Source organism: Loxodonta africana, chromosome 15 (assembly GCF_030014295.1).
Source record: "Loxodonta africana isolate mLoxAfr1 chromosome 15, mLoxAfr1.hap2, whole genome shotgun sequence".
NCBI classification, from domain to species: Eukaryota; Metazoa; Chordata; class Mammalia; order Proboscidea; family Elephantidae; genus Loxodonta; species Loxodonta africana.
In genome coordinates this window covers 44,173,693-44,245,781 of record NC_087356.1, presented here as the reverse complement: position 1 = coordinate 44,245,781, position 72,089 = coordinate 44,173,693, and the positions used below count along the sequence as shown (strand labels likewise).

General features: G+C 40.3%; 3 pseudogenes and 1 gene segment (V, D, J or C); 3 read left to right on the top strand and 1 right to left on the bottom strand.

Annotated features, from left to right (window-relative positions):
• The window catches only part of LOC135227686 (immunoglobulin lambda variable 8-61-like), a 15,202-nt gene extending 10,560 nt beyond the window's left edge, over positions 1 to 4,642 (top strand). The window contains 1 exon segment of the V gene segment in view: positions 4,371 to 4,642. Within this exon segment, the coding sequence occupies positions 4,371 to 4,642 (272 nt within the window).
• Positions 4,643 to 26,718: 22,076 nt separating this feature from the next.
• LOC111747772 (immunoglobulin kappa variable 4-1-like) lies at positions 26,719 to 57,120 on the bottom strand (annotated as a pseudogene).
• On the top strand, positions 40,964 to 41,675 carry LOC135227826 (immunoglobulin kappa variable 4-1-like; annotated as a pseudogene).
• Positions 57,121 to 70,042: 12,922 nt separating the features above from the next.
• LOC135227685 (NADH-ubiquinone oxidoreductase chain 5-like) overlaps positions 70,043 to 72,089 on the top strand; it is a 5,595-nt pseudogene continuing 3,548 nt past the window's right edge.

Here is a 72,089-nt window from a genome sequence, read left to right as displayed (position 1 = left end):
TGCACTAGAATTATTATGAAATTGGAGCCCTGGTGGTGCTGTGGTTAAGAGTTCAGCTGCTAACCAAAAGGTCAGCAGTTCGAATCCACCAGCGGCTCCTTTGAAACCCTGTGGGGCAGTTCTATTCTGTCCTATACGGTTGCTGTGAGTCAGAATCAAATCAACAGTTACAGTTTATTATTACTATTATTATGAAATACATGGGTTAATGAAATTTTGCTTCAGATAAGATCTCAGCAGACTTGATCAGCACACTCTGAACACTCTTACTTACATAACAAGGTCTTTCTTCTAACATGGGAAATGTTTTTAAAGTACTGATCCCTTTATTCAAGACATATTTATTGGGGCTTACTGGCTGTCATGGACTAAAATATTGCTTTCATTCTAGTTGAGGGAGGCACAGAATCAACATCGGCATGAATAAAATATTTACTATTTTTTGTAAGTGCTATGAAGAAAAATTAAGCAGGGAAGGGGATAAAAGCATGCTGAGTTAAAAGCGAGTAGCAATTAAAGGTAGGATGAAGTAAACTGGGTGGTAGCTGATGTAGAAAGGCCCATGAGTCTTTCATCTCTTTGACATGTATATAGTTGACTAGCCATCAGCTGGGGCTATTGGGGTGACTGGGCCATATCTCTCTCATCCTCTGCCAGACTAACTGTAGCTTGTTTGATAGAAAACAAGAGCACACAAGGTATCTTGAAGCCTAAACTAAATACTGGTATGAGATGTTCTGCATTCTATGAAGTTTGCTTCATTCTGTGGATCAACACAATTCCCAAAACCAGCTCTTATCCAAAGGGAAGGTAAATAACACTTAACACTTGATGGGAGGAGATGCCAAGTCATATTACAAAAAAGCATGAATACAGGGAAGGGTAAAGAATTGGGGATGTTTTTGTAATCGATCTGCAATAGATGACAATGGGAGGCTGCCCTGAGAAGGTATGATCAAAGTCTTAATGTTGGTGAGCAAAAGAGCTATAGGAATATCTCCAGAAAATAAGGTCATAGTTAGAGAAAACAGCAAATTTCTGAAGCAGAAATGTAGCCAGTGTATTGGGAGAGAAGAGAGGAAGCCAGTGTTGCTGGAGTCGAGCTGTGATGAGATTACTGGGACATAAGATCAAAGAGGGGTTATTTTGTAGGGTATTGTAGGCCACTCTAAGGATTTAGGCTTTTCTTTGAATGACGTGATAATAACTGGAGAATTCTGAATAGAGGATGTGATTTAATTTGTAGTTTAACAGCACAAAGAGATAGAAGTTAGGAGGCCATTACTATCATCCTGCCTATAGAAGATGATTGCTTTGGTGGATGGTGGTAATAGTGGAGGGGGTAAGGAGAGGTCTGTTTTTTGGAAATAGAGATACCAACATGCTGATGGGTGTGACAAGGAGTGTGAGATGAAAAGTAGATCCTAAAATGATTCCAAGGCTTTGCCCTGAGTAAATAACCAGAAGGGTGGACTTGACATTTATTTAGATAGGAAACACTCTGGGAGGAGTGGATTTGGGGATGAAGATTAGGAATTTTGTTCTGAACGTTTTAAGTTTGAGATGTGTATTAGACTTCATGTGTGGGCGTCAAGTAGACCATTGGATTTATGGGAACAGATATGGCAAGGGATTTAACTCTTAAGCAAAAAGTTAAGGATTTAACTCTTAGGTAAAAAATAAACACTGAATAGATGGAGAACAGAAGAAGCCCAGGGACTGATGAGCTCTGAAGCAAGGGAGATGAGGAGGAAGCAGCAAAGGAGTCTGAGGCGGAGCAGTGTGGATGGATGAAAAAAGGAGAATGCGACACCCTGGAGCTCGATATGGAGATTGTATCCGGAAGGAGGACTTTGTCAATGTGCTAAATGCTACTCATTGATCTGGAAGATGAGGACTGCTATGTGACCATCGGATTTGGCAGGGTGGAGGTCACTAGTGACATTGAGTAGAGCAGTGAAACAGTAGGGATAACGCCATGATTAGAGGGTGCCCAAGAGAGAATAGGAAGAGAGGATTTGGCATTTGTGACTCTACAACTTTTTCAGCGAGCTTTATGGTAAAGGAGAAGAGTGAAACGGCATAACTAGAGGGAGATGTGAGATCTAGAGAGTTTTTTAGAATGTTATTTGAGTGGTGATGGAAATGATTCTAAAGGGAGGGGAACATGACTATTTCTGGAAAGAAAGGAGAGAAATGCCAAAGAATGCTCTTGAGGAGTCCAGAGGTATGGACCAGAGGACTGGTTACAGATATGAGGACTGTCTCCTCATTTACAGTAATAGGAAAGATAGTAGAGTGTGGGGGTGCCAGTGGATCAGGAGTTACCAGGGAGTACTTTTACATATAAATTCCAGAGGCACTATCCCCATATATCTGTAGTTCTTTCTCTTTTTTTTTCTTCTTTGGTATTTTGTCCTGAAAACTTCAACCACTCTAGTCTGTCTGGATGCTCAGCTCTGTCTCCTCAACTTACAGAGTCTGCTGGGCTCTACCTCTCTTCCTCCTTCCTGTGGTGCAGCCGGAAAACTCTCTTAGGGCAGCTGGCTAGTGCCATCATAGTGCTCACTTTGTTTGATTTCTGTCTCTGTTATCATTGTCCTTCAATGCCTGATGGCCAGGGTCTTGAAAACCATCTGTGTGTGTGTGTGTGTGTGTGTATATATATAAATATATTAAAAAAATGTGTGTGCATATACATATATTTTGGTTGTTTCACCTGGAGGAAAAACCTCATTCTTGTTATTACTATATCTTGCCTGGAAGTGAAAGCGGATTTTCCACTGAGATTTAAAATTTTGGTTGTTCAATCTCTAATTTATAGAAATTCCGTTGTATTCTTTTTTGAATCTACAGCGTCACTCTTCTTAGTTTCTTATACCTTGCACTCATGCTGTTTGTCATTTATTTTTTAAATAAACTCACATCATGCCCAAATCTGAAATGTGAGCAGAACTCCTTTTGTTCTGTGTTATTTCTGTTACATCACATTCATGTTCATATCCTACTTATCTTACTTTCTTGGATGTCAAGAATCTGTGACTTCTTGTTGGTACCGCCCCTTAAAAAATCATTTGTTAGGTTTCCTGAGGATCAGTTGTGCTCACTTCCAGAGAGGCTTCCATTTTTGGACTCTACCATTCTGCTACCTTAAACCGATTTCAAGTTTGAAGAGTTCCAGACCACCTAGGCCATGCATACTTGGAGCAAAAAATCTCTCAAGAGTTGATGACAGCCCAAACGCCCCCCAAGAAATCTTGTTTGTCTTTTCCTGTCCATTTCCACAGAGCAGCTCTTATCAGTTCCTTGGAAGGGAATGATAGCTTCCAGTTTCTCTTCGGTTCACACTTACTTATTAGTGGCCCCTTGTGCCCTAGCTCAATATAGGGTCCCTGAGCTCTATGGGGCAGTTTTACTCTGCCCTACAGGGTCGCTATGAGTCGGAATTGACTCGACGGCAGTGGGTTTGGTTTTTTCGGTTTTGAGGACTCCCTACATGGACAACTACTGGTTCTATCTTCCATTTCTCTGTCCTTTTCAGACCCCTGGAATCCAGTCTCAAGTGTTTGCAGTGTCTTTAGCGTGTCCTTCAGGATAAAAGTGTCTTTGGAGCTCAGATATTTTTTGGCCACAAACTTCTATTAAAAATTGAGTCAAAAATTTGTCATTTTCTTCTCTCTTTTTCTCTTCTTTTTGTTGTATGTTTCCAATATTTTTTAGTTTGTTTAATTTCACCATGATTATGGATTCAAGAATCTGGCCCTTCATTTATGGAAACAACCCATTTTATAAAATTCTTTTATTTAAAATGGAGGCTCTTAATTAAATCACTTAGCCTTCTGCATTTTAGAGCTTCTAAGTTGATATTATAGCTTGTGAGTTGCCTTCTGTCTTTTCTAATCATTGAATCAAACTTTTTGTGAAGATATTTTTGGTTCTTGATTTACATTGGTTACTTTCACAACCTATTGCTCACGCAGTTTGCTTCCATGCTCATTGATTGCTTTGCATAGGCCCCTCCACAACCAGGCTGGCTGCTCAGATATTATAAATGGGGCTTTTGCAATGTGAGCTGATCTGCATCAGGCAGGCAGGGGCAGCAAGATGGTGCCACAGACCCCGGCCCTCATGTCCCTGTTGCTCTGGTTCTTGAAAAGTGCCTCAATTCTTCTAGAGTAGCATCGTTCCATAATTGAAATATGATTTCAATAATATGTAGTAGGAAATGATGGCTACTTCCAAAATGGACTCAGTTATGTGTTGAATCACATTATCAATAGAAAGCGCATTTAAAATGGGATATTTTTATGTGTCTATGATAAAGCATATATAGGTATCTATATGTGATGATTGTCCATTTGTGATTTCAGGTGCCAGTGGGGACATTATGATGACTCAGTCTCCAGCCCCTCTGGCTGCATCTCCAGGAAAAACGGTCACTATCAGCCGCAAGTCCAGGCAAAATGTGGGTACAACGTCAGCCTACTACCAGCAGAAACCAGGACAGCCTCCTAAGCTGCTCATTTATTGGGTATCTAGCCTTGCATCTTTGGTCCCTGACCAGCTCCGTGGCAGTGGGTCTTGGACAGACTTCACTCTCACCATCAGAGGCCTCCAGTCTGAAGATGTGGCAGATTATTAATGTCAGCAAGATTGTAGCACTCCTGCCACAGTGCTTCAGCCTTGGACACAAACCTGCTACCCAAGCTTGCAGGCCAGTGAGCACCAACTTTTTCCTTTCTGCTTAGTCCTGACTATGCACACTTTGTCTGTCTGTCCCATAGACTGCATCTCCTGACTAATTCCTGGGGTGTTTGCAAGGCCGAGGAGAAAATGAAGAGACATGGATTTTTTTTTTGGCCCCTTTTTGTCTGAGATTATTGTAAAAATGCTGCAAAAATCTCTTATAGACTCTGTCAGGAATTGTTATATCACAGAAAACTACATGTTTCACATGGATAGACCACATGACTGATCTGGTACAGGGTCCAGTGAGTTTTACACCCTGAATGATAATTCTCTTTTCTTTGTACCTTCTTGACTCTGCAACATTCCAATTTTATTTCCATGTTCTCTTGGTCTTCTTCCTTTCTCTGCACTTACCACACCCTCCAAACCCTTGATCTTCCCAATTTTAAACCCTTGGCCCTTCATATTCATAACTTCCCTCAAAGAAGGCAGTATTTGTCTTTCTGTTTCCTTCCACATATTCTGTTTCCAGCCATGCTTTTCTGATCAATGTCACTGAAGGTGGTTTCCTATTCTAGCTCTAATTTTGCTGTACTTTTCTCTCCATTACTTTCAGTGGCACCTCATTCTTCCAAAGGCAAGACTCTAACTCACTAACTTTATCACTCTAGAAATATTTCATAGTTTTCCCATATCATTTTTTCATTAATTGCCAATTTCCTCTTTAAATTCATCTCTTGGGCACCTGAGTCTAATTAGGTAACTGAAGGATACCATGGTTCTTTCTTATTAGCTGCTGTCAGATTGGCCCCTGATCCACAGAGACCTCATGCACAAAGGGATCAGATCATGGTGATCCATAGGGTTTTCATCGATTGATTTATCAGAAATAGATCACCAGGTCTTTCTTACTAGATTATCTTAGCCTTGAAGCTCTGGTGACTATTGTTCAGCATCACTGTAACATGAAACGCTCTACTGGCTGATGGATGATGGATGCACAGTGAGGTGCATTGGCCAGCAATCGAATCCAAGTGTCCCACATGGAAGGCAAGATTTCTACCACTGAACCACAATTGCCCCATGTTTCTTTAGTCTGCTGTAATTTCAATGAACATGCTCATCTCATGTAATAAAAGAAAAACTCCTGGCATTGTACTGTTATTTCTGCCCTAGGTATTATTATGAAAATGGAGCCCTGGTGGTACAGCAGTTGAGAGCTCAGCTGCTAACCAAAAGGTTGGCTGTTTGAATCTACCACCCTCTCCTTGAAAATCCTATAGGGCAGTTCTACTCCATTCTATAGGGTCACTATGAATTGGAATCAAATCAATGGTAACAATTTTTATTTTTGTTATGATTATGAAATACATGGGTTAATGAAATTTAACCTCAGGTAAGATCTCAGCAGACTTGATCAGCACACTCTGAATACTCTTACTTACATAAAAAGGCCTTTTCTTAAACAGTTAGAAATAGAACTACCATACAACCCAGAAATCCCACTCCTTGGAATATACCCTAGAGAAATAAGAGCCTTTACACAAACAGATATATGCACACCTACGTTTATTGCAGCTCTGTTTACAATAGCAAAAAGCTGGAAGCAACCAAGGTGTCCATCAACAGATGAATGGGTAAATAAATTGTGCTATATTCACACAATGGAATACTACACATCGATAAAGAACAGTGACGAATCTGTGAAACATTTCATAACGTGGAGGAACCTGGAAGGCATTATGCTGAGCGAAATTAGTCAGAGGCAAAAGGACAAATATTGTAGAAGACCACTATTATAAGATCTTGAGAAATAGCATAAACTGAGAAAAACACATACTTTTGTGGTTACGAGGGGGGCAGGGAGGGAGGGTGGGAGAGGGTTTTACTGATTAATTAGTAGATAAGAACTACTTTAGGTGACGGGAAGGACAATACTCAATACATGGAAGGTCAGCTCAGCTGGACTGGACCAAAAGCAAAGAAGTTTCCGGGATAAACTGAATGCTTCAAAGGTCAGCGGAGCAAGGGCTGGGGTTTGGGGACCATGGTTTAAGGGGACTTCTAAGTCAATTGGCAAAATAATTCTATTATGAAAACATTCTGCATCCCACTTTGAAGTGCGGCGTCTGGGGTCTTAAATGCTAACAAGTGGCCATCTAAGATGCATCAATTGGTCTCAACCCATCTGGAGCAAAAGAGAATGAAGAACACCAAGGTCACACGATAACTAAGAGCCCAAGAGACAGAAAGGGCCACATGAACCAGAGACCTATATCATCCTGAGACCAGAAGAGCTAGTTGGTGCCCGGCCACAATCGATGACTGCCCTGACAGGGAGCACGACAGAGAACCCCTGAGGGAGCAGGAGACCAGTGGGATGCAGACCCCAAATTCTCACAAAAAGACCATACTTAATGGTCTGACTGAGACTAGAGGAATCCTGGCGGTCATGGTCCCCAAACCTTCTGTTGGCCCAGGACAGGAACCATTCCCAAAGACAACTCATCAGACATGAAAGGGACTGGACAGTGGGTAGGAGAGAGATGCTGATGAAGACTGAGCTAATTATATCAGGTGGACACTTGAGACTGTATTGGCATCTCCTGTCTGGAGGGGAGATGGGAGGATAGAGAGAGTTGGAAGCTGGCAAAATTGCCACGAAAGGAGAGACTGGAAGGGCTGACTCATTAGGGGGAGAGCAAGTGGGAGTACGGAGTAAGGTGTATATAAACTTATATGTGACAGTCTGACTTGATTTGTAAACGTTCACCTTGAAGCTCAATAAAAGTTAATTTAAAAAAAAAGGCATTTTCTCTAACAGAAATATTTTCAAAGTATTGATTGTTTCATCTAGGTTATATTTATTGAGGGCTTACTAGGTGTCATGCGCTAAACTATTGCTTTCATTCTAGTTGGGGAGACAGACAATCAACAACTGCACACATGAAATATTTACTTTTTTTTTTTTTAAGTGCTATGAAGGAAAAAAAAAAACAGGAAAAGGGATAAAAACTTACTGGGGTAAGACTCAGTAGCAAATTAAAAGTAGGTTGATATCACCTGGGTTCTGGCTGATGTACAAAGGCCCGTGAGCCTTTCATGTCTTTCACATGTTTATAGTTGCCTGGCCATTAGCTGGGGTATTGGGATGACTGGGCTGTATCTCTCTCTTCATGTGGCCAACTAACCCGAGCTTGTTCTGATGGCAGTTGACCGGATCCCAAGCTGGAAAATAAGAGCACACAAAGCTTCTTGAATCCTAGACTCAATACTGGTACAAGATGTTCTGCATTCTATGAAGTTTCCTTCATTCTCAGGATCAATACAATCCACAAAACCAGCTCATATTCAAAGGGAGGGTAAATAGCTCCTAACTCTTGATGGGGGGAGATGCAAAGCCATATTGCAAAAAAGCATGGGTACTGGGAGGGATAAATAATTCAGGATGTTTTTGCAATCGATCGACAATAGATGGTGATGGAAGGCTGCCTGTGAAAGTATGATCAGGTCAACGTCTTAATGTTAGTAAGAAAATGAGCCATAGGAACATCTCCAGGAAATAGGTTCCTAGTTAGAGAAAACAGCAAATTTCTGAAGCAGAAATGTAACCTCCATATTGGGAGAAAAGCAAGGAAGCCAGTGTTGCTGGAATCGAGTTGCAACGGGGAGATACTGCTACATAAGGTCAAAGAAATAATAAGGGAGTTTATTTTGTAGGATTTCATAGGCTACTCTAAGGATTTGGGTTTTATTTTGAATGATGTGGTAATAACTGGAGAGTCCTGAATAGAGGATATGATTTAATTTTTATTTTAACAGTACAAAAGAGACACCAGTTAGGAGGCCATTATTATTGTCCTGCCTATAGAAGATGATTGCTTTGGTGGATGGTGGTAATAGTGGAGGAGGTGAGGAGAGGTCTATTTTGGAAATAGAGATACTAACATGCCGATGGTTGTGACAAGGAGTGTGAGATGAAAAGTAGATCTTCAAATGACTCCAAGGCATTGCTCTGAGTAAATAACCAGAAGGGTGGACTTGACATTTATTTAGATAGGGAAAACTGTGAGAGGAGTGCATGATATAGTCTACTACACAGAATCCAAAGTGTTTTATTTTTAATTTTTTTTCAGGAGGAGGTACATAGGAGGTGGGGAAGTGGAAAATAAGCAATTAATTGAGAAGGCTTTGGGGAATTATTGTGTTCAGGGCAGAGAAGACTCAGGGTTGGGAGGCTGAGGACGAACCCAGAGAGAAGTAGGCTAAGAGGAATTCCAGTGGTTGGGGAGGGGTGTGAAATGTGGAGAAGGAACTCCCTTTTAACTGCTACACACTGGAAATCTGAGTCCTTCATCTCTCAAGTCTGTATGTTTGCTTGGTGTTCTCTTACAATCTGCTTTGCTGCCCTCACATTTAAAATTTTTTCTAACGATAAAAGAAACCTGTTTTCTTCTCCTCAGTTTTGCACTAGAGTCCTTTTTTAAATGTACTGGGAGAAGAAGAATTTGTACTGCCTCTTTCACAAGGACAGATGGGAATCTAGTATTTTCCCCTTCATGGGATGTTTTTTTTTCTGGAATAAAATTTGAGTGGGGAAGCAGGGAATAGAAATACTCAGGGGTAAGTGACTTCTCAAGTGGCCTTTGGCCTAGAAAGGAGGTTCTGTTTGGGGATAGCAGTAAAGGCATTTGGGAAGTGTGGTTAAGTGTGATTGAAGGGATCAGACTATGGCTGTGAATGACCAAGCACTGAGATCCAGAGGGAGTGCTGAGAACAGATTAAAGGAAGTGAATAGGAGGAGAAGGAGACCAGCTTTCTTTTGGAGCCAGAGAAGGCCTAGCTGCCTATTTTTTACTATCTCCTGCCAATATTTTTTTTCCTGATTAAAACCAGCCAGCCAGCCGGCCAGCCGGCCAGCCACAGCAGTCTCTGTGACAGTGGCTAGTAATAAGAAGCAGCTGGGATCCTTTCCTTTCCTCCCTTTGTTAGTTGGACAGTTTATATTTGGAGTCACATCATTATGATAGGACATTTTCATGCTGGAAACAGAAATTCACTGTACTATCACTGAACTCAAAGATGCTCATGGTGAGAATAAGTTCTGTCTCAGACCCACTGCCACTGAACCAGTGGACACCCCATCAACATGGATGGAAGCACGGCAAATGAGGCCCTTAGGAACTTCCCCTAGTTTTAGCTGGTACCAGAGTAAGTAGTGTTTCCCATCAGTGCAGAGGAGGCTCTGACTGCCCCTGCAGTTGATGGACACTCTCTCTCCCAGGGAGATAGCTGGGAATTCTGTCTACTGAGTTAGTGGGATCTGTCTACTAGAACCAGCAGTGACAGTCACAGGGATGGTGCAGAGATGCTGTACACTCAGGGACAAATGAAAATATCAAGCCACAGTCGTCTCTAACTGTGATAGGTAGACAGGCCTGTGTTGTTCATAGCATTTATTTCATTTCTTGTTTTAAAATTATGGATCTATCTGAACAGGAAGATCATTTTGGAGGCAAAATTTAATTTCTAGGTTTGCAAATATCCTCTCATCTGTAACAGAGTAGAACAAGAATTTGAGGATCTGGATGCAGCTTCTCTCTTGTGTGATATTGCTCAGATTCCACCCCCTCCCCCCGAAAAGACTGCGTTTTTGAGATTCAGATAACCAGGACTGAACACACAGGGTGAGGCAGTGGAGAGGGGACAGTTATGCAAAGTACCAGGGAGTATGATGCTGAAATTCTTAGTTCTCGAGATTGTAGTTAAAAATTTTCTAAGGTGATCTTTTTTGATGTACCTTTTTAAATATGGGTGTAATTGGCATCTGTTTTCTTGGATTCTTTGCCAAAACTAAGATGTACTTAGTGATGTGGAGCAAATGGCTTATGCTCGACTAATAATTTTCCCATTTTAAACTATGCAATATCACCTCGTTCTGTTAATTTTCCCATTTTAAACTATGCAATATCACCTCGTTGATCTATGTACAGGTTCTATGTAAGCACAATTAAGTGTTCTGGAATTCTCGTTCTTCCCAGTACTATCCATAATTTGTTATGATCCACACAGTTGAATGTCTTTGCAGGGCCAATAAAACACGGGTAAAAATCTTTCTGGTCTTCCTTGCTCTTGGCTGATATCCATCTGACATCAGCAATGATATCCATTGTGCCACGTCCTCTTCTGAGCCCAGACTGAACTTCTGGTAGTTGCCTGTGGAAGCATACACAGAGATTTATATCAAAGAAACGGCTTATACAATTTACAGGCTGGAACTTCTCAAGTTGGCGGATTAGGATAGAGATTTCTCCCGATTCACATAGTTGCAGGGGCTAGTGAACCCAAGATCGGCAGGTCAGAGAGCAGGGCTCTTGCTCACAACGAATCCCACGATTGGCAGGGAAAACAGCAAGGCTTCTCCTGATTCACATAGCTGCAGGGGCTGATGATCCCAAGATCGGAAGGTAAGCTGATCGCTCAAGTCCCAAGAACCAGAGGCCAGAGAAATAGGAGGTAGCCGCATGATCCAGAGCTAAAAAAAAATGGCAGAATGTCTGCTGCTATTTGGATGCAGGTCAAACCTCCAAGGAAACTTCCATTAAACTGGTTGGCTAATCACAGTAGATTCTATCACTGGAGTGATCCCATATAAACACTGAGAATCATGGTCCAGCCAAAGTGACACAGAATCTTAACCATCACATCATGTATTTCAAAATAATAATTAAAGAAAAAATGTTACTGTCGATTTGATTCCAACTCATAGCGACCTTATAGGATAGAGTACAACTTCTCCAGAGGGTTTCCAAGGAGCAGCTGGTGGCTTTGAACTGCTGACTTTTTGGCTAGCAGCCAAGTTCTTAACCACTGCACCACCAGGGCTCCAATTTTATAATAATACTAGCACAGAAATAATATTAGAATGCCAGGAGTTTTTCTATTATTACATGAGATGAGCATGTTCATTCAAACGACGGCAGACTAAAGAAACATGGGGGCAGTGGTGGTTCAGTGGTAGGAGTCTTGCCTTGCATGTGAAATACTCCAGTTCAATTGCTGGCCAGTGCACCTCATGTGTATCCACCACCCTTCAGTCAGTAGAGGCTTGCATGTTGCAGTGATGCTGATCAAGTGTCACCAGAGCTTCAAGACTAAGATAATCTAGGAAGAAAGACCGGTGATCTATTTCTGATAAATCAATCGATGAAAACCCTACGGATCACCAAAGTCTGATCCCACTGTGCATGACGTCTCCGTGGATCAAGGGACAACCTGACAGCAGCTAACAAGAAATAACCCTGAAATCCTTCAGTTATCAGATTAGACTCAGGCGCCCAAGAGATAAATTCAAAGAGGAGATTGGCAATTAATGAAAAAATGACATGGGAAAACAATCAAATATTTCTAGAGTGATGGGGTAGTGAATTAGAGACTTGCCTTTGGAAGAAGGACATGGCACTGAAGAAATGGAGAGAAGAGAAAAGGGCAGTAAATAAGAACTACAGTAGGAAAACACCTTCAGCGACATTGATCAGAAAAGCATGACTGGGAAACAGGATATGTGGAAGGAAACAGGAAGAGGAATACTGCCTTCTTTGAGGGAAGTTTTGAATATGAAGGGTCAAGGGTTTAATAATGGGAAGGTCAAGTTGGGAGGGTGTGGTAAGTGCAGAGAAAGGAAGAAGACCAAGAGAATGAGGAAATAAAATTGGAACGTTGCAGAGTTCAGAAGACACAAAGAAAAGAGAATGATCTCTCCGGGGGCAGCACTCACTGGACCCTATTCCAGATCAGTCACGTGGTCCATCCATGTGACACTTGCAGAATCCTATGATATGACAAAGTCTATAAGAGATTTTTGCAGCATTTTTACAATAATCTCAGACTAAAAGGGGCTAAGAAAAATCCACATCCCTTCATTCTCTCCTGGACCTTGCAAACACCCCAGGAATTAGTCAGAAGATGTGGCCTATGGGGCAGACAGAGGAAGCACGCATGTTCATGGCTAAGTAGAAAGGAAACAGCTGGTGCAGTGAAGACTCACTGGCCTACAACCTTGGGGTAGGCGGTTTGTGTTTGAGGCTGCAACACTGTGTGAGGAGAGCTATTACGTTGTTGATTGTAATAAAGTGCCACATCCTTAGCCTGGAGGCTGCTGATGGTGAGAGTGAAGCCTGTCCCAGATCCACTGCCATGGAATCGGTCAGGGACCCCAGATGCCCTGTTTGATGCATTGTAGATGAGCAGCTTAGGAGCCTGTCCTGGTTTCTGCTGGTACCAGGCTAAGTAGCTACTAATACTCTGGCTGGTCTTGCATTTGATGGTAGCCATTTCCCCTGGACGCAGCTAAGGAGGCTGGAGACTGTGTGATCACAATGTCCCTGCTGGCACCTGAAATCACAAAATGGCAAATTATCACTCCTACACACCTATACACACTTTATCATAGAGGTATTAAAATATCCTACTTCAAATGTGCTTTCTAGTGATAATATGTTTCAGGAGATAATTGAGTCCATTTTGAAAATAGCCATCATTTCCCACTACATAGTAATTTTTCAATTCAGCAATGATGCTGCTCTAGAGGGATTGAGGCAGTTTTAAGTTTCTCACCAGAGACCTCGAGCAACAGGGACTTGAAGACCAGAGTCTGTGGCACCATCTTTCTGCCCCTGCTTGCCTGATGCAGATCAGCTCACTACTGCAAAGACCCTGTTTATAAGATCTGAGCAGCCAGCCTCGGTGTGGAGGGACCTATGCAAAGCAATCAATGAACGTGGAAACAAACTGCATGCACAATAGATTGTGAAAGTAAGCAATGTAAATCAGGAACCAAATATATCATCACAGAAAGTATAATTCAATAATTAGAAAAGACAGAAGTCGACTTACAAGCTATAATATCAACTTAGAAGCTCTAAAGCTACAGACAGCTAAATGATCTAATTAAGAGCCTCTATTGCAAATAAAAAATTTTATTAAATGGGTTCATGTTCCATAAATGATGGGCCCGATTCCTGAAATCAACAATCATGGGGAAATTAAAAAAAAAAAAAAAAATTCTGGGAAAACACAACAAAAGAAAGAAGAGGAACTGAGAGAAGAAAATGAGAAATTTTGGTAAAATTTTTGATAAAAGTTCATGGCCAAAAAATACCTGAGTTCCAAAGCCACTTTTATCCTGAAGGACAATATAAAGACACTGCAAACACTTCAGATTGGATTCGAGGTCTCTGAAAAGGACAGAGAAACAGAAGACAGGCGCAGAAGTTGTCCACGTGGGGAGTCCTCAGGGACCCTATAAAGAGCTAGGACACAAGGGACCACTCATTTCAAAGTAACTGTGAACCAAAGAAAAATTGGGTCTTATCATTCCCTTCCTAGGAACTGATAAGAGGTACATTGTGGAAATGGACAGGAAAAGACAAGATTTCCTGGGGATGTTTTGGCTGCCATCAGCCCTTGAGGGAATTTTTGACTCCAGGTATGCATTGCCTAGGTGGTCTGGAACTTGCCAATCTTGAAGTTGGTTTAATGTAGCAGAACGGTAGAGCCCTCAAATGGAAGCCTCTCTGGAAGAGGGTATGCCCATCCTAAGTCCTCAGGAAACCTCACAAATGATTTTTCAAGGGGCAATAGCAACAAGAAGTCATAGATTCTTGACATCCAAGAATGTAAGATAGCTAGGATACGAAGGTGATGCAACAGAAATAACAGAGAACAAAAGGAGTTCTGCTCACACTTCAGATTTGGGCATGAGGTGAGTTTATTTAAAAAAATAAGTGATAAAGAGCATGTGTGCAAGGTATAAGAAAATAAAAATGGTGACACCATAGATTTGAAAAAGAAATCAAACAGAATTTCTAGAAATTAGAGATAGAACAACCAAAGTTTTAAATCTCAATGGCAAATCCACTTTCACTTCCAAGCAAGACACTGTAATAATAAGAATGAGGTTTTCCTTCCGTGTGAAACAACCAAAATATATGTATATGCACACACATATATATATTCATATACATATATATACATACTTACACTCACACACACATACACAGATGGTTTTCAAGACTCTGACTTTCAGACATTGAAGGACAGTGATAACTGAGAGACAGAAATCAAACACAGTGAACACTATGATGGCACTAGTCAGCTGCCCTGAGAGTTTTCAGGCTGCACCACAGGGAGGAGGTACACAAGGGGAGCCCAGCAGACTCTCTAAGTTGAGGGGACAGAGCTGAGAGTCCAGAAAGACTGAAATGATTAAAGTTTTTAAGACAAAGCACCAAAGAAGAAGAAGCTGTAGAGAGAGAACTACAAATGTATGTGGACGGTGCCTCTGGGATTTATATGTATAAGTACTCCCCTGTGTCTCCCGATCCACTGGGTTCCCCACACTCTCCTTCCTGTTACTGTACATGAGCACACAGTCCTATCTGAAGCCAGTAATCTGGCCCTTTCCTCTGACTTACTCAAGAGCATTACTTGGCATTACTCTCTTCTCTTTCCAGAAGTATTCATGTTCATTTCTCTTTGGCATCATTCCCATCAGCAGGCAAATAACATTCTAAAAAATGCTCTAGATCTCACATCTCCTTCCAGTTATGTCATTTCACTCTTCTCCTTTACCAAAAAGCTCATTGAAAAAGTTTTAGAGTCACCAACCCTAAATCCTCTCTTCCCATTCTCTCTTGGGCACCCTCTATTCACGGCACTATTCCTGCTGTCTAACTGCACTACTACTCAATGTCACTAGTGACCTCCACACTGTCAAATCCAGTGGTCGCCTCCCAGTCTTCATCTTCCAGACCAAATACTAGCATTTAGCACATTGCTAAAGTCCTCCTTCTTGATACAATTTCCATATCGAGCTCCGGGATTTTACACTCTCCTTTTCGTCATCCAACCACATGGCTCCTTCTCAGACCCCATTGCTGGTTCCTCCTCATCTCCCCTGCCTCAGAGCTCAGTCCCTGGTCTTCTTCTGTTCTCCATCTATTCAGTTCTCATTTTTCACATTTAAATTTCCATACCATATCTGTTCCCATGAATCCAGTGGTCTACTTGATAGCCACACATGGAGGTTTAATACACATCATAAGCTTAAAATGTTCAGAACAAAATTCCTAATCTTCAACCCCAAATTCACTCTTCCCACAGCGTTCCTTAGGTAAATAAATATCAAGTCCACCTTTCTGGTTACTCAGAGCAAAGCCTTGGAGTCATTTTAAGACCTACTTTTCATCTCACATTCCTTGTCAAAACCATCAGCACATTGCTATCTCTATTTTCAAAGAAGGCCTCTCCTCACCCTCTCCACTATTACCACCATCCACCTTAGCAGTCATCATCTCTAGCCAGGATGATAATAATGGCCTCCTCAGTGGAATCTCTTTTGTACTGTCAAACTACAAATTAAATCATATACTCTATTTAAAACTCTCCAGTTACTATCATCTCATCCAAAGTAAAACACAAATCCTTAGGGTAGCCTACAATACCCTACAAAATAAACCCCCCTCATTATTTCTTTGACCTTGTGTCCCAGCAACCTCTTCCTTACAACTCCACTCTAGCAACACTGGCTTCCTTGCTTCTCTTCCAATATGTTGGTTCCAATTCTGCTCAGAAATTTGCTATTTTCTCTAACTAGAACCCTATTTCCTGGAGATATTCCTATGGCTCATTTCTTTGCCAACATTAAGACTTTGATTTGATCATACTTTCTCAGGGCCGCCTTCCATCACAATCTATTGTAGACCAATTATAAAAAACATGCCCAACTCTTTTTTTTTAAATAATTTTTATTTTGCTTGAAGTGAAAGTTTACAAATCAAGTCAGTCTGTCACATACAAGCTTATATACACCTTACTACATACTCCCATTTACTCTCCCCCTAATGAATCAGCCCGCTCCCTTCTTCCAGTCTGTCCTTTCGTGACCGTTTTGCCAGTTTCTAACCCTCTCTACCCTCCCATCTTGCCTCCAGACAGGAGATGCCAATACAGTCTCAAGTGTCCACCTGATACAAGTAGCTCACTCTTCATCAGCATCTCTCTCCAACCCATTGTCCAGTCCCTTCCATGTCTGATGAGTAGTCTTCGGGTTTCTGTCCTGGGCCAACAGAAGGTTTGGGGACCATGACCTCCGCGATTCTTCTAGTCTCAGTCAGACCATTAAGTCTGGTCTTTTTATGAGAATTTGTGGTCTGCATCCCACTGTTCTCCTGCTCCCTCAGGGGTTCTCTGTTGTGCTCCCTGTCATGGCAGTCATCAGTTGTGGCCGCGCACCATCTAGTTCTTCTAGTCTCAGAATGATGTAAGTCTGTAGTTCACGTGGCCCTTTCTGTCTTGGGCTCATAGTTATCATGTGACCTTGGTGTTCTTTATTCTCCTTTGATCCAGGTGGGTTGAGACCAATTGATGCATCTTAGATGGCCACTTGTTAGCATTTAAGACCCCAGACGCCACATTTCAAAGTGGGTTGCAGAATGTTTTCTTAACAGAGTTTATTATGCCAATTGACTTAGCAGTCACCTTAAGCCATAGTCCCCAAACCCCCGCCCTTGCTCCACTGACCTTCGAAGCCTTCAGTTTGTCCGGGAAACTTCTTTGCTTTTGGTCCAGTCAAGTTGAGCTGACCTTCCGTGTATTGAGTATTGTCCTTCCCTTCACCTACAGTAGTTCTTATCTACTAACTAATCAGTAAATAACCCTCTCCCACCCTCCCTCCTTCCTCCCGCTCGTAACCACAAAACAATGTGTTCTTCTCAGTTTATACTATTTCTCAAGAACTTATAATAGTGGTCTTATACATTATTTGTCCTTTTGCATCTGACTAATTTCACTCAGCATAATGCCTTCCAGGTTCCTCCATGTTATGTAATGTTTCAGATTCGTCACTCTTCTTTATCGATGCGTAGTATTCCATTGTGTGAATGTACCATAATTTATTTAACCATTCATCTATTGATGGACACCATGGTTGCTTCCAGCTTTTTGCTATTGTAAACAGTGCTGCAATAAACATGGGTGTGCATATATCTGTTCGTGTAAAGGCTCTTATTTCTCTTGGGTATATTCCGAGGAGAGGGATTTCTGGGTTGTCTGGTAGTTCTATTTCTTACTTTTTAGGAAAACTCCAGACAGATTTCCAAAGTGGATGTACCATTTAACATTCTCACCAGCAGTGTATAAGAGTTCGAATCTCTCCACAGCCCCTCCAACATTTATTATTTTGTGTTTTTTGGATTCATGCCAGCCTTGTTGGGGTGAGATGGAATCTCATCGTAGTTTTAATTTGCGTTTCTCTAATGGCTAATGATCGAGAGCATTTTCTCACGTGACTGTTAGCCACTGGAATATCTTCTTTAGCGAAGTGCGTGTTCATATCCTTTGCCCACTTTTTCATTGGGTTATTTGTCTTTTTATAGAGTAAAGTGTATATAGATTTTAGAGATCAGGCACTGGTCAGAGATGTCATAGCTGAAAATTTTTTCCCAGCCTGTAGGTGGTCTTTTTACTCTTTTGGTGAAGTCTTTAGATAAGCATAGGTATTTGATTTCTAGGAGCTCCCAGTTATCTGGTTTCTCTTCATCATTTTTAGTAGTGTTTTGTATTCTGTTTATGTCTTGTATTAGGGCTCCTAGGGTTGATCCGATTTTTTCTTCCATGATCTTTATCGTTTTAGTCTTTATGTGTAGGTCTTTGATCCACTTGGAGTTAGTTTTGTGCATGGTGTTTAGTTTTGTGCATGGTGTGAGGTATGGGTCCTGTTTCATTTTTTTGCAAATGGATATCCAGTTATGCTAGCACCATTTGTTAAAAAGACTATCTTTTCCCCAGTTAACTGACACGGGGCCTTTGTCAAATATCAGCTGCTCATATGTGAATGGATTTATATCTGGGTTCTCAGTTCTGTTCCATTGTGTCTATGTGCCCGTTGTTGTACCAGTACCAGGCTGTTTTGACTACTGTGGCTGTATAATAGGTTCTAAAATCAGGCAGAGTGAGGCCTCCCACTTTCTTCTTCTTTTTCAACAATGCTTTACTTATCCGGGGCTTCTTTCCCTTCCATATGAAGTTGGTGATTTGTTCCTCCATCACTTTAAAAAATGTCATTGGAATTTGGATAGGAAGTACATTGTATGTATAGATGGCTTTTGGTAAAATAGACATTTTTACTATGTTAAGTTTTCCTATCCATGAGCAGGGTATGTTTTTCCACTTATGTAGGTCCCTTTTAGTTTCTTGCACTAGTACTTTGTAGTTTTCTTTGTATAGGTCTTTTACATCTTTGGGAAGATTTATTCCTAAGTATTTTATCTTCTTGGGAGCTACTGTGAATGGTATTGATTTGGTGATTTCGTCTTCAATGTTCTTTTTGTTGATGCAGAGGAATCCAAGTGATTTTTGTATGTTTATCTTGTAACCTCAGACTCTGCCAAACTCTTCTATTAGTTTCAGTAGTTTTCTGGAGGATTCCTTGGGGTTTTCTGTGTATAAGATCATGTCATCTGCAAATAGTGATAATTTTACTTCTTCCTTGCCAATCCGGATGCCCTTTATTTCTTTGTCTAGCCTAATTGCTCTGGCTAAAACCCCTAGCACAATGTTGAATAAGAGCAGTGATGAAGGGCATCCTTGTCTGGTTTCCATTCTCAAGGGAAATGCTTTCAGGCTCTCTCCATGTAGAATGATGTTGGCTGTTGGCTTTGTACTAAAAAAAAAAAAAAAAGATACCCTTTATTATGTTGAGGAATTTTCCTTCAATTCCTATTTTGCTGAGAGTTTTTATCATGGGTGGATGTTGGACTTTGTCAAATGCCTTTTCTGCATCAATTGATAAGATCATGTGGTTTTTGTCTTTTGTTTTATTTATATGGGTGATTACATTAATGGTTTTTCTAATATTAAACCAACCTTGTGTACCTGGTATAAATCCCACTTGGTCGTGGTGGATTATTTTTTTGATATGTTATTGAATTCCATTGGCTAGAATTTTGTTGAGGATTTTTGCAACTATGTTCATGAGGGATATAGGTCTGTAATTTTCTTTTTTTGTGGTTTCTTTACCTGGTTTTGGTATCAGGGATATGGTGGCTTCATAGAATGATTTAGGCAGTATTCCATAAATAGGTTTAGTAGTAGTGGTGTTAACTCTTCTTTGAAAGTTTGGTAGAACTCTGCAGTGAAGCCATCCAGTCCCGGGCTTTTTTTTTGTTGGGAGTTTTTTGATTACCTTATCAATCTCTTTTTTTGTTACTGGTCTATTTAGTTGTTCTAATTCTGATTGTGTTAGTTTAGGTAGGTAGAATTTTTCTAGGAATTTATCCATTTCTTCTAGGTTTGCAAATTTGTTAGAGTACAATTTTTTGTAATAATCTGATGTAATTCTTTTAATTTCAGTTGGGTCTGCTGTAACATGGCCCATCTCCTCTCTTATTCGGGTTATTTGTTTCCTTTCCTGTATTTCTTTAGTCAGTCTGGCCAATGGTTTATCAATTTTGTTAATTTTTTCAAAGAACCAGCTTTTGGCTTTGTTAATTCTTTCAATTGTTTTTCTGTTCTCTATTTCATTTAGTTCAGCTCTAATTTTTATTATTTGTTTTCTTCTGCTGCCTGATGGATTCTTTTGTTGCTCACTTTCTATTTGTTCAAGTTGTAGGGACAGTTCTCTGATTTTGGCTCTTTCTTCTTTTTGTATGTGTGCATTTATCGATATAAATTGACCTCTGAGCACTGCTTTTGCTGTGTCCCAGAGGTTTTGATAGGAAGTGTTTTCATTCCGTTGCATTCTATGAATTTCTTTATTCCCTCCTTAATGTCTTCTCTAACCCAGTCTTTTTTTGAGCAGGGTAATGTTCATTTTCCAAGTATTTGATTTCTTTTCCCTGTTTTTTCTCTTATTGATTTCCACTTTTATGGCCTTGTGGTCTGAGAAGATGCTTTGTAATATTTCGATGTTTTGGATTCTGCAAAGATTTGTTTTATGACCTAATATGTGATCTATTCTAGAGAATGTTCCATATGAAATAGAAAAAAAAAGTATACTTTGCAGCTGTTGGGTGGAGTGTTCTGTATAGGTCTATGAGGTCAAGTTGGTTGATTATAGCAATTAGTCTTCTGCGTCTCTATTGAGCTTCTTATTGGGAAGTCCTATCCTTCTCCGAAAGTGGTGTGTTGAAGTCTCCTACTATAATTGTGGAGGTGTCTATCTCACTTTTCAGTTCTGTTAAAGTTTGTTTTATGTATCTTGCAGCCCTGTCAATGGGTGCATAAATATTTAATATGGTTATGTCTTCCTGATCAATTGTCCCTTTAATCATTATGTAGTGTCCTTGTTTATCCTTTGTGGTGGATTTAACTTTGAAGTCTATTTTGTCAGAAATTAATATTGCTACTCCCTCTCTGTTTTGATTGTTGTTTGCTTGATATATTTTTTTCCATCCTTTGAGTTTTAGTTTGTTTGTGTCTCTGAGACTAAGGTGTGTCTCTTGTAGGCAGCATATAGACAGATCGTGTTTCTTTATCCAGTCTGAGACTCTCTGTCTCTTTATTGGTGCATTTAGTTCATTTACATTCAGAGTAATTATAGATAAGTATGTGTTTAGTGCTGTCATTTTGATGCCTTTTTGTGTGTGTTGTTGACAATTTCATTTTTCCACTTCTTTTTTGTGCTGAGATGTTTTTCTTTGCAAATTGTGTGTTCCTCATTTTCATGGTAGTCGAATTTATGTTTGCTGAGTCATTATATTTTTCTTTGTTTTTATTTTGAGTTATGGAATTGTTAGACCTCTTTGTGGTTACCTTAATATTTATCCCTATTGTTCTAAGTAAAAACCTAACTTGTATCATCCTATATCGCCTTGTTTTCCTCTCCATATGGCAGTTCTATGCCTCCTGTATTTAGTTCCTCTTTTTGATTATTGTGATCTTTTACTTAACGACTTCAATGATTCCCTGTTTTGAGCATTTTTTCCTTTTTAAAATTAATCTTGTTTTTGTGATTTCCCTATTTGAGTTGATATCAGGATGTTCTGTGACCTTGTGTTGTGTTGTTATCTGATGTTATTGATTTTCTGACCAAACAATTTCCTTTAATATTTCTTGTAGCTTTGGTTTGGTTTTTGCAAATTCTCTAAACTTGTGTTTATCTGTAAATATTTTAATTTCCCCTTCATATTTGAAAGAGAGTTTTGCTGGATAAATGATCATTGGCTGGCAGTTTTTCTCCTTCAGTGCTCTATATATGTCATCCCATTGCCTTCTTGACTGCATGGTTTCTGCTGAGTAGTCTGCACTTATTCTTATTGATTCTCCTTTGTAGGAGACCTTTCTTTTATCCCTAGCTGCTTTTAAAATTTTCTGTTTAACTTTGGTTTTGGCAAGTTTGATGATAGTATGTCTTGCTGATTTTCTTTTTGGATCAATCTTATATGGGGTTCGATGAGCATCTTGCATAGATATCCTTTCATCTTTCATGATGTCAGGGAAGTTTCCTGCCAGCAGATCTTCAACTATTCTCTCTGTATTTTCTGTTACCCCTCGTTGTTCTGGAACTCCAGTCACATGCAAGTTATTCTTCTTGATAGAGTCCCACATGATTTTTAGGGTTTCTTCATTTTTTAACTTCTTTTATCTGATTTTTCTTCAACTATGTTGGTGTCGATTGCTTTATTCTCCAACTCCCCCACTCTGCATTCCAATTTCTCGATTCTGCTCCTCTGACTTCCTATTGAGTTGTCTAATTCTGTAATTTTACTGTTAATCTTTTGGATTTCTGAATGCTGTCTTTCTATGGATTCTTGTAGCTTATTGATATTTCCACTATGTTCTTGGATAGTCTTTTTGATTTCTTCAACTGCTTTATCAGTGTGTTCCTTGGCTTTTTCTGTAGATTGTCTTATTTTATTTTTGAGGTCATCCTTGATGTCTTGAAGCATTCTGTAAATTAGTTTTTTATATTCTGCATCTGACAATTCCAGGATAGTATCTTCATTTGGGAAAGATTTTGATTCTTTAGTTTGGGGAGTTGTAGAATCAATCATGGTCTACTTCTTTATGTGGTTTGATATTGACCGCTGTCTCTGAGCCATCTATAAGATATTGTAATGATTTATTTTATATTTGCTCACTGAGTCTTATCTTGTTTTGTTTTCTTTCAATATATGTAGATGGGCTACTAAATTGTGCTGTCTTGATTGTTGTAGCCTTTGAATCACTTATGTCCTATTACCAGCTGGTTTGGGCCAGTACCAGAAATATAAGCCTAAGAGTCCATTCACTATTCTTGAGTAGAATCTGATTTTGGGTCACCAAGTGTGTGGAGTAGACTGTCACCTGTTCGCTTAGAGGAGTAGTGGTGATAGTTGTGTGCAGCAGATTCTAGTAGCAGCAGGGGGTCACATTCCAGGGGAGGCAGGATGCTGACAGGCTTCCCCCAAGTCCCAGTGAGGTAGGTGTGTCTCTATTCCTAAAGCACTTTGGTGGGTGGGCTCTGCAGCTGTACCTTAGGCACCCAATGCATGTACCTCTACAGATTGGTAGATGTCACTATCCTCAGACCCCTGTGGCAGGAGGTTAGGTGGTTTGGGTGGAGCTTCAGCCCTCAGTTCCCCCTTGTGGGTCAGTGAGGGCTCTGTTTAATAGGTAGAGATATCAGACCTGGGAAACTTGTCTTTCCAGTAATCTGCTAAAACAATTACAGTCAGATCACTATAAGAATTGCCTTTGCATTATAATAGCTACCTTGTTCCCTGTAGGGATGAAAGCCCAAGACTGTGGATCTCATATGCTTGGCTGGAGCTGGTTCTGTATTTTTAGCCCAATTTCAGGAAGTCAAGGAAGGATTCTTGGTCCCTGGGTTTTTTGTAGCTGCTTCTCTCAGGCCAGGAGAATGGGTTAGGAAAAGACAAAGCAAACAAGCAAACAAACAAAAAAAAAAGTCAAGCACTTCAGTCTCTGGCCCAGGAAATTCCAATGTTAATGAAGCCGCCTGGGAAGGGGAGGGGAGGGATCAGATAGATAGGAGAGAGTAGCACCCAGGAATATAGACAAAATTACTTATCTTGCTTGGTGAGGACTGTTTTATCAGAGATTCCTGAGGGGCAGGTAGCCTGTGTGTGTTGGCTGGGTTGAGACTGCCCCCAGGGGTCAGGCCCATGTCCTGTGCACGTGCTGTCTCAGAAGCCGTAGTCAGTTCCTCCGCTCTCAGTCCAAAGCCCAGCGTCAGGGTTCCCCGGCTGGGGTGCTGCACTCCCGGCTCCAAAACCAGTCACTGCCTCCCAGTGACTTCTCCTCCTGTCAGCCTCATCACTGCGCTGCCTGCGTGCACTGGCTGGGCTTCCCCCGAGGTCACTTCAGGGGGCTAGGGCAGCGTCCTGAGTTTGCACCGTCTTGGGATGCCATGCTCAGCTCCCCTGAGCTCAGTCCAAAACCCGGTGCCAAGGTTTTCTGACTGGGACGCTGGCTCCAGGCTCCAAAAACAGTCGCTGCTTCCCCGTGGTTGCTCTTTCACTCTCTCCTTAGCCATGTCAGTGTGCAGCCTGCCTGCACTGGCTGAGTCTCTACAGAGGTTACCCCAGGGGCTAGGGGTTAGGGCTGTGTCCTGTGCCTGCCCTGCCTCAGCAAGCTGCTATCAGCCCCGCCACTCGGCACCAGGGAACCGCGAGGGCTCAAGGCTGTGGAGTGGATCGTGGGATCCAGAAGCAGTCGCTGGTTTGGGGCACAGCTTTTCGCTTACCTGTCACTCAGGTCAACTCTTTAGATCTGTGTTTGATGGTCAGGGTTCGTAGATTGTCATGTATGTGATGGATTCACATGTTTTTCCGAGTCTTTGTTGCAAGAGGGATCCGAGGTAGCTTCTACCTAGTCAGCCATCTTGGCCCCCCCCCATTCTCTATTCCTCCCTGTATTCATGTTTTTTTGCGATGTGACTTTACATCTCCTCCTACCAAGAGTTAGGGATTATTTACCTTCCCTTTTTTTTTTTTTCAATATGAGCTGCTTTTGTGACTTGTACTGATCCATAAAATGAAGCAAACTTCATAGAATGCAGAACCTCATACCAGTACGGAGTCTAGGCTTCAAGAAGCCTTGTGTGCTCTTATTTTCTTGCTTGAAATCCTGTCAACTGACATTCAAACAAGCTAGAATTAGTCTGGCAGATGATGAGAGCGATATGACCCAGTCACCCCAATAGCCCCAGATGATGGTCAGTCAACTATAAGCATGTGACACATTTGAAAGTCTCATGAGCCTTTCTATATCAGCTAGCATCCAGTTGCCATCATCCTACTTTTAATGGCTACTCACTCTCCCAGCAAGCTCTTATCCTCTCCCCTGCCAGATTTTTTCTGCATGGCACTTACAAAAAATAGTAAATATTTATGCAGGTGTTGATTCTGTATCTCTTCCAGCTAGAATGAAAGCAATATTTTAGTGCATGTCACCTAGTACCCAGTGCCGTCAATTCCGTCACCTAGTAAGCACCCATAAATATGTCTCTCATGAATGAAACAGTACTTAAAAAATATTTCTCATGTTAGAGGAAAGACCTTGTTATATGAGTAAGAGTGTTCAGAGACTGCTGATCAAATCTGCTGTACTTGAAGCAAAATTTCATTAACCCATGTATTTCATAATAATAATAATAAACTGTTACCGTTGATTTGCTTCCAACTCATAGCAACCATATAGGACAGAGTAGAACTGCCCCATAGGGTTTCACAGGAGCAGCTGGTAGATTCAAACTGCCAGCCTTTTGGTTAGCAGCTGAACTCATAACCACAGCACCACCAGGGCTCCAATTTTATAATAATACTAGTGCAGAAAAAATGCTAGAATACCAGGAGTTTTTAAAATTATTACACGAGATGAGCCCGTTCATTCAAATTCCAGCAGACTAAAGAAGCATGGAGCGCAGTGGTGGCTCAGTGGTAGAATTCTTGCCTTCCATGTGGGATACTTGGATTCAATTTCTGGCCCGTGCACCTCATGTACATCCACTACCCTTCGGTCAGTCAGTAGAGGCTTGCATGTTGCAGTGATGCTGAACAAGTGTCACCAGAGCTTCAAGACTAAGAAAATCTAGGAAGGAAGACCTGGTGATCTATTTCTGATAAATCAATCAAGGAAAACCCTACAGATCACCCAGGTCTGATCCCATTATGCATGACGTCTCCATGGATAGGGGCCAACCTGACAACAGCTAACAAGAAAGAACCATGGTATCCTTCAGTTATCTAGTGAGGCTCAAGTCTCCCAAGAGATGAATTTAAAGAAGAAGTTGGTAATTAATGAAAAAATGACATAGGAAAACTATGAAATATTTCTAGAGTGATAGAGTTAGTGAATTAGAGACTCTCCTTTGAAAGAATGAGGAGCCACTGAAAGAAATGGAGAAAATAGGATAGTAAAATAAGAGCTAGAGTAGGAAAAAACCTACAGTGAAATAGATCAGAAAGCATGACTGGGAAACAGCATATGTGGAAAGAACCAGAAAGAGGAATACTGCCTTCTTCGAAGGAAGTTTTGAATATGAAGCGTCAAGGGTTTAAGAGTGGGAAGGTCAAGAGTTGGGATGGTGTGCTAAGTGCAGAGAAAGGAAGAAGACCAAGAGAACAAGGAAATAAAATTGGAATGTAGCAGAGTTCAGAAGACACAAAGAAAAGAGAATGATCTCTCTGGGTGTAACACTTACTGGACCCTATTCCAGATCAGTCATGTGGTCCATCCATGTGAAACTTGAAGAATCCTATGATATGACAACTCCTGACAAAGTCTATAAGAGATTTTTGCAGCATTTTTACAAAAAGACTGAAATGTGCTCCAAAATATCCACATCCTTGCAAACAACCCAGGAATTAGTCAGGAGATCCAGCTGATGGGACAGACAGAGGAAGCGTGCAGCTTCAGGGCTGAGGAGAAAGGAAGCAGCTGGTGCAGTGAAGACTCACTGGCCTGCAACCTGGGGTAGGACGTTTGTGTTTGGGGCTGCAGCACTGTGGGAGGAGAGCTATTATGTTACTGACAGTAATAAAGTGCCACATCCTCAGCCTGGAGGCCGCTGATGGTCAGAGTGAAGACTGTCCCAGATCCAGTGCCATGGAACCGGTCAGGGTCCCCAGATCCCCAGGTGGATGCATTGTAGATGAGCAGCCTAGGACCCTGTCCTGGTTTCTGCTGGAACCAGGCTCAGTTGCTACTAATACTCTGGCTGAACTTGGAACTGATGTAGCTGTTTCCCCTGGAGATACAGCCAAGGAGGCTGGAGACTAGGTCATCATAATGTTCCCAATGGCACCTGAAATCACAAATGGACATTTATCACACATACATACATATACACATATTATCATAGACACATTAAAATATCCTGTCTTAAACGTGCTACCTGGTGATAATAATACATCTCAGCAAATAACTGAGTCCATTTTGGAAATAGCCACCATTTCTCACTACGTATTAAAACCATTTTTCAATTCTGCAAAGATACCACTCTAGAAAAATAGAGGCAGTTTTAATGTTCTCACCAGAGACCCAGAGCAACAGACACATGAGGATCAGAGTCTGTGGCACCATCTTGCTGCCCCTGCCTGCCTGATGCAGATCAGCTCACATTGCAAAGGCACCATTTATAATATCTGAGCAGCCAGCCTGGGCGTGGAGGGGCATATGCAAAGCAATCAATGAGCGTGGAAACAAACTGCATGGGCAATAGGTTGTGAAAGTAACCAATGTAAATCAAGAACCAAAAATATCATCATGAAGTATAATTCAATGATTAGAAAAGACAGAAGTCAATTTACAAGCTATAATAACAACTCAGAAGCTCTAAAGCCCCGGACTCCTAAATGATCTCATTAAGAGCCTCTATTTTATTTTATTTTTTGTGCTCTAGGTGAAAGTTTAAATCTCAAGTTAGTTTCTTCTATAAAAATTTATATACACATTGTTATGTGACCCTAGTTGCTATCCCTACAATGTGAAGAGCCTCTATTTTAAATTTAAAAAATTATTAAATGGGTTCAGGTTTCATAAATGATGGGCCAGATTCCTGAAATCAGCAATCATGGTGAAACCAAACAAGCAAATATGCTGGGAAAATACAAAAGAAGAGAAAAGGAAAGAAGAAAATGAGGATCTTTTGACTCAATTTTTGAGAAATGTTTATGGCCAAAAAGTATCTGAGCACTAAAGCCACTTTTATCCTGAGGATACTATAAAGACACAGCAAACACTTGAGATTAGATTCCGGGCTCTGCAAAGGCCAGAGAAATGGAAGACAGGTACAGAAGTTGCCCATGTGGGGAGTCCTCAGGGACCCTATAAAGAGGTAGGACACAAGGGGCCACTAATTTCAAAGTAAGTGTGAAACAAAGAGAAAGTGGAACCTATCACTCCCTTCATAGGAACTGATAAGGGGTGCATTGTGAAAACGGACAAGAACAGACAAACAAGGTTTCCTTGCGGAGTTTTGCTTGCAATCAGCCCTTGAGAGGATTTTTCACTCCAGGTACTCATGGCCTAGGTGGTCTGGAACTCTCCAATCTTGAAGTTGGTTTAAGGTTGCACGACAGTAGGGTCCACAGATGGAAGCCTCTCTGGAAGAGGGCGTACCCATCCTAAGTCCTCAGGAAATGTCACAAATGACTTTTCAAGGGCCAATACCAACAAGAAGTCATAGATTCTTTACATCCAAGAGAGTAAGATAGCTAAGACATGAACATGAATGTGATGCAGCAGAAATAACAGGGAAGAAAAAGGAGTTCTGCTAATACTTCAGATCAGGGCATGATATGAGTTTATTTGAAAAAAAAAACAAGTAACAAACAGCATGTGTGCAAGGTGTAAAAACTAAAAATAGCGACACTGCAAATTTGAAAAGGAACCAAACAGAATTTCTCGAAAGTAGAGACAGAACAACCAAAATTTCAAATCTCAGTGGAAAATCCCCTTTCACTTCTAGGTAATATATAGTAATAAGAACGAGGTTTTCCCTCCATGTGAAACAACCAAACATATATATATATGCACACACCTATGTATACATGTACAAAAGCCATTGCTGTTGAGTCTATTCCAACTCACAGCAACCTATTGGACAGAGTAGAACTGCCCCACAGAGTTTCCAAGGAGCACCTGGTGGATTCAAACTGCACACCTTTTGGTTAGCAGCTGAAGCACTGAACCAGTAAGCCACCAGGGTTTTCTGTGTTCATATACACACGCACACACACTCACGCATGCACGCACACATGAATGGTTTTCAAGACCCTGGCCATCAGGCATTAAAGGACAGAGATAACTAAGAGACAGGAATCAAACAAAGTGAGCACTATGATGGCAGTAGCCAGCTGCCCTGAAAGAGTTTTCAGGTTGCACCACAGGGAGAAGGAACACAGGAGGAGCCCAGCAGACTCTCTAAGTTGAGGAGACAGAGCTGAGAGTTCAGAAAAACTAGAGTGGTCGAAGCTTTTAGGCCAAAGTACCAAAAAAGAAGAATCTGCAGAGAGAGAACTACAGGTATATGTGGACGGTACTTCTGGAGTTTATAATATATGTACCAGTATAATGCATGGCAAAAATAGCATAAAGCCTTGGAAGGAGGAAATGAAATACACCATTCTAAGTTTCTAATCTGCATGTGAAGTGGTATATCACTTGAAGATAGTCTAAGTTAAAATTGTGTATTAGAAGCCCCAAAGCAACCAATACAATAACAAAACAAAAAATTATAGCTAATAAGCCAACCAAAGAAATAGAAAGGAAAGGTAACAAATGATTTATAAGAAGGCAAAAAAAGCAGAAGCAAAAGGGGACAGAGAACAGATGGGACAAATAGAAAACAAATAAAACAAAAAAAACCAAACCCAGTGCCATCAAGTCGATTCCAACTCAGCGACCCTATAGGACAGAGTAGAACTGCCCTGTAGAGTTTCCAAGGAGCTCCTGATGGGTTTGAACTGCCAACCCCTGGGTTAGCAGCTGTAGCATTTAACCACTACACCACCAGGGTTTCCAGAAAACAAATAGCAAAGTAAAAATAGATTAAAACTTAAAATATTAACCATTCTAACACTAGTCAAAAAGACAGTGAAGTGACTATATTTAATATCAGATCAAGTAGATTTCAGAAAACAATACTACCAGGTCGATTAATCAAGAGGACATGATAATAATAAACATTTATGTGAATACATTCACTATCTTGATTGTGGTAATAATTTCAGGAATATATACATGTCAAATGTTGCAGACATGATTTATTATGTGTTAATTTTACTTCGATAAGGCTTTTTTTTACATCACACTATAAAGCAAAAAAAATAGAGAGAAAAGAACCACCTTTTTTAGCTATGTATATAAATTTGCATTTTTACTTATAGACAATTCAAGGACTATAGAATATTTTAGCTTTGTAGATCTTCCCACTAAGTTACCTGTTATCGTCATATATATTTTCAGGAGATCTGGTGGTGCAGCGGTTAAGTACTTGGCTGCAAAAAGAAAGATCGTTGGTCCTACATATATTCTATACCCTGAAAAACTTTATTTCATACAACTGATAGATATCCATATTCACTCCCATATTTTACTTCATTTCTTTGGCTTTTGCCTTCTCTTAATGTAAATTACCCAAGGGAAAGTAGGCAGAAATCATAAAGTCTTTAATGACGTAGCCTCAGAAGTCACACAGTATCATTTCCCCAATATTGTATTGATGATATAGGTCAGTCCTATTCAATGTGGACATTGTCGTTGATAGGTGTCATGCAGTTGACTCCAGCTCAGAGAGACTTTATGTATGACAGAATCAAACATTGCAGAGTCCTGCACCATATCTATGAAATTCAGTGTGTTTGAGTCCATTGTTGTGGCAATTGTGTCAATGTGTTTCACTGAGGGTTTGCCTCCTTTTCGCTAACCCTCTACTTTATCAATCACGATGTCCTATTCTATCAAATGGTCTTTCCTGGTAAGGTGTTCAAAATAAGTAAGACGAAGTCTTGCCATTCTCTCTTCTAAAGAGCATTCTGGTTTTATTTCTTCTAGGATATATTAACTCAATCTTCTGGCTGTCCGTGGTATATCTCCAACATCACAATTCAGATGCGTCCATTCTTCTTTCTTTTTCATTGTTCAGATTTCACATGCATATGAGGTGATTGAAAAGACCATGGCTTGGGTCAGGTGCACCTTAGTCACCAGTGTGACATCTTTGCTTTTTAGAACTTTAAAGAGGTCTTTTGAGGCAGATTTGCCAGCAATACAACCCTTGATTTCTTGACTGCTGTCTCCGTGGACTTTGACTGCTGATCCAAGTAAATGAAATCCTTGACAATTTCCAATTTTTCTGCATCTATCACGATTTTGTTTATCAGTCCAGTTGTGAGGATTTTCTTTATCTTCATTGTCAGGAGTCTTCCATGTTGAAGGCTGTTGTCGTTGAACTTCATCAGTAAGTGCCTTGAGTCATGTTAATTTTCTGTAAGCAGTTGTGCCATCTGCATATCACAGGTTGTTAATGAGTCTTCCTCCAATCATGATGCCACATTCTTCTTCACACACTCCAACTTTTCAATTTAATTGTTCAGCATATAGATTGAATAAGAAAAGTGGAAGATACAACCCTGTTGCCCACATTTTTCCATTTGGAACCATGCAATATTAGCAGGGATAAAGAACGGCACTTGGGGTCAAAGTGTTCTTCTCATACAACTGTCTCTTGATCCATGTACAGACCTGCATGAGAAAAATTAAGTGTTCTGGAATTCCCATTCTTCATAATGTTAGCTATAATTTGTTATGATCTACACAGTCAAATGCCTTTAAGTAGTTGATAAAATATCAGAAAACATCTTTCTAGTATTCTCTGCCTTCACTCAAGATCCGTCTGACATCAGTAACGTTATCCCTCCTTCCATGTCCTCTTCTGAATCCGGCTTTAACTTCTGGTAGTTCCCTGCCACTGGATGACTGCAGACATTTTTTAATTACTTTTTTTTTTTCAGCCAATATTTTTCTAAGTTCTGGTATTAAAAATATTATTCATTAATTTTCACATTACCTTTGATCATCTTTCTTCAAAGTGAGTACGAATACAGATCTTTGCCAGGTGGTTGGTCAGGTAGGGGTGTTTCAACATGCAATTACACTAAGATCAATAACAAAGAAGAATTTAAAATACCAATGTTGTAAAAGTTAATGGACACACTTCTGTGTTCTACTTCTGATATGGCCAAGTAAGCTCCAACCAGATAGAACATTCCACAGATATAAAATATAGAATCCCAAAAACAACTATTTGAAGGCACTACATCATGTACAAAATCGGACAGATTCTGGAGAACAATCTACAGTTAGGTAAAGGGAAGTTTAGTATAAAGCATTATTAAACTACGATTTAAAAACATAACTATAATATGTAAGAAAACTTTACATGGCATCACAGGCTGAAGGAGAGTACTGGAAGGCTGGTATTCAGACATAGTTTGAGAAGATATAGATTGCAGCCCACTGAATGGTAAGAAGTTCTCTGGTTGCACAGGAGAGAACTGGTCAGTGATTGCTGAGCAAGAAGGAAGTCATCCTCCAGGGCACAGAAAAGCAAAGAAGAACCATAGCCATAGGTTGGATATGCAGGCATCCAGAGGAACTGGGGACTCCAGAGCAGATAGGAGGTCAGGAGCGCACAGTGTCCTTGTCGATTGGGCTGTGGGATGGTAATCACCAGGCAGAGTCAAGACTGCAAAGTCATCAAGGCACCATGTCCTCTGGGTGCATGGCTGGGACAGAGAACTACCCATACCACTGATCAACATGCAGTCAAGAAAGTCGCTTCCTCCTACAATGGCACTCCAACACCTTCTAATGAGAAAACTAACATCACACTCATTGTGAAGCAGAAATGCTGAAAGAATTCAGCTTATTATCACAGAGCATGTATTATAGGGTGAATTCGGAGCTGAGAGGAAATAATTGATAACTTCCACAAACTTTAATAGGAATTTGAACAAAATGAAAATGGCCTAAAAATACAGGAAAAGATTTTCAATCCCGTTAGTTTTCAGGGCTATTCAATGAAGGGCTTCCACACACACTTCGTATTTGTAAAAATCAAAGAGTCTGACAATTCTAAGCGTAGATTAAGTTGCATAGCACCAAGAGCTCTCGTATAATGCTGAAGCATGAGTGTAAATTGGCGCATACACTGCTGACATACCTCTGTACGCAGGTCAATACATGTAAGAATTTTGGAAAATAGGCATGACCTAGTAAAGCTGCACACACATATATTCTATGAGAGGGAAATTCCATTTTGAGGTGTATGCCTTGGAGATATGTGTGGTTAGGTTCTCCAGGGTTTATGAATGAGAAATTTCAAAGCAGTTTCTCCTATAATTGCCAAAATAAAAATTATCACAAATGCTTATCAATGGTATATTTGACATATTCACACAGAAAAATACTATGCTGCAATGAAAGTGAATAAATTACAGACACATACAACAAAATAGATGTTCTTATATTGTTATGTGGAAAATTCTAGTCAGGAAAGAATATATACAACAAATAATTAAATTTATATAAAATTCCATAACAAGTGTACACGTTTTTGTTATATTTATCATAAAAACTTAAATACATACTTATTACAAATTTATTGTCACACTTTAATTGACACATACAAAATATTATATCCACAAAGTACATGGCACAGTACCAGGCATTGAGTATTTGGCAAATTAATATTTGCTGAACAAATGGATGAATTTTTTAAAAATTAATAAAGGAAAGCATTAATTCTTTCAAAGTCTATGATACTGGACAAGAAGGGGTGTATCTTGTGCCAATTTATATCTCTATAAGAGAAATCTCCTCTGAATTACAGACTTTTAAATTTCTTCTTGTATGTCTCAAAGACAACTTGTATTAGGCTAGATGAAGCATCTGTCTCTCTCTATATATATGTATATTCTCTCTCTCTGACTCTCTCTCTATATATATAAACATATATATTGGCACATATATAGAGAGAGAGAGAGATCTATATCAAGGAAAAAGGCTCACATGGTTGTTGAGGCTGGAAAGTTCCAAGTCCATGGGTCAGGCTGGAGGCTTCTCCTGACTCAGGTAGCTACAGGGACTGGCAAACTCAAGATTCAGGCTGACAAATCCCAAGACTAGCAGGCAAGCTGCTAGTTCTAGTCCCAAGAACCAGAGATCAGATGAACAGGAAACAGCTACAGGATCCAGAATGAGGAAAGGCTCAGGAGCATTGCCAAAAGTCCACCTATATTGGATGCAGGCCACATCCCCAAGGAAATTCCCTTTCAACTGATTGGCTTCTCACAGGAAGTCCCATCATGGAGGTGATCACATTATATCAGATCTCATCTTGGAGATGATTACATCATTACATGACTGCCAAACTACATATTAACTGCCAAACCACTGAAAATAATGGCCAAGTCAAGTTGACACACAACCTTAATGATCATATACCTCAAACTCATTATCTCTGGACTCTAACTCATGGTCTTCCCCCTAGCCCATATCCCAACCCCACAAAGCTCCACCCTAGAGAAGAAACCACCACGCAGCCAGTTATGTAAACCAGAAACATTAGACTCATCCTTGACACTACCCATTACCTCATAGCCTGTTCACTGCCAAGCCCTGCCAGTTTTACAACCAACATATTCCCAAATCTATCCACTTCTCTTCATCCCTCCATGCAATGGCCTTAGACCAAGCCACCACCTGGATTCCTGAAATAGTTTCCTAAGGGGACTTGACTGTGTCTAAATCATACATCACTGAAAACAGAGTCATCTTTTTGAAAAGCAAATTTGATCATGTCATCTGCCTGCAAAATCCTTTCTTTATGTATAGGATAGATACAAAAGAGACTTAGAGGGCCCTTCCTGATTGGCCTCATGCATACATTTTCTACCTCAAATTAAGCATTTTTGTGCCATCCTTTAATGAATACCTGTATCCCTTCCACTTATACTACTTAGAGTAAGGCTCATGTCTTTAACTCGTTACCACCATTACTATAACACTAATACACAGAAGAATACCTGGCATGTAATAGATTTTCAATTAGTATTTTTTTAATAAACACATGAATCAGAGATAAATAAATGGAAGCATGAATTCTACCAAGTTCACTTACATATATAACACAACCCTTAACAATATGCTAATAAGTTATTTTTTTACAAATCCAAAAAGTATTCTATATTTCATTAGAGGTATAAAGAGGATAGTAAAACTTTAAATATTCTGGGGGAAAAACTTTCATGGTAGGGCTTTTGGCTGTAAAAAATAAAAACCATCTGGGTTTAGTCTAAGCAGAAAATGAAATAATATTGTGTGATTTACAGATTTGATGACAAGTCTAGAGAACATGGAGTAGTAAATGAACTGGAAGCCAGATTGCATAAATGCAGTCCAGAAAAATCACAGGAAGAGATTTTACACGATCCTACTGCATCCTACTGTGATGTTCCAACAAACAGATGCAGCGCTGGAAGCGCTCACTCCTCTATACCAAGATATTTGGAAGACAGCTACCTGTTCAACCAACTGGAAGAGATCCATATTTATGCCTATTCCCAAGAAAGGTGATCCAACCAAATGCAGGAATTACCCAACAATATCATTAATATCACACACAAGTAAAATTTTGCTGAAGATCATTCAAGGGTGACTGCAGCAGTTTATCAACAGGGAACTGCCAGAAATTCAAGCCGGATTCAGAAGAGGACAAGGAATAGAAATATCATAGCTGAAGTCAGATGGATCCTGGCTGAAAACTGAGAATACCAGAAGGATGTTTACCTATGTTTTATTGACTATGCAAAGACATTGGACTGTGTGGATCATAACAAATTATGGATAACATTGCAAATAGTGGAAGTTCCAAAACACTTAATTGTGCCCATAAGAAAACTGTACATAGATCAAGAGCCAGTCGATTGAAGAGAACAAGGGAATACTCTGTGGTTTAAAATCAGGAAAGGTGAACATCATGTGTGAATTCTTTCACTGTACCAATTCAATCTGTATGCTGAGCAAATTATCCGAGAAGCTGGACTATATGAAGACGACAGGTTCCCATTACTAACATATTCAAACAGTAAGTCAGAAAAGACCATCTTGCAAGACTTTTAACCACAACCTTGGGAGCTAAGAATTTCACCATCAGACTCCCTGGTTCTTGGCATAAATGACCCCTCACCACCACCCCGTGCTGGGCTCAGCCATGCTGATCTGAACCTTATAAATGGAGCCATTTCTGGAGGGTGGAACCTGAGCAACGTCACACAAGAAAGAAGCTACACAATGGTGACGCCATCCAGATCCTCAAGCTCCTGCTCTGCTCTGTTCCAGGTGACAGGATATTTGCAAACCTAGAGATGGAGTTTCCTCTCTAGAGTGATCCTTGTATTCAGATAGATCTACAGTTTTTAAGTTAGATATGAAATACATGCTACATGCAACAAAAGCCTGTCCAACTATCCCACTTGGAGACTATTTTGGCTTGATTTTTTTTTTCTATCACTGATGGAACAACATCTCTGCATCATCCCCATGTCTGTCACTGCCGGTTCCTGCCAGCAGATAGCGTTCACACAGGCACCAGAAGCCCCAGCTGTCTCCCTGGGACAGACAGTCTCCAATCAGCTGCAGGGCCAGTTACAGCCTCCTCTACACTGACAGGAAACACCAGAAAGAGGTTTTCCAGTGTTTTACCGACTACTCGAAGGCATTTGACTATGTAGATCATAAAAAATTCTGAGTAATACTATGTAAAATGGGAATTCCAGAACACTTAGTTTTCTCTTGTAGACCCATGCATGGCTCAAGAGATAGTCATTCAAACCGAACACCTTGCCCTGAAATGCCGTTCTTTATTCCTGTTAATATTGCATGTTTCCAAATGGAAAAAGATGTGCAACAGGGTTGTATCTTCCCGTTGTCTTATTCAATCTATATGCTGAACAATTAAACTGAAAAGTTGGAGTGTGTGAAGAAGAATGTGGCATCAGGATGGGAGGAAGACTCACTAACAACCTGCAAGAAGCAGATGACACAACCTTGCTTACAGAAAATGAAGATGACTCAAAGCACTTACTGATGAAATTCAAAGATGACAGCCTTCAGCAAGGAATACTCCTGAATATGAAGAAAGGTAAAATCCTCACAATTGAACCAATAAACAACATCATGATAAATGGAGAAAAATTGAAGTAATCAAGGGTTTCATTTACTTGGATCAACAATCAAAGTCCATGGAGACAGCAGTCAAGAAATCAAATGTTGTATTGCATTGGGCAAATCTGCCTCAAAAGACCTCTTTAAAGTTCTAAAAAGCAAAGATGTCACTTTGGTGACTAAGGTGCACCTGACCCAAGCCACGGTCTTTTCAATCACCTCGTATGCATGGGAAAGCTGGACAATTAAAAGGAAAGACAGAAGAAGAATTGACACATGAGAATTGTGGTGTGAGAGAATACTGAATATTGGATATACCATGGACAGCCGGAAGAATGAGCTGATAAGTCTTAGAAGAAATAAAACCAGAATACTCTTGGAAGTGAGAATTGAAAGACTTCATCTTGCTTACTTTGTACACATTATGAGCAGAGACCATTTGCTAGAAAAGGACATCTCTGTTGGTAAATTAGAGGGTTAGCAAAATGACAGAAATCCTCAATGAAACAGATGACACAATTGCCACAGCAACGGACTCAAACATACCAATGATCATGAAGATGACACAGGACCCTTAAATGCTTCATTCTGTCATACATAAAGTCTCTCTGAGCTGGAGTCAACTCGATGGCACCTATCAACAACAATGTCCACATTGAATAGGACTGACCTGTATAACCAATACAATATGAGGAAATGATAGTGTGTGACTTCTGAGGCTAGGTCATTAAAGACATTGTGATTTCTGCCTACTTTCCCTTGGATAATTTACTCTAAGAGAGGGCAAATGCCCTGTTGTGAGAACACACGAATAACCCTATGGACAGGTTCACATGGTGAGAATCTGAGGTCCCTTTCCAATGGCCAAATTTTACTTGCCAAGATATGAGTGGCTCACCTTGAAAGCTTCCAGTTCAGCCTTCGGACAATAGCAGCTCTAGAGGACATCTTGATAGCAATCTCATGAGAAATCTTGAGCCAGCCAGAACCAACCAGCTAAGCCTTTCCCAAGTTCCTGACTCACAGAAACAGTGTGCGAAAATAAATGTGTATTGTTTTAAGTTGCAGGATTTGGGGTTAACTTGTTACACAACAGTAGATAGCTAATACAGAGCTGTAGTAAGAAATGAAGTAAAATATGGGAATAAATATGGATGTCTGTCAGTTGTATGAAATAAAATAATGTTTTTCAGGGTATAAAATATAAGTAGAACTGCTGACCTTTCGGTTAACAGCCACGCACTTAACCACTGCCCCACCAGGGCTCTTTAAAATATATATGACAATAGCATGTAACTCAGTGGGAAGATCTATAAAGCTAAAATATTCTACAGTCCTTGAATTGTCCATAAAGAGGTAAAGATGCTAATTTATATACATAGCTTAAAAAGGTGGTTCTTTTCTCTCCGGTTTTTTTTTTTTTTTTTTTTTTTTGCTTTTGCTTTATACAGAGTATGATGTAACAAAAAAAAAAGCCTTATTGAAGTAAAATTAATGTACAATAAATCATGTCTGTAAAGCACACAATTTGACATTTGACATGTATATATTCCTGAAATTATTACCACAATCAAAATAGTGAATGTATTCACATAAATGTTTATTATGATTATGTCCTCTTGATTAATTGACCTCTTCTTCATCCCAAAATCCCCTTCTTTGTACCTGGCAGTATTGTTTTCTGAAATCTACTTGATCCGATGTTAAAGTAGTATTTTTTGACTAGTGTTAGAATGGTTAATCTTTTAAATTTTAGTCTGTTTGTACTTTGCTATTTGTTTTCTATTGGTCCCATCTGTTCTCTCTTCACTTTTGCTTTTCTTTTTTGGCCTTGTTTTACATTATTTGTTACCTTTCCTTTCTATTTCTTTAATTGGCTTATTAGCTATAATTTTTTTTTATTTTGTTATTTTAGTGGTTGCTTTGGGGTTTGTAATACACAATTTTAAATATCATGGTCTACCGTCAGGTGATATACACTTCACACATAGATTAGAAACTTAGAATGGTATACTCCATTTCTTCCTTCCCCAGCTTTATGCTATTGTCAGCATGCATTAGTACAATACATATATTATAAACTCCAGAGGCACTGTCCACGTGTATCTGTAGTTCTCTCTCTGCAGCTTCTTCTTCTTTGGTACTGTCTCCTGAAAATTTTAACCGCTCCAGTCTTTCTGGACTCTCAGCTCTGTCCTCTCAACTTAGAGTCTGCTGGGCTCCACCTGTGATCCTCTTCCCTGTGGTGCAGCCTGAAAACTCTCTGAGGAGCTAGGTAGCCCTCAGTTTGTTTGATTTCTGTCTCCTAGTTAACACTGTCCTTCAATGCCTGATGGCCAGGGTTTTGAAAACCATCTCTGTGTGTCTGTGTGTGTGTGCATGTGCCTGTGTACACAGGAAATCCTGGTGATTTGCTGGTTAAGTGCTATGGCGGCTAACCAAAGGGTGGGCAGTTCCAACCCACCAGGTGCTCCTTGGAAACTCTATGGGACAGTTCTACTCTGACCAACAGAGTCGCTATCAGTCAGAATTGACTCGACAGCAATGAATTTAGAATACGTGTACATATGTGTGTGCATATGTGTATATTTTGGTTGTTTCATATACAGGGAAAACCTCATTCTTGTTAATATTGTATCTTGCCTGGAAGTGAAGGTGGATTTTCCACTGAGATTTAAAATTTTGGTTCTTCTATCTCTAATTTCTAAAAATTCCGTTTTATTCTTTTTCAAATCTTCAGTGTCACTCTTTTTAGTTTCTTACACCTTGCACACATGTTCTTTGTCATTTATTGTTTTAAATAAACTCACATCATGCCCAAATCTGAAGTGTGAGCAGAACTCCTTTTGTTCTCTGTTATTTCTGTCACATCACATTCACATTCTTATCCTAGTTATCTTACTTTCTTGAATGTCAAGAATCTATGACTTCCTGTTGGTATTGCCTCTTGAAAAATCATCTGCGAGTTTTCCTGAGGACTTAGGATGGGTATGCCCTCTTCCAAAGAGGCTTCCATTTGTGGACCCTACCGTTCTGGTACCTTAAACCAATTTCAAGATTGGAGTGTATCAGACCACCTGGGACATGCATTCTTGGAGTAAAAAATCCTCTCAAAGGCTGATGGCAGCCAAAACTTCCCAAGGAAATCTTGTCTGTCTTTTCCTGTCCATTTCCACAATGAAGCTCTTATCACTTCCTCGGAAGGGTTCCACTTTCTCTTTGGTTCACTCTTACTTTGAAATTAGTGGCCCTTTGTGCCCTAGCTCAATATAGGTCCCTGAGGACACCCCAGATGGGCAACTTCTGTCCCTGTTTTCCATTTTTCTGGCCATTGCAGAGCCCTGGAACCCAATCTCAAGTGTTTGCAGCATCTTTAGAGTGTCCTTCAGGATAAAAGTGGCTTTGGAGCTCATATACTTTTGGGCCATAAACTTTTTCAAATGTTGCATCAAAAGATCCTCATTTTCTTTTCTCCTTTTCTCTTCTTTTTTCTTTTGTTGTATTTTTGCAGCATTTTGTTTGTTTGTGTTTGTTTGTTTAATTTCACCAGGATTGCTGATCTGAGGAATCTGGTCCATCATCTATGAAACCTGAACACACTTAATAAAACTTTTTATTGAAAATACAGGCTGTCCACATTGTGGGGATAGCAACTAGGGTCACATAACAATGTGTATATAAATTTTTGTAGGAGAAACTAACTTGATCTGTAAACTTTCTCCAAGAGCACAATAAAAAATAAAATAGAGTCTCTTAATTAAATCTTTTAGCCATCTGTAGCTTTATAGCTTCTTAGTTTATATTATAGCTTGTAAGTCAACTTCTGTCTTTTCTAATGGCTGAATTACAATTTGTGATGATATTTTTGGTTCTTGATTTACATTGGTTACTTTCACAACCTATTGCCCATGCAGCTTGTTCCATGCCCATTGATTGCTTTGCATAGCCACCACCCCCCCAACAGGCTGGCTGCTCGGATATTATAAATGGGGCCTTTGCAATGTGAGCTCATCCACATCAGGCAGGCAGGGGCAACAAGATGGTACCACAGACTCTGGTCCTCATGTCCCTGTTGCTCTGGGTCTCTGGTGAGAAACTTAAAAGTGCCTCAATCCTTCTAGAGTAGCATCTCTGAAGAATTGAAAAATGATTTTAATATGTAGTGAGAAATGATGGCTATTCCCAAAATGGACTCAGTTAAATGCTAAAACATATTATTACTAGGAACCACATTTAAATTGGGATATTTTAATATATCTATGATAAAGTGTATATAGGTATGTACGTGGGCTAGTTGTCTATTTGTGATTTCAGGTTGCCAGTGGGGACATTGTGATGACCCAGTCTCCAGCCTCCTTGGCTGCGTCTCCAGGGGAAACAGCTATCATCAACTGCAAATCCAGCCAGGGTATTAGTAGCAACTTAGCCTGGTACATGGAGAAACCAGGACAGGCTCCTAAGCTGCTCATCTCTCAGCATCCACCTGGGGATCTGGGGTTGCTGACCGGTTTCCTGGCAGTGGATCTGGGACAGACTTCACTCTCACCATCAGCAGCCTCCAGGCTGAGGATGTGGCATTTTATTACTGTCAGCAACATAATAGCTCCCCTCCCACAGTGCTGCAGCCTCAAAAACAAACCTCCTACCCAAGCTTACAGGTTAGTAAGTCTTCACTGCACCAGCTGTTTCCTTTCTCCTCAGCCCTGAACATGCACGCTTCCCCTGTCTGCCCTATAGGCCATATCTCCTGACTAATTCCTGGGGTGTTTTCAAGCCCAGGGAAAAATGAAGAGATGAGGTTTCTGGGGTTTTTTTTTTAGCCCCTTTTGGCCTGAGATTATTGTAAAAATGCTGCAAAAATCTCTTACATTGTCAGGATTTGCTATATAACATGAACCTACATTCTTCACATGCACAGACCAAGTGACTGATCTTGCACAGGGTCCAGTGAGTTTTATACCTTGAAACATCAATTTTCTATTCCTTGTGCCTTCTTGACTCTGCAACATTCCAATTTTATTTTCTTGTACTCATGGTCTTCTTCCTTTCTCTGCCCTTGCCACACTATCCCAACTCTTGACCTTCCCAATTTTAAAACTTGACCCTTTATATTCAAAATTTCCCTGAAAGAAGGAAGTATTCCTCTCTCTTTTTCCTTCCACATATCCTGTTTCCAGACATGCTTTTTGGATCAATGCCTCTGAAGGTGGTTTCCTACTCTACTTCTCATTTTACTGCACTTTTCTCTTCTCTCTATTTCTTTCAGTGGCACCTCATTCTTCCAAAGGCAATTCTCTAATTCACTAGCCCTATCACTCTAGAAATATTTGATCCATTACCCATGTAGTTTTTTCATTAATTGCCAACTTCCTCTATAAATTCACCTCTTGGGCACTTGAGTCTAATTTGATAACTGAAAGGTATCACGGTTCTTTCTTGTTAGCTACTGTCAGATTGGCCCCCAATCCACGGAGACCTCATGCGCAATGGGATCAGACCTTGGTGATTTGTAGGGTTTTCATTGATTGATTTATCAGAAATAGATCACCAGGTCTTTCTTCCTGGATTATCTTAGTCTTGAAGCTCTGGTGACACTTGTTCAGCATCACTGCAACATGCAAGCCTCTACTGACTGAAGGGTGGTGGAGGCATATGAGGTGCACTGGCCAGCAATTGAACCCAAGTATGCCACATGGAAGGCAAGACTTCTACCTCTGAACCACCACTGACCTCCATGCTTCTTTAGTCTGCTGTAATTTGAATGAATGTGCTCTTCTCATGTAATAATAGAAAAACTTCTGGTATTCGAGTATTGTTTCTGCACTAGTGTAATTCTGAAAATGGGGCACCGGTGGTGCAGTGGTTAAGAGCTTGGCTGCTACCCAAAAGGTTGGCAGTTCAAATCCACCAGCTGTTCTTTGGAAACCCTATGGAGCAGTTGTACTCTATCCTATAGGGTCACTATGAGTCGGAATAAAATAACAGTAACAGTTTTGTTCTTTAATTATTATTATTATGAAATACATAGGTTAATGAAATGTAGCTTCAGGTAAGATATCAGCAAACTTGATCACGACACTCTGAACACTCTTACTTACATAACAAGGCCTTTTCTCTAATATGGGGAACATTTTCAAAGTATTGATTGATTCATTCAGGATATATTTATTGAGGGTATAGTAGGTGTCCTGCACTAAAATATTGCTTTCATTCTAGCTGGGGGAGATACACAATCAACACCTGCATAAATAAGTATTCACTATTTTTTTTTTTTAATTTTTTGTGCTATGAAGAAAAATAAAGCAAGAAAGGGGATAAGAGCCAGTTGGGTTAAGAGGGAGTAGGATGATGTCACCTGAGTGCCAGCTGATGTAGAAAGGGCCATGAGACTTTTATGTCTTTCACGTGTTTACAGTTGACTGGCCATTAGCTGGGGTTATTGGGGTTACTGGACCATATCTCTCTCATTATCTGGCCAATTAACCTTAGCTTGTTCTGATGGCAGTTGACAGGATTCCAAGTGAGAAAATAAGAGCACACAAAGCTTCTTCAATCCTAGACTCAATACTGGTACGATTTTCTGCATTCTAAGAAGTTTGCTTCATTCTAAGGATCAACACAATTCACAAAACTAACTCATATTGAAAGGGAAGGCAAATAACCCCTAACTCTTGGTAGGAAGAGATGCAAAGTCACATTGCAAAAAAGCGTGCTACAGGGAGGAATAAAAAATAGGGGATTTTTTTGCAATCAATGTATAATAGATGTTGATGGAAGGCTGCCCTGAGAAAGCATGATCATATCAAAATCTTAATGTTGGCAACAAAACTAGCCATAAGAATATCTCCAGGAAAGAGGGCCCTTGTTAGAAAAAACAGCAAATTTCTGAAGCAGAAATGTAACCAGCATATTGGAGGAGAAGCAAGGAAGCCAGTGTTGTTGGAGTTGAGTTCTGACAGGGAGATTAGTGGGACATAAGGTCAAAGAAATAATGAGGGGGTTTATTTTGTAGGATTTTGTAGGCTACTCTAAGGATTTGGGTTTTATTTTGAATGATGTGGTAATAGCTGATAAGTCTTGAATAGAGGATATGATTTAATTTGTAGTTTTACAGTACAAAAGAGATACCAGTCAGGAGGCCATTACGATCATCCTGCCTAGAGAAGATGATTGCTTTGGTGGATGGTGGTAATAGTGGAGGGGGTGAGAAGAGGTCTGTTTTGGAAATGGCGACAGCAATATGCTGATGGTTGTGACAAGGAGAGTGAGATGAAAAGTAAGCCTTAAAATGACTCCAAGGCTTTGCTCTGAGTAACCAAAAGGGTGGACTTAACATTTATTTAGACAGGGAACACTGCCGGAGGAGTGGATTTGGGGATGAAAATTAGGAATTTTGTTCAGAATGTTTTAAGTTTGAAATGTGCATTAAACCTCCGTGTGTGACTGTCAAAGAGACCTTTGGATTTATAAGTTCTGAATTCAGGAAACAAATATGGACTGAAGATTTAAATCTGATAACTAATAACATGAGTGGTGAATAGATGGAGAACAGAGGAGGCCCAGAGACTGAGCTGTGAGGCAGGAGAGATGAGGCGGAACCAGCAAAGGAGTCTGAAAAGGAGCAGTATGGATGGGCAACAACAAGTAGAGTGTGACACCCTGGAGCTCAGTGTGGAGATTGTATCAAGAAGGAGGACTTTATCAATGTATTAAATGTTATGGATGGGTCTGGAAGATGAAGACTGGGATGTGACCATTGGATTTGGCAATGGGGGGATAACCAGTGATGTTGAGTAGGGCAATGAAACAGTAGGGATAACACCTTGAATAGAGGGCACCCAAGAGAAAATGGAATGAGATGATTTGGGGTTGGTGACTGTACAACTTTTTCAATGAGCATTATAGTAAAGGAGAAGAGTGAAACAGGGTCTTACTGGAGGGAAAAGTGAGATCAACAGAGCTTTTAAAATCATGTTTACATGCTGATGGAAACGATGCTAAAGAGAAGGGAACATAAATATTTCTGGAAAGAGAGGAGAGAAATGCCAAGCAATGCTCTTGAGTAAGTCAGAGGCATGGTTAGAGGACTGGCTTCAGACAGGAGGACTGTCTGCTCATCCACAGTAACGGGAAGGAAAGTAGAGTGTGGGGATGCCAGTGGATCAGGAGACACATGGGCGTTCCTTGTGGGATTTCACTTCACAGGTAAGAGATGAGGAATTGTATAGAAATTTGGATGGAAAGAGGTGTTCAAAATTGAAGAAAGAAGAGAAAGAGTGAAGACTGAACGGACCAGGTCAATGACGTTCAATTGGGGGATAGCATTAAGGATCTTCATGAGATTTAAAAACAAACAACAAAAATAAATAAATAAACCAAACCAGTTGCAGTTGATGCAATCTCGACTGTGTTGACCCATGTGTGTCAGAGCAGAATTGTGCTCTGTAGTATTTTCAATGGCTGGGATATTATGGAAGTAGATCGCCAGGGATTTCTTTTGAGGTGCCTCTGCATGGACTCAAATCACCAGCATTTTTATTAGCAGGGAGAGCATTAATTTTTTAACCTCCCAGGGCTCTTGAAGTTAATGATCATAAATTTAAATTGAAGGTGAAATGAGTCAGAATGATTGTGTATTTTTCTGCAGACGCATCAGAGATGTGGGGGTAGGCATGTGGAGGGTTGGGTTTTTACCAGGGCTGTGGTCTTGCCAGATGAATAGGATTAAAAATGGAGTTCTTGATGTGTGTGAGGGAATCACTGCAATGAAGGATCATGATTTAACCTGGTAAGGAGGGAATTGAGAATGAGAGACTCAAGGACAGTGAAAATAGATTTGTTAAAGGACATTTTTCAGAAAAAAGACAAAGTCATGACTCTCATACAAATATCAGATGAAGACATGTTAAGTAATTTATTTTATACTAAATGAGAGAACTAGGCAGATGCTATAACTTGTTCAAAATAAAAATTAAAACTGTACATTTACATAGAGTAAAAGAATGTTAAGATGAATTGCAAAAAGAGGCAAAATTTTGGGGGAGACAATTAAGACTCCAGCAGACAGGACAGAATATATGTATCTATCAGTTACTTACAATTTACAAAAAAATTTAAAATTAGCTGAAAGGTAACAAACAAGGCTAGGAATCTGATAACCTCAAATGGTATGTTATAGACAATGCAATGCATAGTTTTCTATTTATGTATATATATTTTCCTACAAATTTAAATCCCGATTATCTTAGGCTAGGTTCTCTAGAGAAGCTAAACCAATGAAACATATAGATAGATAGAGAAAGAGAGACAGATAGATTTATCTCAAGGAAATGGCTCATGCAGTTGTGGAAGGTGGCAAGTCCCAAGTCCATGGGTCAGGCGTCAGACTGGGGACTTCCTCTGATTCCTTTAGCTGCAGGGGGCTGACCACCCCAATAATTGGCAGGTCAGATGGCAGTCCATTGGCTCATGGGCTGCGGAAGCTGATAAACCCAAGACTGGCAGGTAAGGCAGCAAATTGTTGGCTCACAGGCTGCAGAGGTCGACAAATCCTAAGATCAGAAGGCAATACAGCAGGCTGCTGGCTCAAATCTCAAGAACCAGAGATCAGATGATGATGAGCCAGATGCAGTATCCACAGCAAAAAAACAAACTTTGACAGAATGTCCATATATATATATTGGATGCAGGACACACCCTTGAGAAAACTGTCCTTAAAAATGATTGGTTCATCACATCAGATCACATTATGGAGGATGACTGCATTATTACATAACTGCCAAATTACATCATTACATAACTGCCAAACCACCAAGAATCGTGGCCCAGCCAAAGTGACATACAACCTTAATCATCACACTGATGAAGGCTAAAAATTGTCAGTGATAGCTCACTCTGTTTGATATCTGTCTCTTGGTTATCACGGTCCTTCAATGTCTGATGGCCAGGGTCTTGAAAACTATCTACGTGTGTATGTGTGTGTGTATATATATATATACAGGAAACTATATATATATACAGGAAACCCTAGTGGCTAAGTGGTTAAGTGCTACGGCTGCTAACCAAAGGGTCACAGTTCTAATCTACAAGATGCTCCTTGGAAACTCTATGAGGTGGTTCTACTCTGTCCACTGGGGTCTCTATGAGTATGAATCCACTCAGTGGCAATGGGTTTGGTATATGTACACATATGTGTATGTATATATATATACATATATTGTGGTTGTTTCACAGGAAGGGAAACTTGTTCTATCTCTAATTTCTAGAAATTCTGTTTGGTTCTTTTTCAAATCTTTGGTGTCACTCTTTTTAGTTTCTTACACCTTGCACACATGTTGTTTGTCATTCATTTTTATAAAAAAAACTCACATCATACCCAAATCTAAAGCATGGCCAGAGCTCCTTTTGGGGACAGGGCAGGCAGCCAGGAGACCTGCAGGCACTCTCTCCAGCAAGGGAGGCATGCAGGCGCACTTTCCAGTGAAAGAGGGGCAGGACAAGTAGTCTGGGGTCGCACAGGTGCTCTCCCTGGTGGAAGAGGAGCACAGTGGGTGGTGGAAGGTCACACAGGTACTCTCCTGAGTGGAGAAGGAGCAGAATGGGCATTCAGGGGTCACACAGGTGCTTTTTCCTGTGGGGAAGGGGTAGGATGGCCAGCCAGGGAGGAAAGAAGAGAGAAAAAAACAAGAGAGAGAGAGAAAGAAAAGAGGGGGAAAAAAAGGGGGAATTCATCTATTGCTCTGTGTTTGCCACCCACCCTACACCCTACAGGTCTGGTATCATCACTGGGGAGTCACCCTGTCTCTGGGTCCTGGTTCCCTCCCCACTCTGTGTACACCAGGATCCCTGAAACTCTCAGCCTCCTTCCTGTACTTTCCCTCCTTAGTTTCAGTTCATGTTCTGCTCTCCTTGCTTCACTCCAGGTTATGTTTACACAGTTTCTCTGTCTCCTATTGGAGTTGCATGATGCTGTCTTCATGTGCTCCTCATTCAGGGTCGCTGCTGGCTTTGTCTCAAAATGTTTCCACTCTGCTGGGCTGTCTGGTAGAGCACCTCAACTCAGTATCTTTCCCCATTTACTACTGTCATTCAATTTCTTTTTCCTTTTAATTCTGTATCTGTCCATTTGATGCTCAGGGTCCCAGGGTTATAATTTCTATCTGTGCAATTTGTTTCTCAGGCCTTTGCTACAGAGGGATTGCATGCTGCATCTCACTAGGCTGCCAACTTGAATCCTTCATTGTGTATAAACTATTGAATGGGAAACCAATTTGCTCTGTAAAGCTTCACCTAAAGCATAATTTTAAAAAAAAGTCATTACAAAGACATAAAAAAAAAAAAAAGACCAAAATGGATGTCAGAAGAGACTCAAACTTGCCCTTAAGCACAAAGTAACTAAAGTGAATGGAAAAAAATGATGAAGTAAAAGAGTTGGACAGGAGATTTCAATGGGTGTCTTGAAAAAACAAGTATAATATTGAAATGTACAAAGATCTGCAGACAGAAAATCAAAAGGAAAGAACATGCTTGGCATTTTTCAAGTGGAAAGGACTGAAGAAAAAATTCAGGCCTTGAGTTGCAATATTGAAAGATTTTATGGGCAAAAAAACTGAATGATGCAGAAACCATCAAAAGAAGAAGGAAGGAATACACAGACACTGTACCAAAAAGAACTGGTCAGTGTTCAACCACTTCAGGAGGTAGCATATGATCAAGAACCAATGGTACTGAAGAAAGAATTCTAAGCTACATGGAAAACATTGGCAAAAAATAAGGCTCTGGGAGTTGACAGAATACCAGTTGAGATGATTCAATAAATGAAAGCAATGCTGGAAGTATTTGCTCAACTATGCCAAGAAATTTGGATGAGAGCTACCTGGCCAACTGACTGGCAGAGATCCATATTCCTGCCCATTCCAAAAAAAAGTGACCCAACAGAATGAAGAAATTATCAAACAGTATCATTAACATCATATGCAAGCTGAATTATGCTGAACATAATTGAAAAACAACTGCCAGAAGTTCAAGCTGGATTCAGAAGAAGATGTGGCATGAGGGATATCATTGCTGATATCAGACTGGCCAAGAGCAGAGAAGACCAGAAAGATATTTACCTGTGTTTTATTGACCCTGCAAAGACATTCAAATGTGTGGATCAAAAAAAATTATAGATAACATTGAGAAGAATGAGAATTTGAGAATACTTAATTGTGCTTACGTAGAACCTATACATAGATCAACAGGCAGTTGTTCTAACAGAACAAGGGGATACTGCGTGGTTTAAAATGGGAAAATTAGTAGTCAAGCACAAACAATTTGCTCCACATCACTAATGACATCTTTGTTTTGGCAAAGAATCCAAGACAATAGGTGCCCATTACAGCCATATTCAAAAGTAAGTCAAAAAAGACCACCTTACAAACTTTTAACCACAATCTTGGGAGCTAAGAATTTCACCATCATACTCCCTGGTACTTTGCATAAATGTCCCCTCACTACCACCTCACCCTAGGCTCAGCCCTGATCATCTGAGCCTCATAAATGGAGCCTTTTTTTTGGGGGGGGGGGGACTGAGCAACATCACACAAGAGAGAAGCTGCATCCAGATCCTCAAATTCTTATTCTACTCTCTTACAGATGAGAGGATATTTGCAAACCTAGAAATGAAATTTTCTCTCCAAGATGATCCTTCTATTCAGATAGATCTACAGTTTTAAAATAAGATATGAAATAAATGCTATGAGCAACACAGGCCTGTCCACCTATCACAGTTAGAGACCACTGTGGCTTGATTTTTTTTCTTCCGTTCCTGATTGTACAACATCCCTGCATCATCCCCATGCCTGTCACTGCAGGTTCTAGTAGACAGATCCCACTAACCCAGGAGCAGAATCCTTGGCTCTTTCACTGGGAGAAAGAGTCTCCATCAACTGCAGGGCCAGTCAGAGCCTCCTCTATACTGATGTGAAACACTACTTATCCTGGTACCAGTTAAAACTTGGGGAAGTTCCTAAGGACCTCGTTTGCCCTGCTTCTATCCATGTTGACCAGGTGTCCACTGGGTGGCACTGGGTCTGAGACAGAATTTATTCTCACCATGAGCAGTTTTGAATCCAAAGATAATACAGTGAATTACTGTTTCCAGCATGAAAATGTCCTATCATAATGATGTGACTCCAAATACAAACTGTCCTACTAACAAAGGGAGGACAGGAAAGGATCCCAGCTACTTCTTATTAATAGCCACCATTTGGTTGGTTGGTTGGTTGGTTAGTTGGTTGGTTGGTTGGTTGGTTGGTTGGTTGGTTGGTTGGTTGGTTGGTTGGTTGGTTGGTTGTGGGTGGTTGGTCGGGTGGTCGGTTGGGCGGTTGGTCAGTTGGTTGGCTGGTTTTAATCAGGAAAAAAAAATATTGGCTTGAGATATTTGAAAAACAGGCAGCTAGGCCTTCTCTCGCTCCAAAAGAAAGCTGGTCTCCTCTTCCCATTCAATTCCTTTAATCTATTCTCACACCTCACTCTGAATCTCAGTGCTTGGTCATTTGCAGCCATAGTCTGATCCCTCCAGTCACACTTAACCACACCTCCCAAAGGTGCTACCCCCAAGCAGAACCTCCTTTCTAGGCCAAAGGCCACTTGAAAAGCCACTATCCCCTGATTATTCCTATTCCCTGCTTCCCCACTCAAACTTTATTCCAGAAAAAAGATCCCATGAAGGAGAAAACACTGGATTCCCACCCGTCCTTGTGACAGAGTCATTCAAAATGCATTTAAGAAAGGACTCTAGTGCAAAACTGAGGAGCAGAAAGCAGGTTTCTTTTATCATTAGAAAAAATTTTAAATGTGAGGGCAGCAAAGCAGATTGTAAGAGAGCAGCAAGCGAACGTATGGTAGACTCGAGAAATGAAGGACTCAGATTTCCAATGTACAGTAGTTAAAAGGGAGTCCCTTCTCCACATCTCACACCCCTCCCCAACCACTGGAATTCCTTTTAGCCTACTTCTCTCTGGGTGTGTCCTCATAATCCAACTCTGAGTCTTCTCTCCCCTGAACAAATGATTCCCCAAAAACTTTGGATTCAGTATAGCAGACTACATCATCCAGTATCATCCTTCCTTATTGCAGTCATCTACCAGCCCCATTGTCTCTCCTCCTCCCTCTCTCAAACATTTTAGTTTCTGACTCAGTGTCAGGCTCTTCAACTCTACTCCTGTCACAATCCCTGTCCCTTCAATATGCCCACAGGTGATCTTTCTGTGGTCCTGACATCTCAGTTCTTTGATCGCCTTTCCTCCAGTGGTCTCTTCCTACCACTTTCATGGTCATTCCCTGGACATGTCATTAGAAAAGAGCCAAAATTTCCCCATCATCACAATATCAATCATTTCATTCTTGGTATTTCCAAGAGCTGGGCAGCTCACTCCACCTGGTGTGCTATCACTGATAATTTTTATCCTTCATTAGTGTGATAGTTAAGATTGTGTGTCATCTTGGCTAGGTCTTGATTCTTGCTGGTTTGGCAGTTATGTAATGATGTAATTTGGCAGTTATTCAATGATGTAGTCATCCTCTCTGATGTGATCAGCCAACCGGTTTTAAAGGGAGTTTTCTTGGGGGTGTGTCCTGCATCCAAGATAAATATATGGACATTCTGTCAAAGTTCGCTTTTTTGCTCTGGATACTGCATCTGGCTTGTCATCATCTGACCTCTGGTTCTTGAGATTTGAGCCAGCAACCTGCCCTATTGCCTGCTTATTTGGTAATTTGTTGGTCTCGGCAGCCTGTGAACCAGCAGCCTGCTGCCTTACCTGACAGTCTTTGATTTATCAGACTCTGTAGCGCATGACCCTGCCGTCTGACCTACCAATTTTGGGTTGTCAGCCTCCGCAGCTACAGTAATCAGAAGAAGACCCCAGTCTGACACCCGACCCATGGTCTTCGGACTTGCCATGCTCTACAACTGCACCAGCCATTTCCTTGATGCAAATTTACCTATCTCTTTGTCTATCTATCTATCTATATGTTTCACTGGTTTTGCTTCTCTAGAGAACCCAGCCTAAGACAATCAGGATTTAAATTTGTAGAAAATATATATGTATATAAATAGATAACTACACATTGTCTATAACATACCATTTGGCATTACCAGATTCCTACCCTTGTTCCTTATCTTTGAGCTAATTTTAAATTCTTTGTAAATTGTAGGTAACTGATAGATGTGCACATTCTGTCCTGTCTGCCGGAGTCTTAATTGTCCCCCCAAGAATTTGTCTCTTTTTTTGCAATTCATCTCAACAATCCTTTACTCTATGTAAATCTATACTGTTTAACTGTTTATACTGCTGAACCAGTTATGGCATCTGTCTAGTTCCCTCATTTAGTATAAGTAAAATAAATTACCTAACGTCATCTTATATTTGTATGACAGTCACAACTTTGCCTTTTTTCTAAGAAAATGCCCTTTAACAAACCTATTTTCACTGTCCTTGAGTCTTTTAATCTCAATTCCCTCCTTACCAGCTGAAATCATAATCCTTCATTGCAGTGAGTCTCTTGCACACATGAAGAACTCCCTTATTTAACCCTATTCACCTGGCAAGATCACAGCCCTAGCTAAAACCCAACCCTCTACATGCCTGCCCCCACATCTCTGATGTGTCTGCAGAAAAATACGCAGTCATTCTGACCCGTTTCACCTTCAATTTAAACTTATGATCATTAACTTCAAGAGCCCCTGGGAGGTTCAGAAGGTTAATGCTCTCCCTGCTAATCAAAATGCTGGCAATTTGAGTCCACCCAGAGGCACCTCAAAAGAAATCTCTGATGATCTACTACCATAATATCACAGCCATTGAAAACACTACTGAGCACAATCATGCTTTGACACTCATGGGTCAACACAGTCAAGATTGCATCAACTGCGATTGGTTTGTTTTTGTTGTTGTTGTTGTTGTTTTGCTTTGTTTATTGTTGTTGTTTGCTTTTAAATGTCATGAAAGTTATTAATGCTAGTTCACAATCATACTTCACTTACCTGGTCTGTTCAGTCTTCTTTCTTTCTCTTTTCTTCTTTTTTCGATTTTTAACACCACCTTTCTATCCAGACTTCAACTCAATTGCCTCATCTCTTACCTGTGAACTGAAATTCCACAAGGAACTCCCATGTGTCTCCTGATCCACTGACTTTCCCACACTCTGATTTCCTTCCTGTTACTGTAGATAAGCAGACAGTCCTCCTATCTGAAGCCAGTCCTCTGGCCCATTCCTCTGACTTACTCAAGAGCATTGCTTGGCGTTTCTCTCCTCTCTTTCCAGAAATATTTATGTTCCCTTCTCTTTAGCATCATTTCCATCAGCATGTAAACATCATTCTAAAAGCTCTGTTGATCTCATATCTCCTTCCAGTTATGCCCTGTTTCACTCTTCTCCTTTACCATAATGCGCATTCAAAATTTTTGCAGTCACCAACCCCAAATCTTCCCTTCCCATTCTCTCTTGGGCAAGGTGTTATCCCTACCGTATCACTGCTCTACTCAATGTCACTACTGACCTCCACATTGCCAAATCCAATGGTCACATCCCAGCCTTCATCTTCCAGACCCATCCATAACATTAAAAACATAGATAAAGTCCTCCTTCTTGATACAATCTCCACATTGATCTCCAGGGTGTCACACTTTCCTTTTTGTTGTCCATCCATACTGCTCCTTCTCAGACTCCTTTGCTGATTCCTCCTCATCTCCGCTGCCTCACAGCTCAATCTGTGGACCTCTTCTGTTCTTCATCTATTCACCATTCATTTTATTACTTATCAGATTTAAATCTCCAGTACGTATCTGTTCCCTGAATGCAGAACTCATAAACCCAAAGGCCTACTTGACAGTCACACGCAGAGGTTCAATACACATCTCAAACTTCAAATGTTCAGAAAAAAAATTCCTAATCTTCATCCCCAAATCTGCTCCTCCCAGAGAGTTCCCTATCTAAATAAATGTCAAGTCCACCCTTCTGGTTACTCAGAGCAAAGCTTCGGAGTCATGTTAGGATCTGCTTTTCATCTCACTCTCCTTGTTACAATCATCAGCATATTGCTGTCTTTATTTCCAAAATAGACCTGTCTTCACCCCCTTCACTATCACCACCATCCACCAAAGCAATCATCATCTCCAGCCAGGATGATACTAATGGGCTCTTAACTGGTATCTCTTTTGTAATGTTAAACTACAGATTAAATCATATCCTCTATTCAAAACCCTCAACCCAAAACATTAGAGTGGCTTACAAAATCCTACAAAATAAACCCCCTCATTATTTCTTTGACCCTATATCCCACTAATTGTGTCGCAACTCAACTCCAGCAACACTGGCTTCCTTGCTTCTCTCCCAATGCGCTGGTTACATTTCTGCCTCAGAAATTTGCTGTTTTCTCTAACTAGGGCCCTATTTCCTGGAGATATTCCTACGGCTTATTTCTTCACCAACATTAAGACATTGATCTAATCATACTTTCTCAGGGCAGGCTTCCATCACCATCTATTATACATTGATTATCTGTATCCATGATTTTTTGAAATGTGACTTTGCATCTCCTCCTATCAAGAATTAGGGGTTATTTACCGTCCCTTTCAATATGAGCTGCTTTTGTGAATTGAGTCGATTCATAGACTGGAGCAAACTTCATAGAATGCAGAAAATCGTACCAGTATTAAGTCTAGGATTGAAGACACTGTGTGCTCTTATTTTCTCACTTGGAATCCTGCCAACTGCCATCAGAACAAGCTTGGGGTAATCCACCAGAAGATGAGAGATATATAGCCCAGTCACCCCAATAGCTTCAGCTGATGGCCAGTCCACTTTAAACATGTGAAAGGCATGAAAGTCTTATGGGCCTTTCTACATCAGCTGTCACCCAGTTGACATCATCCTACTTTTAATTGCTACTCACTCTTACCCCAGAAAGCTCTTATCCTCTTCCCTGCTTTATTTTCATTCATAGCACTTACAAAAAAATAGTAAATATATTATTTATGCAGTTGTTGATTGGCTGTCTCCCCCAACTAAAATGAAAGCAATATTTTAGTGCATGACACCTAGTAAGCCCTCAATAAATATAACCTGAATGAATCAGTCGATACGTTGAAAATATATCTCATGTTAGAGAAAAGGCCTTTTTATGTAAGTGAGAGTGTTCAGAGTGTGCTGATCAAGTCTGTTGAGATCTTACCTGAAGTTAAATTTCATTAACCCACGTATTTCATAATAATAATTTTTAAAAAACTGCTATTGTTGATTTGATCCTGAGACGTAGTGACCCTATAGAAGAGAGTAGAACTGCTACATGGGGTTTCCAAGGAACAGCTGGTAGATTTGAAATGCCAATCTTTTGGTTAGCAACTGAGCTCTTAACCACTGCACCACTGGGGCCCCATTTTCATAATAATACTAGTACGCCAGGAGTTTATTATTACATGAGAAGAGCACATTCATTCAAGTTACAGCAGACTAAAGAAACATGGGGAGCAGTGGTGGTTCAGTGGTAGGAGTCTTGCCTTATATATGGGATACTTGGATTCGATTCCTGGCCAATGCACTTCATGTGCATCCACCATCCTTCACTCAGCAGAGGATTGTATGTCGCAATGATGTAGAACAAGTGTCAGCGGAGCTTCAAGACTAAGATAATCTAGGAAGAAAGACCTGCTGATCTATTTCTCATAAATCAATCAATGAAAACCCTATGGATCACCAAGGTCTGACCCCATTGTGAATGAAGTCTCCGTGGATTGGGGGCCAATCTGACAACAACTAACAAGAAAGAACCATGATATTCTTCAGTTATCAAATGAGACTCAGGTGTCCAAGAGATAAATTTAAAGAGGAAGTTGGCTATTAATGAAAAAATGACAGGAGAAAACCGTCAAATATTTCTAGAGTGAGAGTGATAGGGTGAGTGAATTAGAGACTTGCCTTTGAAAGAATGAGGTGCCACTGAAAGAAATGGAGAGAAGGGAAAAGGGCAGTAAAATAAGAGCTAGAGTAGGAAACCACCTTCAGTGACATAGATCAGAAACGCATGGCTGGGAAACAGCATATGTGGAGGGAAACAGAAAGAGGAATACTGCCTTCTTTGAGGAAAGTTTTGAATATGAAGGGTCAAGCATTTAATATTGGGAAGGGCAAGAGTTGGGAGGATGTGGTAAGTGTGGAGAAAGGAAGAAGAGCAAGAACAAGGGAATAAAATTGGGATGTTGCAGAGTCAAGAAGGCACAAAGAAAAGAGGATTGATCTTTCAGGGTGTAAAATTCACTGGACCCTGCACCAGATCAGTCATGTGGTCTAGCCACGTGAAACATGCAGGTTTCTGTGATATGACAACAACTGACAAAGTCTATAAGAGATTGTTGCAGCATGTTTACAGTAATCTCAGACAAAATGAGCTAAAAAAAAAGTCCACATCCCTTCATTATCTCCTGGGCCTTGCAAACACCTCAGGAATTAGTCAGGGGATGTGTCCTTTAGGGCAGAGAGGGAGCGAGCATGTTCAGGGCTGAGCAGAAAGGAAACAGCTGTTGCTCACTGGCCTGCAAGCTTGGGTAGGAGGTTTGTGTTCAAGGCCAAAGCGCTGTGGGAGGAGCGTTATAACCTTGCTGACAGTAATAGTCTGCCACATCTTCAGCCTGGAAGTTGCTGATGGTGAGAGTGAAGTCTGTCCCAGATCCACTGCCACGGAACCGGTCAGGGACCCCAGATGCCCTTTTAGATGCAGCATACATGAGCAGCTTAGGAGACTGTCCTGATTTCTGCTGGTACCAGCCTAACTCTGTACCCACACTCTGACTGGACTTGCAGTTGATGGTGACCGTTTCTCCTGGAGACACAGCCAGAGAGGCTGGAGACTGGGTCAGCACAATGTCCCCACTGGCACCTGAAATCACAAATGGACAATTATCACACATACATATCTACACACACTTTATCATAGACACATTAAAATATCCCATTTTCAATGTGCTTTCCAGTGATAATATGTTTCAGCACATAATCGAGTCCATTTTGAAAATAGCCACCACTTCTCACTACATATTAAAATCATTTTTCAGTTCTTCAAAGATGCTACTCTAGTGGGATGGAGGCACTTTTAAGTTTCTCACCAGAGACCCAGAGCAACAGGGACATGAGGACCAGAGTCTGTGGCACCATCTTGCTGCCACTGCCTGCCTGATGCAGATCAGCTCACATTGCAAAGGCCCCGTTTATAATATCTGAGCAGCCAGCCTGGGTGTGGGGGGGCCTATGCAAAGCAACCAATGAGCATGGAAGCAAACTGCATGGGCAATAGGTTGTAAAAGTAACCAGTGTAAACCTAGAACCAAAAATATCATTACAGCAAGTGTAATTCAATGATTAGAAAAGACAGAAGCCGACTTAAAATTTTTAATATCAACTTAGAAGCTCTAAAGCTACAGACTGCTAAATGATCTCATTAAGAGACTCTGTTTTTTTTTTAATTGTGCTGTAGTTGAAAGCTTAAATCTCAAGTTAGTTTCCTCTATAAAAATTTATATATACATTGTTATGTGACCCTAGTTGATATCCCCACAATGTGAAGAGTCTCTATTTTAAATTAAAAAAATTATTAAATGGGTTCAGGTTCCATAAATGAAGGGCCAGATTCCTGAATCAACGATCATGGTGAAATTAAACAAACAAACAAATGCTGGGAGAACACAACAAAAGAAAAAAGAAGAGGAAAAGAAAATGAGGAAATTTTGGCTCAATTTTTAATAAAAGCCCATGGCCAAAAAATATCTGAGCTCCAAAGACACTTTTATCTTGAAGGACACTCTAAAGACACTGCAAATACTTAAGACTAGATTCTAGGGCTCTGAAAAGGACAGAGAAATGGAAGACAGGACCAGAAGTTGTCCATGTGGAGAGTCCTCTGGGACCCTATATTGAGTTAAGGCACAAGGGGCACCAATTTCAAAGTAAGTGTGAACCAAAGAGAAACCGGAATCTATCATTCCCATCCGAGGAACTGATAAGAGCTACACTGTGGAAATGGACAGGAAAAGACAAATAAGATTTCCATGGGAAGTTTTGGCTGCCATCAGCCCTTGAGAGGATTTTTTACTCCAGGTATGCATGGCCTAGGTGGTCTGGAACTCTTCAAACTTGAAATTGGTTTAAGGTAGCAGAACAGTAGGGTCCACAAATGGAAGCCTCTCTGGAAGAGGGCACACCTATCCTAAGCCCTTAGGAAACCTCCCAAAGATTTTTCCAGGGCCAATAGCAACAAGAAGTCATGGATTCTTGACATCCAAAAAAGTAAGAGAACTAGGATATGAACATGAATGTGATGCAACAGAAATAACAGAGAACAAAAGGAGTTCTGCTCACATTTCAGATTTGGGCATGATGTGAGTTTATTTAAAAAAATAAATGACAAGCAGCATGTGTGCAAGGAGTAAGAAGCTAAAAAGAGTGACACTGCAGATTTGAAAAAGAACCAAACAGAATTTCTAGAAATTAAAGACAGAACAACCAAAATTTTAACTCTCAGTGGAAAATTCACTTTTACTTCCAGGCAATATATAGTATAATGCAATGGCAAGGTTTTCCCTCCATGTGAAACAACCAAAATATATGTATATGCACACATGTATGTATACACATATCAAAACCATTGCCATCAAGTTGATTCTAACTCATAGCAACCCTACTGGACAGAGTGGAACTGCCCCATAGAGTTTCTAAGGAGCACCTGGGGGATTCAAACTGCGGACCTTTTGGTTAGCAGCTGTAGAACTTAACCACTAAGCCACCAGGGTTTCCTATATACATAAAGACATACACATACGTACGAATGCACACACACACACCCCAAATGGTCTTCAAGAACCTGGCCATCAGGCATTGAAGGACAGCAATAACACAGAGACAGAAATCAAAGTGAGCACTACCCAGCTGTCCTGAGAGAGTTTTCAAGCTGCAACACAGGAAGGAGGATCATGAGTGTAGCCCAGCAGACTTTCTAAGTTGAGGGGACAGAGCTGAGAGTCCATAAAGACTGAAGTGGTTAAAATTTCCAGGACAAAGTACCAAAGAAGAAGCTGCAGAGAGAGAACTACAGATATACATGGAGGGAACCTCCAGAGTTTATAATATATGTAAAAGTACAATGCATGGTAGCAATAACATAAAACCAGGGAAGGAAGAAATGGAATATACCATTCTAAGTTTCTAATCTGCAGGTGAAGTGATATACCACTTGAGGGTAGACTGTGATAAGTTAAAACTGTGTATTAGAAACCCCAAAGGAAGCACTAAATAACAAAACAAAAAATTATAGCTAATAAGGCAACCGGGTTTTTTAAGGCAACAAAAGGCATAGAAAGGAATGGTAACAAATAATATATAAGAAGGCAAAAAAAGAAAAAGCAAAAGGGATGAGAGAACAGATGGTAAGAGGGAACAGACGGCCCCCAAATCTGCAAACAAAGTAACAGGAAATGAGCCAGGGCACAGAAACAAAGCCATTCCCCAGGACAATGGGGCAGAGTGTAAGAAAACAGCCTGCAAACTTCCTTAAAAGTTGTCTTTCAGAAGGAGCCAGATGAAACCAGCCCCAGGGACATGCGCAGAACATCCACCTGTGACCGCTGTGTGACCTTCCACCAGGGGCAGTGAGGGGCTGCAGCCACAGCTGGGGAATTGAACTCAGGGAATGAGAGGCTGTGAAGGAGTGACACCCTATAGTAAGTCCTGCTACAAATCCCAGAGGCCTCCGGGACAGGAGACATCTTAGAAAGCAGCTGTGTGCACACCTTAATTAACATATCCCCACCCAAACGGGCTACTTGCCGGAAAATCCTGCCTATGCCTCTGAATTAACTTGAATCTGCCCCTCCATGCCCCCCGACCTAAGAATTTTTAAAAGCCCATGCAAGTCTTTTGTTCTATGAGACCTGGATAAGCATAGCTTAGGCACTCCTTGTCTTCTCTTGCAAGCCTCTTCAATAAAGCTTTCCTCCTGTGGAAAACTTTTCGTGCCTTACCTGCTCATTTTTGACCAGTGACAGGCAAGAACTTTATTCAATTCCGGAAACAATGGTACAAATAGAAAACGAATAGCAAAATACAAACAGATTGAAATTTAAAAGATTAACCGTTCTAACACTAGTCAAAAAACACTGAAGTGACTATTTTAATATCAGATCAAGTAGATTTCAGAAAACAATACTAACAGGGATAAAGAAGGGAATTTTATAATGAACAAGAGGTCAATTAACCAAGAGGACATGATAATAAACATTTATGTAGATATATTCACTATCTTCATTGGGATAATAATTTCAGGAATATATACAGGTCAAACATGAAAGTGTATGCTTTACAGATATGCAATTTATTGCATGTTAATTTTACTTCAATACAGTTTTTTTTTTTTTTTTACATCACTCTATATAAAGCCAAAAAAAAAAAAGAGAGAGGGAGAAAAGAAACACCTTCTTTAGCTATGTATATAAATTAGCACTTTTACCTCTTTACGGACAATTCAAGGACTACAGAATATTTTAGCTTTGTAGATTTTCTCACTGAGATAGATGTTATTGTCATATGTATTTTCAGGAGCCCTGATAGTGCAGTGGTTAAGTGCTTGGCTGTTAATCAAAAGATTAGTGGTCCTACATATATTTTATACCCTGAAAAAGATTGTTTTATTTCATACAACCTATAGACATACATTCTTATTCACATATTTTTGCTTCATTTCTTACTACAACTCTGAATTAGCTATCTACTGTTGTATAAAAAGTTACCTCAAAATCCCACAACTTAAAACAACAATAAACATTTATTTTCCCACACTGTTTCTGTGAGTCAGGAATTTGGGAATGGCTTAGCTGGTTGCTTCTGGCTGGCTCAAGATTTCTCATGAGGTTGCTATCAAGATGTCCTCCAGAGCTGCTATTGTCCAAAGGCTGAACTGGAAGCTTTCAAGGTGAGCCACTCATATGTTGGCAAGTTAAAGTTAGCCATTGGCAAGGGACCTCAGATTCTCACCATGTGAACCTGTCCATAGGGTTGTTTGAGTGTTCTCACAACAGGGCATTTGGCCTCTCTTAGAGTAAATTATCCAAGGGAAAGTAGGCAGAAATCACAATGTCTTTAATGACCTAGCCTCAGAAGTCACACACTATCATTTCCTCATATTGTATTGGTTATACAGGTCAGTCCTATTCAATGTGGACATTGTTGTTGATAGGTGTCATCGAGTTGACTCCAACTCAGAGAGACTTAATGTATGACAGAACGAAACATTGCATGGTCCACTGTGATTTTCATGATCTTTGGTATGTTTGAGTCCATTGTTGTGGCAATTGTGTCATCTGTTTCATGGACGGTTTCCATCATTTTTGCTAACCCTCTATTTTACCAACCACGATGTCCTTTTCTAGCAAACGGTCTTTCCTGATAACGTGTTCAAAGTAAGCAAGACAAAGCCTTGCCATTCTCACTTCTAAATTATTTCTTCTAAGACTTATTAACTTGTTCTTCTGGCAGTTCTTGGTATAACCAATATTCTCTAACACCACAATTCAAATGTGTCAACTCTTCATCTTTCTTTTTCATTGTCCAGTTTTCCCAGGCATATGAGGTAATTTGAAAAGACCATGGCTGGGGTCAGGTGCACCTTAGTCACCAACGTGACATCTTTACTTTTTAGAACATTAAAGAGGTCTTTTGAGTCAGATTTGTCCGATGCAATTCAACGTTTGATTTCTTGACTACTTTCTCTATGGACGTTGATTGTTGATCCAAATAAATGAAATCCTTGACAACTTCAATTTTTCTCCATTTATCATGATGTTGTTTATTGGCCCAATTGTGAGGATTTTATTTTTCTTCACATTCAGGAGTAAGGCATGCTGAAGGCTGTCACCTTTTAATTTTATCAGTAAGTGCTTTAAGTCATCTTCATTTTCTGTAAGCAAAGTTGTGTCCTCTGCATATAACAGGTTGTGAATGAGTCTCCAATCCTGACGCCACATTCTTCTTCTCACAATCCAACTTTTCAGTTAAATTCTTCAGCATATAGATTGAATTAAAAAAGTGGAAGGTACAACCCTGTTGCACACCTTTTTCAATTTAGAACCATGCAATAATACCGGGGATAAAGAATGGCATTTTGGGTCAAGGTGTTCTGTTTGAATGACTGTCTCTTGATCCATGTATAGGCCTACATGAGAAAAATTAAGTGCCCTGAAATTCCAGTTCTTCACAATGTTAGCCATAATTTGTCATGATCCATACAGTCAAACACCTTTGAGAAGTCAATAAAACACTGGAAAACCTCTTTCTGGTGTTTCCTGTCAGTGTAGAGGAGGCTGTAACTGGCCCTGCAGCTAATTGGAGACTGTCTGTCCCAGGGAGACAGCTGGGGCTTCTGGTGCCTGTGTGAACGCTATCTGCTGGCAGGAACCTGCAATGACAGATATGGGGATGATGTAGAGGTGCTGTGCAATCAGTGATAGAAGAAAAAATCAAGCCAAAATAGTCTCTAACAAGGATAGATGGACAGGCTTTTGTTGCTTGTAGCATGTATTTCATCTCTAAGGTAAAAACTGAAGCTCTATCTGAATATGAGGATTACTCTAGAGAGGAAGCTCCATCTCTAGGGTTGTAAATATCCTGTCACCCGGAACAGAGTAAAGCAGAGGTCTGAGGATCTGGTCGATGCCCCTATCCTGTAGCTTTCTCCTGTGTGATGTTGCTCAGGTTCCACCCTCCAGAAATGGCTCCATTTATGAGGCTTAAATCAGCAGGGCTGAGCCAAGGATGCGGTGGCAGTGAGTGGTCATTTATGCCAAGAACCAGGGAGTCTGATGGTGAAATTCTTAGATCCCAAGGTTCTGGTTAAAAGTCTTGCAAGGTGGTCTTTTCTGACTTACTGTTTGAGTATGGTAGTAATGGGCACCTATTGTCTTCATATAGCCCAGGTTCTCGGATAATTTGCTTGGCATACAGATCAAATTGACATGGTGAGAGGATACAACCATGACGCACACCTTTCCTGACTTTAAACCATGCAGTAGCTCCTTGTTCTGTTCAGACAACTCCCTCTTGATCTATGCACAGTTTCCTCATGGGTACAATTAAGTGTTCTGGCATTCCCATTCTTTGCAATGTTATCCATAGTTTTTCATGGGCCACACATTTGAATGCTTTTGCATAGTCAGTAAGCACATGTAAACATCTTTCTGGTATTCTCTGCTTTCATACAGGATCCATCTGACAACAGCTATGATATTCCTGGTCCCATGTCCTGTTCTGAATCCAGCTTGAATTTCTGGCAGTTTCCTGTTGATACACTACTGCGGCAGCCACTTTTGAATGATCTTCGGCAAAATTTTACTTGCATGGGATATTAATGATATTGTTGGGTAATTTCTGCATCTGGTTGGGAATAGGCATAAATATGGATCTCTTCCAGTTGGTTGGCCAGGTAGTTGTCTTCGAAATTCTAGGCGTAGAGGAGTGAGCACTTCCAGTGCTGCATCCTTTTGTGGAAACATCTTAGTTGGTTGCAGTAGGGTTGTATAAACTCTCTCCCTGTGATTTTTCTGGACTGCGTTTATGCAATCTGGCTTCCAGTTCATTTTCTACTCCATGTTCTCTAGACTCGCCGTCAGATCTGTAAGTTATACAGTATTATTTCATTTTCTGCTTAGGTTAAACCCAGTTGGTTTCTATTTTTTGCAACCAAAAGCCCTGACCATCAGAGTTTTTCCCCCAGAATATTTAAAGTTTTACTATCCTCTTTGCACCTCTAATGAAATTTAGAATACTACATGGAGTTGCAAAAAAAAAAAATCTCATTACCATATTTTTTAGGGTTATTTATATATGTAAGTGAACTTGATATAATTCATGCTTCCATTTGTTTATCTTTTGATTCATGTGTTTATTTAAAAAAATAATTGAAAATCTATTACGTGCCAGGTACTCTCCTGTGTATCAATGTTATAGTAATGGTGGTAACGAGTTAAAGACATGAGCCTTGCCCTCAGGAGTATAAGCAGAAGGGATACAGACATTGATTAAAGGATACCACAAAAATACTAAATTTGAGGTAGAAAATGTATGTATGAGGCCAATCAGGAAGGGCCCTCTAAGTCTCTTTTGTTTCTATCCTATACATAATGGAAAGATTTGGCAGGTTTTTGCAAGCAGTTGACATGATCAAATTTGCTTTTTAAAAAGATCACTCTGGTTTCAGTGGTGTACAATTTGGAGAGAGGCAAGACCAGTGAGGAAACTATTTCAGGAATCCAGCTGGTGGCTTGGTCTAAGGCCATTGCATGGTGGGATGAAAAGAAATGGATAGATTTGGGGTTACATTGCTTGTAAAATTGGCAGGGCTTGGCAGCAAACGGGCTATGAGGGTTTAGGTAAAGGGTAGTGTCAAGGATGAGTCCAATGTTTCTGGTTACACAATTGGTTGTGTGGTGGCTTCTTCTTGAGGGTGGAGTTTTGTGGGCTTGGAATATGGGCTAGGGGGAAGACCATGAGTTAGATTTCAGAGATAATGAGTTTGAGGTGGGTGATCCTTAAGGTTGTGTGTCAACTCGGCTTGGCCATGATTTTCAGTGGTTTGGCAGTTATCATGTAGTTTAACAGTCATATAATGATGTAATCATCTCCACGATGAGATCTGATATAATGTGATCACCTCGATGATGGGATCTGCTGTGAGTAGCCAATCAGTTGAAAGGAAATTTCCTTGGGGATGTGGCCTGCATCCAATATAGTTGGACTTTCTGACAAAGTTCCTGAGCTTTTGCTCACTCTGGATCCTGCAGCTGGCTCCTGTTCATCTGACCTTCAGATTTTGGGACTTAAACTAGCAGGTAGCCTGTCAATTTTGGTATTGTTCAGCCTCCATGGTCTGGATCTTGAGTTTGTCAGTCCCTGTACGTACCTGAGTTGGCAGTTAGCAGAAGTCTCCAACTTGACGTATGGACTTGAAACTTTCCAGCTTCGACAACCACATGAGCCATTTTCCTTGATATAACTCTGTACATATATATATATATATATGTATATACCCGTAATATATATAGGAAACCCTGGTAGCGTAGTAGTTAAGAGCTATGGCTGCTAACCAAAAGGTCGGCAGTCCGAATCCACCAGGTGCTCCTTGGAAACTCTATGGGGCAGTTCTACTCTGTCCTATAGAGTCGCTATGAGTCGGAATCGACTCAATGGCAGTGGGATATTATATATATACATGTACATATAATGTGCATGTATATATGTATACACATAAATAGAGAGAGAGAGAGATGCTTCATCCAGTCTAAGACAAGGTCTCTTTGAGACATACAAAGTGTCTTTGAGACAAACAAGAAGAAATTTAAGAGTGTAATTCAGAAGAGATTTCTGAAATAGAGATATAAATCAGCACCAGACATACTCTTTCTTGTCCGGTATCATGGACTTTGACAGAATTAATGCTTTCCTTTATTATTTTTTTAAAAATTCATCCATTTTTCAACAAATATTAATTCACCAAACACTCAATGCCTGGTACTGTGCCATGTATTTTGTGCTTATAATTTTTATATGTGTCAATTAAACTGTGATATTAAATGTATAATAAGTATATATTTAAGTTTTTATGATAAAATATAGTAAAAAAGTGTGTATACTTGTTATGGAATTTTATATAAATAGAATCATTTACTGTATACATTCTTTTGTGACTAGAATTTTCAACTTAACAATATAAGAACATCTATTTTGTTGTATTCATGTGTTATTCATTCATTTTCATTGCTGCATAGGACTTTCCTGTGTGAATATGTCAAATATACCATTGTATATACCATACACCGATATACCATATGTGTGAATGTATCAAATATACCATTGATAAGCATTTGTGATTATTTTTATTTTTGGCAATTATAGGAAAAACAGCTTTGAAATTTCTCATTCATGAACCTGGTGCACCTAACCACACATATCTCCAAGGCATACACCTCAAAATAGAATTTCCTTCTCACAGAGTATATGTGCGTGCGTTTTACTAGGTCATGCCTGACCATTTTCCAAAATCGTTGTATGTATTGACTTGCATACAGAGATACGTCAGCAGTGTATGCACCAATTTACATTCACACATCAGCATTGCATAGACCTCTTGGTGCTATGCAACTTAATGTATACTTAGAATTGTCAGACTTTTTAATTTTTATAAGTACAAAGTGTGCGTGAAAGTACTTCATTGAATTTCCCTGAAAAATAATAAATGAGGTTGAATATTTTTTCTTGTATATTTAGGCCATTTTCATTTTCTCTTTGGTATTAAATTTTGTGGAAGTTACCAACCATTGCCTCTCAGCTCTGGATTCACCCTTCAATACACACTCTGTGATAATAGGCTGAATAAGCATTTCTGCTTCACAATGAATGTGATGTTAAGCTTTCTCATTAGAAGGTATTGGAGGGCCATTGCAGGAGGATGGGGCTTTCTTGATTACATGCTGATCAGTGGTATGGGCAGTTCTATGTCCCAGCCATGCACCCAAAGCACATGGTCCCTTGATGACTTTGCAGTCTTGGCCCAGCCTGGTGATTACCACCCCACAGCCCACTCAACAAGGACACTATGCACTCCTGACCTTCTATCTGCTATGGGGTTCCCACTCTCCTGAATGCCTGCATATCCAGCCTGTAGCTGTGGTTCTCCTGTGCTCTTCTATGCCCTGGAGGATGACTTCCTTTTTGCTCAGTAACCACCAACTAATTCTGGCCTGTGCAACCAGAGAACTTCTCACCATTCAGTGGGCTGCAACTGTATCTTCTCAAATGATGTCTAAATACCAACCTTCCAGTACTCTCCTTCGGCCTATGGTGCCATGTAAAGTTCTCTTACATATTATATTTACATTTTTAAATCATAGTTCAATAAAGCTTTATATTGAACTTCTCTTTAACCAGCTGTAGATTGTTCTCCAGGATCTGTCTGATTTTTTCATGATCTAGTGCCTTCAAGTAGTTGTTTTTGGAATTCTGCCCAAATTTTATGTCTAAGGCGTGTTCTGTCTTGTTGGAGCTTACCTGGCCATTTAAGAAGTGGAACATAGAAGTGTGTTTATTAACTTCTACTACATGGATATTTTAAATTCTGCTTTGTTATTGATCTCTAGCTTAATTACACATTGAAAGATGCGTAATTTGGAAGACTAGCAGCTGGCCAACTACCTAGAAATGATCCATATTTTTACATGTTTTTAAGAAAGATCATCAAAGGTAATGTGAAAATTAATGAATAATGTTATTAGTATCACATTCTAGAAAAATATTGCTGAAGGTAAAGAATGACAATAGCCATACATCAACAGGGAACTACCAGAAGTTAAAGCTGGATTTAGAAGAGAACACAGAAGGAGGGATATCATTGCCAATGTCAGATGTATCTTGGATAAAGGCAGAGAATGACAGATGTTTTATTGACTACTCAAAGACATTTTACTGTGTGGATCTTAACAAATTATGGCTAACATTACGAAGAATTGGAATTCCAGAACACTTACTTTTTCTCATGTAGGCCTGTACATGGATCAAGAGACAGTCGTTCAAACAGAACACCTTGACCCAAAATGCCGTTCTTTACCCCTGGTAATATTGCATGATTCCAAATGGAAAGGCTGCGCAACAGGCTTGTATCTTCCACTTTTCTTATTCAATCTATATGCTGAACAATTAAACTGAAAGTTGGAGTGTGAGAAGAAGAATGTGGCATCATGATTGGAGGAAGACTCACTAACAACCTGCAAGATGCAGATGACACAATCTTACCTACAGAAAACGAAGATGACTCAAAGACCTTACCGATGATATTCAAAGATGACAGCCTTCAGTATGGATTAATACCGAATGTGAAGAAAAAGAAAATCCGCACAATTGGACCAATAAACGACATCATGATAAATGGAGAAAAATTGGAGTTGCCAAGGATTTCATTTACTTGAATCAGCAATCAACGTCCCCTGAGGGCCCCCTCCCAAAAAAAAACCAAACCCACTGCCACCAACTCGATTCCAACTCGTAGCAACCCTATAGGACAGAGCAGAACTGCCCCATAGAGTTTCCAAGGAGCACCTGGCGGATTCGAGCTGCCAACCTTTTGGTTAGCAGCCGTAACACTTAACCGCTACACCACCAGGGTTTCCTCCATGGAGAGAGCAGTCAAAAAATCAAACATTGTATTGAATTGGGCAAATCTGCCTCTAAAGACCTCTTTAAAGTTCTAAAAAGCAAAGATGTCGCATTGGTGACTAAGGTGCACCTGACTAAAGCTTTGGTCTTTTCAATCACCTCATATGCATGGGAAAGCTGGGCAATGAATAACAAAGACAGAAGAAGAATTGACACATTTGAATTGTGGTGTTGGAGAATACTGAATATTGAATATACCATGGACTCCCAGAAGAATGAGTTAATAAGTCTTAGAAGAAATAAAACCAGAATGCTCTTTAGAAGTGAGAATGATGAGACTTCATCTTGCTTACTTTGAACATGTTAACAGGAAAGACCACTTGTTAGAAAAGGACATCAGGGTTGGTAAAATAGAGGGTTAGTGAAAATGAAGGAAACAATCAACAAAACAGATAGATGCAATTGCCACAACAATGGACTCAAACATACCAACCATCTTGAAGATGATGCAGGTTCCTGCAATGTTTTGTTCTGTCATACATAAAGTCTTTCTGAGTTGGAGTCAACTCAATGATACCTAACAACAACAATGTCCGCACCAAATAGCACTAACCTATATAGGCAATACAATATTGAGGAAATGATAGTGTGTGACTTCTGAGGCTAGGTCTTTAAAGACATTGTGATTTCTGCCTATTTTCCCTTGGATAATTTACTCTAAGAGAGGGCAAATGCCATGTTGTGAGAACACTCAAACAACCCTATGGACAGGTTCACATGGTGAGAATCTGAGGTCCCTCGCCAATGGCTAACCTTAACTTGCCAACATAAGAATGGGTCACCTTGAAAGCTTCCAGTTCAGCCTTCAGATGACTGCAGGTCTGGAGGACATCTTGATAGCAACCTCATGAGAAATCTTGAGCCAGCCAGAAGCAACCAGCTAAGCCATTCCCAAATTCCTGACTCAAAGAAAAAGTGTGGGAAAATAAATGCTGATTGTTGTTTTAAGTTGCAGGATTTTGGGGTAACTTGTTACACAATAGATAGCTAATTCAGAGTTGTAGTAAGAAATGAAGTAAAATATGGGATGAAGTATGGATGTCTATGAGTTGTATGAAATAAAATAATGTGCACTTAACCTCTGCACCACCAAGTCTTCTGAAAATATATATGACAATAACATGTAACCCTGCAAGAAGATCAGGAATCTGGCCCATCATATATGGACCCTGAATACATTTAATAAAATTTTTTATTTAAAATAGGGGCTTTTAACAAGATCATTTAGCCATCTGCAGCCTTCGAGCTTCTAAGTTGACTCTATAGCTTATAAGTTGACTTCTGTCTTTTCTATTCATTGAATTACACTTTGTGATGATATTTTTGGTTCTTGATTTACATTGGTTACTCTCACAACCTATTGCCCATGCAGTTTGGTTCCATGCTCACTGACTGCTTTGCATAGGCCCCTCCACACCCAGGCTGGCTACTCAGGTATTATAAACAGGGCCTTTGTAATGTGAGCTGATCTGCATCAGGCAGGCAGGGGTAGCAAGATGGTGCCACAGACTCTGGTCCTCATGTCCCTGTTGCTCTGGGTCTCTGGTGAGAAGCTTAAAACTACCTCAATCCTTCTAAAATAGCATCTTTGCAGAACTGAAAAATGATTTCAATATGTAGAGGGAAATGATGGCTATTTTCAAAATGGACTCAGTTATGTGCTAAAACACATTATCACTAGAAAGCACATTGAAAATGGGATATTTTAATGTATGTATGATAAAATGTGTATAGGTATGTATGTGAGCTAATTGTCCATTTGCGATTTCAGGTTCCAGTGGGGGCGTTGTGCTGACTCAGTCTCCAGCCTCCTTGGCTGCGTCCAGGGGAAATGGCTACCATCAACTGCAAGGCCAGCCAGAGTATTAGTAGCTACTTAGCCTGGTACCAGCAGAAACCAGGACAGGCTCCTAAGCTGCTCATCTACAATGCATCCACCTGGGGATCTGGGGACCCCGACCAGTTCCATGGCACTGGATCTGGGACAATCTTCATTCTCACCATCAGAAACCTCCAGGCTGAGGAAGTGGCACTTTATTACTGTCAACAACGTAATAGCTCTCCTCCCACAGTGCTGCAGCCCGGAACAAAAACCTCCTACCCCAGGTTGTAGGCCAGTGAGTCTTCACTGCACCAGCTGTTTCCTTTCTCCTCAGCCCTGAAGCTGCATGCTTCCTCTGTCTGCCCCTTAGGCTGCATCTCCTAACTAATTCCTGGGGTGTTTGCAAGGCCCAGGAGAAAATGAAGGGACGTGGATTTTTTAGCCCCTTTTGTCTGAGATTACTGTTAAAATGCTGCAAAAATCTTTTATAGACTTTATCAGGAGTTGTCATATCACAGGAGCCTGCATGCTTCACATGGACAGGACCACATGACTGATCTGGCATAAGGTTCAGAGAGTTTTACACCTTGAAAGATCGATTTTCTTTTCTTTGTAACTCCTTCACTCTGCAAAGTTCCAATTTTATTTCCTTATTCACTTCGTCTTCTTCTTTTCTCTGCACTTACCATACACCCCCTAATCTTGACCTTCCCAATATTAAACCCTTGACTCTTCATATTCAAAACTTCCCTCAAAGAAGAGAGTATTCCTCTTTCTGTTTCTTTCCACGTGTCCTCTTTCCCAGCCATGCTTCTCTGATCTTTGTATCCGAAAGTGGTTTCCCACTCTAGCTCTTATTTTACTGCCCTTTTCTCCATTTTTTTTTCAGTAGCACCTCATTCTTCCAAAGGCAAGTCTCTAATTCACTAACCGTATCACTCTAGAAATATTTGACAGTTTTCCCATGTCATTTTTTCATTAATTGCCAACTTTCTCTTTATTCATATTTTGGGCACCAGAGCCTAATTTGCTAACTGAAGGATATCATGGTTCTTTCTTTTCAGCTGCTGTCAGATTGGCCCCCGATCCACGGAGACCTCATGCACAATGGGATCAGACCTTGGTGATCCATAGGGTTTTCATCGATTGATTTATCAGAAATAGCTCACCAGGTCTTTCTTCCTAGATTATCTCAGTCTTGAAGCTCTTGTTTAGCATCACTGCAACATGCAACTTGGTGGACGCACATGAGGTGCACTGGCCAACAATCGAACCCGAGCATCCCACACGGAAGGCAAGAATTCTACCACTAAAGTACCACTGCCCCCATGTTTCTTTAGTCTGCGGTAATTTGAATGAACGTGCTGGTCTCATGTAATAATAGAAAAGCTCTTGGCATTCTAGTATTATTTCTCCACTAATATTATTATGAAAATGGAGTCCTGGTAGTGCAGAGGCTAAGAGTTTGGCTTTTAACCAAAACGTCAGCAGTTATAGTCCATCAGCTGCTTCTCAGAAACCTTATGGGGCAGTTCTACTCTCTCCTATAGGGTTGCTGTTGAGTCAGAATCAAATCAACAATAACAGTTGTTTTCTAAAGTACTATTATGAAATTCATAGATTAATGAAATTTTGCTTCAGGTAAGAGCTCAGCAGATGTGATCAGCACACTCTGAATACTCTTACATAACAAGGCCTTTCCTCTAACATGAGAAATATTTTTAAAGTATTGATTCATTCATTCAAGACATATTTATTGGAGGCTTACTAGGTATCAAGCATTAAAATATTCCTTTCATTCTAGTTGGGAGAGACAATCAATACTTGCATAAATAAAATATTTGCTATTTTTCGTCAGTGCTATGAAGAAAACTAAAGCAGGGGAGGAGATAAGAGCTTGCTGGGAGAGTGAGTAGCCATTAAAAGTAGGATGATGTCAGCTGCATGCTAGCTGATGTAGAAAGGCTCATGAGAGTTTTGTGTCTTTTACATGTTTAGAGTTGACTGGCCATCAGCTGGGGTTATTGGGGTGAGTGGGCCATACCTCCCTCATCAA